Source organism: Bubalus kerabau, chromosome 14 (genome assembly GCF_029407905.1).
Source record: "Bubalus kerabau isolate K-KA32 ecotype Philippines breed swamp buffalo chromosome 14, PCC_UOA_SB_1v2, whole genome shotgun sequence".
In the NCBI taxonomy this organism is placed as follows: Eukaryota; Metazoa; Chordata; class Mammalia; order Artiodactyla; family Bovidae; genus Bubalus; species Bubalus kerabau.
Genome location: NC_073637.1, coordinates 58,018,664 through 58,090,752, shown reverse-complemented (window position 1 = coordinate 58,090,752; position 72,089 = coordinate 58,018,664). Strand labels below are relative to the sequence as shown.

The 72,089-nt window shown below is 38.8% G+C and overlaps 1 long non-coding RNA gene across 1 annotated transcript; it reads left to right on the top strand.

Moving 5' to 3' along the window:
- The first annotated feature begins 15,660 nt into the window (after positions 1-15,660).
- LOC129627289 (uncharacterized) lies at positions 15,661-70,067 on the top strand. The gene is made up of 3 exons (XR_008702524.1): positions 15,661-15,786; positions 16,025-16,078; positions 69,961-70,067. It is a non-coding gene; the product is annotated as an uncharacterized LOC129627289 (long non-coding RNA).
- The last annotated feature ends 2,022 nt before the right edge of the window (positions 70,068-72,089 follow it).

The following is a 72,089-nucleotide window of genomic DNA, read 5'->3' as shown; positions in this document are numbered from 1 at the left end:
GATAGCTTGTTAAGTAATAATTTACTACTAAGTGCTTAATTCTAAGTGTAATTTTTAGAAAACCAAGATTTCATTCACAGCAGGACTGGTTAATTCAAGGGCTGTCTTTTGCTTTTTTTTTTTTTTTAACCAAAGCTGAGAATCTTCAAAAACCTAAACTACCAAAGAGTATTTCCAAAGTGTTACCTAGGTTTACTGGGCTTCTCTAGTGACTCAGACATAAAGAATCTGCCTGCAGCACAGACCTGGGTTTGGTCCCTAGGTCAAGAAGGTCCCCTGGAGAGGTGGATGGCTACCTGCTCCAGTATTCTTGCCTGGAGAATTCCATGGACAGAGGACTAAAATGCTTCTTGAAGAGGTTTTTTTTTTTTGTTTGTTTTTTAAGTATAGCTTGCATAATTCTGAGCATGAAATTTGATTAAACATTAATTACCTGGAATTTCTTCATTCAGAGAAAATTTGATGGAAGTATACAGGAATGCCCTGGTACTCAGATTTTCTTCCAATTAGGAAAAAGACAAAATAGATTAGATTTCAATTAGGAAGTTGTACTTCTTTATCAAACAAAAGAAAACAACAAAAATCCAAAGAAATGTAAAACTGTTGTAGTTTGCAGAAAACCTAAAAGTAGGCTACATAGATGGTAGCAATGATGGTAAATTTTAGTGCTTTCTTTCTTTTTTTTCACTCTTTATGCCTTTGAAATTATAGGTTAGTGATATGACACTGCTCAGCTGAGATGGACAAGTACTTCCTAATAATGAGAATACAAAGATAATTCTCTACACTGAGAGGAAGTGTAAAAGAATAATGAAAATGTGAGCTCTAAAACTGGACTGCCATGGTTGGAATCCAGTTCCTGTGCTTTTCAGTGATGTGGCCTTGAAAGTGAAAGTGTTAGCCACTCAGTCATGTCCAACTCTTTGTAACTTCACAGACTGTAGCCCACCAGGATCCTCTGTCCGCAGACTAGGGAAGCTGGATGTGACCTTGTGTGTGATGTGTGCTCAGTCATGTCTGACTTTTTGCAACCCCATGGACTATAGCCCTCCAGGCCCTTCTGCCCATGGGATCTCACAGGCAAGAATACTGGAGTGGGTTCCTTCTCCAGAGGATCTTCTCAACCCATGAATCTAACCAAAGTCTTTTGTATCTCCTGCACTGGCAGGTAGATCCTTTACCACTCCACTACCTAGGAAGCTCTATGGGACCTTAAGCAAGTGAAATAAGCTCACAATACTTGAATTTCCTTATGTGTATCATGGAGATAGTAACTTACCTCAAGAGTTGTGAGGAATTAGTTAAAATATGTAAAGACATTAGAACAGAACTTGGCACATTGTAAACCGTCACCAATACCAGTCATTTTGACTAATTACTGATGAGTGGATTTTATCATTGTGTCCTAGCAATAACCCCCTATTCAGTTAGTCTTGCTATATGTTATTGTCAGACAGGATAGTTTAAGATCAGTACTCTGATATACAAATAATCTAAGCTGAGAGATGTCAAGTGATATTTAATTGGTTTATATCCAATGATTCGACACAACAAGATAAGACATTTATTTACCCTTGGGCTACAGAAAATTTATCTCAAAAAGTACATTCATATAACTGTATTTTCCAAAATTAGAAGCCATCTTTATAATGAATCATTATAATTAACTTTCTGTTGTTTTGGGAGATGGTTGGCAATTCCTACCTAAAAATTTCCAAGTTAAAATTCTTATGTGAAAGTCAGAAGTCATGTCCAACACTTTGGGACCCTTCGGACTATACAGTCCATGGAATTCTCCAGGCCAGAATATTGGAGTGGTTAGCCTTTCCCTTCTTCAGGGTATTTTCCCAACCCAGGGATCAAACCCAGGTCTCCTGCATTGCAGGCAGATTCTTTACCAGCTGAGTCACAAGGGAAGCCCAAGAATACTGGAGTGGGTAGCCTATGTCTTCTCCAGAGTATCTTCCCAACCCAGGAATTGAACCAGGATCTCCTGAATTGCAGGCAGATTCTTTACCAACTGAGCTACCAGGGAAGCCCTATAAAGTTTTTAAAGTTGCCATATAGATCTAGAGATTTGAGGTTTGATTGGCCATTCATCCATCTGCAGCTTAAAATCAAGCCTGCTATCAGAGGAAAATGTAAGTAAGTTGGCACTGTACGTAAGTAACTTCTTGGCTATCCAAGTGAAGTGGCCCTTCATTCAGATATGTATCTTGATTAGATTTTTCATAAAAAAATGTTAGCCTTACTTTCTGCCTGGTTGGTTGTTAAATATGTAATGATATTTGTGCTGAATGCTTCCTCTGGGGAATGTTCTTTGAACCTTTGGATGACTAGCAATTATTCAGGAAAGAAAACTCCTTTGTGATAATATTTATGAAAAATTACCCAAAGCACATGCAGTATTCAAGATAAGCCACATTTTCTCTTAGATTAAGCAACAACACCAAGAAGAGCACTAACACTATGTTGTTTGAAGTCATTATAAAATTGATATTATTGAATAGTGCTTCACTAAATTTATCATGTGTTTACCATAGGTACCTTGTTAAAGGCATTATCCACTACATAAAAGAGAACACAAGAAAAATTATTCTCAGGTTTCACAGAGAAAATTATGATTCCTCTATCATAACAAATCTTTTTTTTTTTTTAAATCTTATTCTGGGTCCTTATTTGCTTTGGTCACAAGGAATCTTGTTTTTATCTAGCAACTTCTAAGGTACTATATTTCTAAACCTTTATCATGTTATACACAGAAAGCAAATGCTAATATTTGTATGGCATACTGAGTAAAAGAGAAGAGGTAGCCAGCCAGCCAGGATTAGATCGTCCAACCACCCCTGGCTTCCCTGAAGGCCAAGAGTTCAGGATGTTTGCACACCAGAAAATCATTCTTGGCATGCCACTGGAAAATCTTTCACATTGTATGAATGATTGAAATCAAACTTAAATCTTTGTAGAAGGAGACAAGAAATAAAAAATGAAGTAATCAGATCATTGATTAAAAGCTGAGAAGTAGAGGACACCCAAGGAGTGCCAAGGTTATAGTAATATAGAACAGAGGTTTAGCAGCAGCCAGGCTGTCAGCATTTTGCAGAGGACTCTAAAGAGAAAGAAGGCTCCTCAGTAATCCTGGGTCTTGGTATACAAGTGAACTAGGGTCCAAAGCACAGACAAAACCTAAGGCATACCTGAATTGCAAGGGCCATGAGATGACAAGACAATTACCAGTACATAGCAGTAGGGAAAAGATTGGGGAAATAAGCAAATTTTCAGAAACCAGAAAACACAAGGAGAAATGCACACTATAACCTACTTTCTTAGGCAGAACTAGATAAAGGTTTTCACAAATGTTATAAGAAGAAACTAGAAACTGACATCAGAAACCCACTAATTATTTACTGATATAAAATTATCTTTGAAATCTATATTTGAGTCAGCATTGTAGTCAAATATAAGTAATATTCAGTATATAATATGCTTTTCAACACTTAAAATTATTTTTTGTTATTATCTTTCATTAAGTACAAAACTGAAGGATCCTTCACTCTCTTAAAGCAGGATTCTTGAATCCAAGATGGAATAAAATCAGTCCGTTTATACTCCTCAAAAAACATTTTTAAAGTCTTCTCTCTCTCTCTGGAGATGCTACACAGCATAATTTCAGCAAACAGATTCTCCCATCTATCTGCTGACAGTTCCCACATTCACATCTTTAGCCAGATGAAAGTCTAAATTTGTATGTACAATTTTCTACTCAATATCTCCACACTTGGATATCTTTTTAGACATTCTAATTTCTAAGTGTCAAAAATGATCTCTAGATCTTGCTCCCACCCCTCTTTCATCCAGAAACTTCCTTATCCTAGTTGATAATTCCAGCTTTCCAGATGATCAGATCCCAAGTTTAGGAATCTCTTTGTCTCTTAAATCATTATATTTAATTCATCATAAAATCTTTTGGCTTTACATTAGAAATATATCCGGAATCTAAGCCCTTTTCTTTATCACCACGGTGGGCCCAGCCACACTTATCTCCCACTGGATAACTGTTATAGCCCTTGTCTCCCTCCTGTCACCCGCCCCCCCTTATAATCTATTTCCGACAGAACAACCAGAGTAATCCTTTAACATGGAAGCCAAATGATGTCACTCTTGATTATTATTGTATTATATTTCTGAAAGCTTCTGGAACAGTGCCTGCTATACATTTAGTGCTTGGGACTGAACACATGAAAATCCTTTCTTAGAAGAGAGTACTAACAGAAAATAACTTACTTGCTCAATATCTCATAGGCAGTAGCAGAATTTAACTCAGGTGTTTGAACTCCACACTACTGTTCTTTTCACTGTGCTATGCCTCCTCCTAGATGTGTTGATAGAATCCTCATAATGGATATCAGGATTTTTCTGAGGAAGAGTGTTGAACTGGTGGGAGTCTGAGTTCAAGTCCTGACTCTGCTGCTAAGCAGGAAGAATCTGAGTACAACAGCTTCTGGATTGCAGAAAGAAGTTGAACTAGATCATTCTAGAGCCAAATAAGTTCAGTGACATTGTAAAAGTTTCCCATTTTTTCATCATCAGTTGAGAGTATCAGCAGGACAAGAGCACCTACCAGATATGCTAATCTGATTCTTAGATTTTCAAGGACAGCCAGATGTAGTAATCTTGTTGAATGAGACAGGGTTTTCCAGGGCTGATTGCTAACCCAGTGACATTTGGCTCAGTGTGCACTCTCAGTGGTGATGCAAATATGGATTGTTTGTGTAAAACTGAGTGTGACATCCATCTATTTACTTATTTATTTAATGTATTTATCATGTGAAATCAAACCCACATCCAAATTCATGGTGTGATGCCTTAGAGTTTATGACAAGCCTTTGTGTGGTTTTTCTAGCTCATTAGGTTGAAGCTCACTGTATACATATTTGTACATGTATTTGTGTTTATTCCTTTACCTCAAATGTAACAAGATTTGTCTCAAAATACACTTTCCCAACCCCAAGCATCTCTTTATTCCAGCCAAGACAGTTTTCCTATATTTTTTTCTTTAATCTCCCTTTTATTTGAGCCTTTTCGTTTGTCTTCCTTCCTCTGTTCCTCCCTTCGTCCCTCCCTCTTTCTTCCTTATCTTTCTCTCCTTTTCTTTTCTTTCTTTCTAGCTTATTTTCTCCACCACTTTGGCTCAGAATATTTTTTTTTAAATGTGTTTTATCCATGCAGGATACAAGATGAATTTTAGTTAAATTGAATGGAATAAGATATTAATTTCTGATTTTTAGCTTTATGGGCCTATGTTTCTGTTTATGTGCTTTAGGATTTGAGTGAGTTTGCTGACGTGTGCTACATAGGGAACTAGACAGTCTATCTTAAAGATTTAAGACAGAATATTGCTATTATCTCTTGGGTCTTATCCTCACCTACTAAACTGGAAGTTCTTTAAGGTCAACACTATGTCTTTTTCATCTTTATTTTCCTACAGCTATAGTACCTGGCACACTTTATGTACCCAATAAATATTGAATACCCAACCCTCTGTAGTAGAGTTTCTATGCACATGGAACCACTCCTGCTGTTAAACTAATTCTGATTTGACCACACTGGGAATTTGAAGTCAAAACAGGCTATTGCAGCTTCCCAGAATCTCGAGGAAAACGTTTGGCTCCTTAGGATTATTTGTCCAATTGCACTTTGGGTGAATCTTTCTATGCCTGAATTAACTCACTGAAGCTTCCCTATTATTTACACTGACTTACCTGTAGTTTTAGGAATTGCTGATAACAGATTTTTTTTCCAGAATTCTTGAAATCAAATATACTTTACTGAAACATTTCTGGATATGGAATGAATCAGAAACATGTGGATTGAATCTCCCTGAAAATTTCTTTGGTTATAAAAATTAAGGGGAAAAGGTGTTTGGCCAGAAGCATTATGGGTGATGCCAAACTCAAATTGTTTGAAAAATGTGTGTGCTGGTTACATAAACAAACAAACAAGTTTTATTTCCCTCATGCCCTGTAAAATCTCACACTCACTGTAAAAAATCTCAGGTCAGGTCACAGCCAAGTTTTATAAAGGTTTTTGAGAAGACTGTATTTTTCTACTTTGCTTCATCATTGAAGGCAAATAGCTATATAGGTGAATGTTCTTGAGAATGCAAGTATGCAATGCTGATGTTTCTCAATAGATTTTAATGGATTGAGTGATGTAAGACGTATTTTAATATTTATTTGATTTCTGAATGTTAACTGCAGAGTTTATCTGAAATAGTTACTTTGTAAGAGAAGCAGTTAACTTGTTCAACTTAAACTGTTCAAAATTTTCGACATCACATGACTTGTGAGAAGAAAAAAAATGCCTTTATCACTCAAAAAAACAAACTTTAAAGTAAATTAGTCCCCAAATCCTGCTTAATAAAAGGAATTGTTTTAGGTTCAAAACACATTTTATTGTAATGGTCCTTATCATTCTTTTCATCCTCTTCATCAAAAGCCAGCAAAAAATTTGTTAAGTAACTATGTCCCTGTACCAAGCACAGTTTAAGGAGAATCACATAAATATGGTCTATGGTTAGATATAGATTAGATATACATGGATATGTATACCTTAGAACAGCAGAAGAAAGACATTAAGAAATTAATGGGCCATAAAATATTTCTGTCAATGGCGCTCACATGTAAGAATGAATTATTATCACCTGGAAAGGTTATTAAAAATTCAGGTTGCAAAAGTCTCCTTCTCGGCACAGAGGTTTTGACTGAACCAGGCGTCAGGAATCTTCATTTTTATCATAGATCCAAGTTGATTCTAATGGTGATTATCCAAGTAGTACAAACATGGATTTAGATGAAGAGAAAGCTTGAGGCTGATATCAGGAAGAAGCACTAAGGAAATTCTACTTCAAGAGATAGGAAGACAAGGACAGTTACATCACCTAATCAGCACTAGTTTGTAGATATTTTTAGACTATAATTATGAATTTCCAGTAATGTATCTGTTCATTTAATACATATTTATTAAATGGCCAGGTAAGTTTTTTTTTAAATAAAAATACAAATCCATGTCATCATGAATTTTACATTCTAGTTGGGGGACATATTCTATAAAAAAATAAACAAAATAGCTTGTATATCAATCAGGTAATGATAAGTGTCAAGAAGAAAAAGTAAGGCTAGAGTTGAAATTTTTAGGAAGAATGGAGAGAAAAGGCCTTGTTAAGAAGGTGATATTTGAGTGAAACTTAAAGGACCCAAGGAAACAGAGAATAGTCCCTGGACTACCCTAGAAGGAAAGCTTCCAGTATGAGGGAATAGCAATTGCAAAGGTCTTGAAGTGGAAGCATGACTGGTGTAGTTGTAATGGAGTGATCTCAGAGAGCAGACAACAAAAAAGTGAGAGAATATAAATGAGAAGGAGGTTTAAAGAAGATTTTGGCTTCTCTGAGAAGTATGGGATGACATGAAGGGGTTTGAACTGAGGAAAAACCAACACAAAATGTTTTCACTGTAAATGAAATGGAAATAAAGTGACAGCTTACTTATTCACTCTGCAGTGCTTTCAGAGATAGCAGTGTGTAGTATTTGTGTTATGGGGCTATTTGGATGGATGATGGCATCGACTGTCATCACTTCATGGCAAATAAATGGGAAAACAATGGAAACAGTGACAGACTTTATATTCTTGGGCTCCAAAATCACTGCAGATGTTGACTGCAGACATGAAATTGAAAGACGCTTGCTCTTGGAAGAAAAGGTATGCCAAATCTAGACAGCATATTACAAAGTAGAGATAGGCACCTTGCTGACAAAGGTCCATCTAATCAAAGCTATGGTTTTTCCAGTAGTCATGTATGGATGTGAGAGTTGTACCATAAATAAAGCTGAGCACCAAAAAATTGATGCTTTTGAATTGTGGTGTTAGAGAAGACTCTTGAGAGTCCCTTGGGCTGCAAGGAGATCAAACCAGTCAATCCTAAAGGGAATCAACCTTAAATATTCATTGGAAGGACTGATGCTGAAGCTGAAGCTGCAATACTTTGGCCACCTGATGCAAAGAACTGACTCACTGGAAAAGACCCTGATGCTGAGAAAGATTGAGGGCAAGAGGAAAAGGGGGAAACAGAGGATGAGATGGCTGGATGGCATCAGTGACTCAATAGACATGAGATGAGCAAACTCTGGGAGATAGTGAAGGACAGGGAAGCCTGAAATGCTGTAGTTCATGGGGTTGCAAAGAGTTGGACATGACTTAGCAACTGTACAATAACATCTTCAAATATTTATTCATGACTGATAGATATATTTCTTAGGCACTGAATCTTGGATTTTAAAGTCCATACTATTTCTATGTTAAATAAAATGAGATTAAAGATACTGTCCATATTTCATAGTTTATGAATGTTAAAGATACTGGACCTACTTAACATTATTCTAGCTCAAGGAATGTTGAATAATATATAAAAATTTTATAAAGGGTCACAAGTATAATGAATAGTGAATATATGGGAATCAAATATTAGAAGTATAAGGATTAGTCTCATTTTCCAGATAAGGAAATGAAACTAAGTTGGCTTGCTGATTTTTACATAGCTACCAATATTAGAGCTAGGTCAAGCTCTAACAGTTTATCTCACTTTCAGCATTGGTCTCTGGAATGTTCTACAAGATTAGAGATAATTCTAACAAGAATTGCCTAAGAATTGGTGGATGCTATCTATGATTCATTACTTAAAGCCCCTACTCAAGATAAGTGATCTGTCTAGCTCCATGCAGCTGTTTAACATAAAATAGGGTCATGGAATGTTAGAATGGGAAGGCACAGTAGAGAAGGTGGTCCAACTCTCTCATTTTTTAGATAAGAAATGTGTTCTGTAAGATTTTCATTCTTCAGCTGTGTCCTGGGTCTAGTTCATTTCTTTTTCAAGCTGATACTATTTTCTAACTCAATGCTCCTCTGTAAATCAGTACAACTTAGATTTGCCTAACATGATTATTTGAATTATGCCAGTTTATTCTCTTCATTGGCAGCAAAATAAAAATGTCTAGGTCTTCTTTTTTTTAAGTCAAGTTTTCTGGTAGCAATCTCAAAATCTTGACTGTGTGCCACTTCTTCTTTGCTAACCAGCCATTTAGAATATAAACTTTTGGATCAGAAATATAAGGAATTCAAAGAAAAAGAAGCAATACTTTGTTGAGTTGGCTTGGCTTTCTTTGCTTCTTTAGTATTCAAGTGGGCAATTTGTACAATTTCCCTTGCTTTGATCTTAGCTGCCCACACTACCAAGTTGTAGGCACAATTACTTGCCCATCTCTACATCCACAGACTTTGAAGGACATGGAAAAAAACACCCAGTGTGAAACATTCAGACTAAAACTGCCTGTAGTTGTTGCTGCTGATGATTTGGGCCATATAAGGTGAGACAGTGCTGGCCAGGCCTGCTCCAGAGCCACCTATCCTGCCAAACCTCTCTGTCTTGCCAACATCGTTTCCTGAATGATGAAGCACCCCAAAGTGTGTCCCCTGACATGCCCTTGGAAGAGCAGGAATGCCCAATCAGGAATTAATTAATGGGAAGAAGAAGGCAAGAAAGAGTTTTCTATTTAGCTTGGAACCATAATAACCACGAAGTGGCTCTTGGTATGTTGTGAATCAGATTGTTGTCAAATCCGTGTATTTTTTTATTTAGATACACTTCACTGATTGTACTGTTTTTTGGTAAGAACTATTTGATGTTCATGACTTTGAAGTCATTTAGGCTATGTTCTTTCCCCCTTTTCAAATAGAAGTTTTCATTTTGTCCACCACATAGAAAATGTAGATGCCAAAAGGTCTGAGTTCACTTTGAAAGTCCAAACCCACAAACTCTCATTGGCTTCTGTCCTTGGCCAGACTATCCTTCAGAGATCCAGACCGTACATCGAATGGGCCAGTATGATGTCACCATGAAGGCTACATACTGTGGAGCAGACTACCCAGATATAAACCCCTCAAAGGTGTCTCCAAGGAAATGTCCTCATTTTATTTAGCCTGTTTACTTCTCCTTCCAACGTGTAGTAAAAGTACCAAGTTCCTTGCCATGCTGTACACTGAGCATTTGGGAACCTGACACACAGTGAGTAATTTATGAGAAGACTGGGGTGAACTAATTTTTGGTAAGGTTTATTTGCATTTTAATATTTCCTTTTCATGCAAATGATTTGAAATGAATTCCTTATTGATAAAGGAAACTAAATAAGCAATTATACAATGTTACAGACTGTTAGTTTAAAAAAAATAATTTTAAAATATCTTAAATAAGTATTGGGCTTCACCAGTGGCTCAACAGTAAAAAATCTGCTTGAAATGCCAGAGGCACAGAAGACACAGGTTCAATCCCTGGGTGGGGAAGATCCCCTAGAAGAGGAAATGGCCACCAATTCCATTATTTTGCCAGGAAAATCCCATGGGCAGCGGAGCCTAGTAGGCTACTTGTTCACAGGGTCACAAAGAGTTGGCCATAACTGAGTGACTGAGCAAATAGCTATTACTTATATAACAATTTCTGTCCAACATATTGCAATACTGCTATCTATTCTTTTCCTCTCTTCTTCTGTAATGCTTAAGCCCAAACTAAAGTCTTTTCGCATTTTTACTAAACCCAATATTTCTCCCTATTTCCCTTCATCTCCATACCCCTGACTATATACCAAGGGCATTTGACATTATCTTAGTTTGATTTTAAGAATATTTTCTAGATAAAATTCACTAATAGTGGCCAGAGATAAAAAGGGAATAGGAATGCAATTTGCAAAGATAAGAAGCCAAGAGGAAACGAGGAGGAATAGGTCCAGAGATGCAAATATAATGTGCTAGAAAGTCCAATTATAAAAATTCTTGTAAAAAAGAGGGAGAAGGTATCAAATTTACCCAACAGCTGAGTGCTAGTATGTTAGGTGCCAAAGTTTTAGTGTTATTCACATACCTTGTGATGATAAATGAGTTGTGTAATTATGGAGGTTTTTGTGGAAAATGCAGAACAGAACTTTAATAGCAACCAGGCTGTCAGCATTTTGCACAGAGACCCTAGCGAGAAGGAAAGCTCCTCTGTAATACTGAGACTTGGTATGTAACACCGAACCTTCAGTTGACTATTGTAAATAAAGATAGCTGGAATTGGTCAACTTCACCTGACTATTGGAGAAGGAAATGGCAACCCACTCCAGTATTCTTGCCTGGAGAATCCCAGGGACGGGGGAGCCTGGTGGGCTGCCGTCTATGGGGTTGCACAGAGTCGGACACAACTGAAACGACTTAGCAGCAGCAGCAGCAGCATCTGACTATATGTATTTATATAGAGGGATAGAACAGAGAGATTTAGAGTAGAATGAGGTGATGATCTATTCTGGGCACTTGAGAACTGTTTCCTGATTCAGTATCACCTGAGCACTGATGGAAAAGTAGGAATCAGTGAGGCAAATGTAGGAACTGATGGGGAGCATTTAGAAGAGCACTTCAGGCAAAAGAAGACATGTGCAAAGGACTTGAGATAGGAAGGAGCAGATGAAGGCAACATTTACTTTCTTCTGTCTTTAGTCTGAAGCTTAACAGTTCAGAGCATAAATGTCACCAAGTCCTATGGATTATCTTCTGTATGTCCTTTAATTCTGATGGAGTCAGCTGTAATATTACCAAGGTCCTTTTTGTTTTAAAGGCAGTCCTGCAAATGGGGAAGCTAACATAGAAGCAGCTGCTTTCACATGTGATCTTGATTTGGGAGTGTAAGAAACGCCCCCTTGCCCCACACTGTCTGAAAAGTACCTGCTATTTGTTTAGTATTAGATCACCTAAAATTCAACTGGTTGACTTTTGATGACCTCTTGGTTTCATAGAGAGCCATTATTTAAAACATAGGCATCCTGAGGGGCATTATAATTAAACAGGAATTTAATTTTCTTACATATGATCTAACAGAAAGAGCCTGGACCTCTTGAAAATGGATGCAAAGAGCACTGGAGGGAGGGAGAAAGCAGAGATGGGAAACCAGATCCTCAGGGAGGGAATGAAAAGATGTAAAAGAAAAAGTTTATCTACTTGATAATTCAGCCTCAGGACTCTCTTAATTACAAGGAAAATTTCACTGCTGATTTCTAAAGTCTTTCACACTTGGATTCTCCCAGCTCTTGCATTGGGAGCACTATTAGTATAGAGGGGCAGGAGAGAGTCTTAGCAATAAGAAGAATCTTATGAATGAACTTCACAGTCATGTTCCTGGGAGAGACTGTGGGCACATCATTGTATGTGTCACGATGCCAAGATTTGTAGTAAAATAAAAGGGATGCCCCCTGCATTCCTGTTTTTACTGTTTCGAAAAAGGCTAAAGAGAAACCTTCATCAAGTGACAAACTTTTGTCCTCCATACTCGAGCTTCCAGAATTGATGGTAGTGAATGATACAGGCACACACTCCACTCTCCCTCATGTGCCTGTTGTCCTCAATATACTCCATGAACCTTTCATCAACTGTAGAGTCCATAGTTTGAAAGTAAGTCACATATTGTTTATAAAATGTATGATGCATTTCATTGTTTGAATACTTTGGAGCAGTGGTAATAGGTGAAAAGGCTTTGATGGTGGAGATCTAGACCAGTTGCTAGATTTTATATATTCTTATGGACAGAATTCCCTTTGTAGATGTTTGCTTGATTGTGGTTTTGAAACTAGCTTTGTTAATGGGAAATCAAATTCATTACAGCTTGATCTCTCTGTTCCTTAGTTTCATCATCTGTGACCTAAGGAACCAAAGGCTGGAATCATGAAAGCTCTTCTGTTCCAGCTTGAACATGTTATGGCTCTTGTGCTCTACCATGGTGGTTCTGTCCTGGCTATCAGTGCTGGTTGGAGTACTATAAAGGTTTGCTTCTGTCTGAAGCTACTCAGTAAATCTTTTCACTACCATGAAGTCTGTCCCTACAGGCTAAAAATGCACTGAAAATACTGCATATTCACTGAAACAGCCCAGGAAGTGCCATGGTAATTGAAATGCCACTCAGCTTTTCAGCTCTGAGAGGCGTTACATTTGCTATTTTTTGCTGAAATGGGAAAGAATGGTTCCCTGACTTTGTGCAGTGATTTGATTTTTATATGGATTAATGTCACAAAACAGACATGATAGAGAAGTTTTAGTAACTGCCCAAACAGTTTCACCCAGGCAGCAAAATGTAAGCCATGATAATGGATCATAATTGTTGGCACCATAGTCCAGGATTTATAAAGATTATAATGCCATGGGCAGCCAAGGGTCACATCAGAGAACACAGTAAACCATCATCTCCCTTTGGCAAGTGTTCATTTCTAAGAAAGAAAATTGTTATATATTTGTTATCAGTTCTAATTCTATAGGTGAAGAAATTGAGGCATAGAGAGCTTATACAGTTACTAAGTGGCAGAGTAAGTATTCGAATCCAGAAGTTATAGTTCTACTTAACAAATGTTGCTACCTCTATAAAACTGCTTCCCAGGAATAAAAACTAGAAACAGAAACTAGGAACTCTGAGTAATAATTAAAAAATATCCAAAACTAAGCACAGTAGTTAAAAAAAAAAAAGCAGTTATTGAAGGTTGGAGGTCTGGGACTCTGTCCTAGAGTGGACTCTGTCCACTCTCCACAACTTCATGACTAAAGAAGTGAGTGGTCCACCACGATGTAAGCATTAAGTTGTGGTGCAAGCTGGATGTTGGATGAGCCAGGGCCACAGCTCCCTATGCCTTTTATCTGTCTCTGTGGAATGGATAACTTTATGGGTGTGCATCCTCCGTGGCTTTCTAGTCAGATCTTAAATGTAGGTCCTGTCCTGAGAAAGTTGAAGTTCTAAGAATTAAAGGCAGTTTCAGGTTCTGAAAGAGCAGTTATTCCCATACATGCATGCTCCTCTAATTTAAAGCTAGATTATTCTGCTAAATTAATCAAAACATTATGAAGTGCACTTATGTTCAAAAGTTGTTTTTGCTAACCCTCTAAACGTCACACCTTTATTAGGGACCACATGACTCCATGGGAGAAATGTGAAAGATAGAAGAGTCTATGCTGGATATAGAGATAAAAAGTGTCTGCCCTCTGCTGCTACTGCTGCTTCTTAAAAAAAAAAAAAAAAAAAAACCTTTGTTGAAAACCAGTCCATTTGTCATAGGGATAGGGAGGTTTATCTATTCCCTTGCTATTTAAGTGGCACATAATAGAAGCTATTATTCATTTGTGTTAGTGGACACATTGTAGTTTCAACATCTGATGTTTATTTTCATCTGTCCTGACTTTCCCTAACTGCTTTACTTTTCCTTAATTAACCTGAAGAATCTGGCACATAATGCCCACAAAAGAAATGCTCACAGAATTCATTTTTTTAAACTATAAAAATTTAGAATTTCCAGGATATTAATGCAATAGAGCAGCAGAGATCCCTAACATATATAAGATTTTTAGATCATAAAGAATATTTCCCATGGTATTTTCTCTGTGAGATAGCAGATTGGGGTGGGCCATGGGTAGATAAGGAAAGGAAACTAATATTTGTTAAACATCTGCCAGCAAGTTTCATATACATTATTTCATTTAAATCTTCAACAGTTTTGAGAGGTAAATATTTCCACACCATTGTATATGTATGAAAAATTGGGCTTTAGGATGTTAATTTGCTTAATGTCATACCCTTTTCGGCGAAGGCAATGGCAACCCACTCCAGTACTCTTGCCTGGAAAATCCCATGAACGGAGGAGCCTGGTGGGCTGCAGTCCATGGGGTCGCTAAGAGTGGGACACGACTGAGCGACTGACTTCACTTTCACTTTTCCCTTTCATGCATTGGAGAAGGAAATGGCAACCCACTCCAGTGTTCTTGCCTGGAGAATCCCAGGGATGGTGGAGCCTGGTGGGCTGCCATCTATGGGGTCGCACAGAGTCCGACATGACTGAAGCAACTTAGCAGCAGCAGCATACCCTTTTTGATAAAGCTGAAGTTCAAACTCAGGTATGTATATATCAAGATTTGTGCATACTCTTTCCACTGAATCCCATATCTCAGAAGGATGTCACTTAGTAGGATCATTCAGCTTCCTAATGACACATGCAGCACATTCATGACAATCTTATTAGATACACTAGTAACTCTTTGAAATCCTTGTCTGATGCTATGGTGTTTTCTTCCCTTTTTACCCTTTATTTACCCATACTCTTCCTTCTTGATAGAAAATCCTTAGTAAGAGAAGAGAGAAAGAAATTTGGCTAACATCATAACATGTTGAAGCAATATTATGAGCATAGTCGATATCAACAAGAGGAAGTGTTTTGTTTCAGTTTGAAGATTCCAAAGAATCAGTCTTCTGAAGCCCTTCCTCATTCCACTGTGCTCCTCCTGTGGACCCTGATCCTTGGCAAGCTGATGGAGATGGAGCTGGTGTCAAGGGGACTGTGAAATTGGAGACAGCAGGAAACTTCAGGTGCCCAGCTTATTAATATTGATGAGCTTCTCCAAAGCAGAACTTGAGAAAAGGCCATAAGTGCATGAATGCTAAATTGTTTCAGTCATGTCCGACTCTGAGGGATCCTATGGACTGTAACCTGATAGGTTCCTCTGTCCATGGGATTATCCCAGCAAGAATACTGGAGTAGGTTGCCATGCCCTCTTCCAGGGGATTGTCTCAACCGAGGGATAGAACCCACATCTCTTTTGTCTCCTGCATTGGCAGGCAGGTTTCTTACCACTAGAGCCACCTGGGATGCCCAGTCTATTTAAAAGATGATCCCAGAAAACGTAAGTGGGGAAGTATGGAAAGTGAGGCAAGGAAGTGTGGAGAGCCAATACTAGGTATTGCAATGAACAAGTTATTGCTGGGGGCCAACTGGACTCAGTTCCACTAGGGGCCCTTTGAGAAAGTGAATGTGATGGGGAGGCTGGGTGTTTATTTATTAATTTCTATTTTGTATTAGTTGAAGTTTATTCCTAGGGTCTTTAATTCTCCTGTACTTTAAGTTGTGCCTGTCTTTCACAGGTCTGCTTTCACAGTCCCTGAAAAAGCCTTCAGGCGGGGTCAAGAGACGCCCAGGTGAGAAGTTGTCTATTTGTCATGAATTTTACTGTAGCTATTAGTGAAAATCAAAGCACCAAAGGGATTATCCCAGCAAAAATACTGGAGTGGGTTGCCATTTCCTCCTCCAGGAGATCTTCCCAACCCAGGTATCAATCCCAAGTCTCCTGTGGCTCGGCGTTGACAAGCGTATTCTTTACCACTGAGCCACCTGAGAAGCCCTAGGTGTTAGTGAACTGGGAGCCAAAGAAGTATGGAGCAGGATATCGACAGCAGCTGCTACAGACATCTCTATGAATTGATAGGAGTACAGGGTGATTTGCATCATTCTGTAAATTCCTTGTGAGTGTGTGATTGATTAGTGATTGGACACTCTGGAAAGAGGCAGTACAGTGCCCTGGGTCTGAGCATGGACTCTAGATTCTCTAGATTCAAATCATCTCGGATACTACTAGCTGGGTTAACTTGGTCAAGTTATTTAACCTCTTAGTACCTGTTCTCCCATCTGTATATAATGAGGATGGTGATAATAAAACCTACCTCAGGTATGTTGGTGTCAGGTTGAAATAAGCTAATATAGGTGAAGCATTTACAATTGTTCATTGTCGTTCAGTTTCCAAGTTGTGTCCAACTCTCATGACCCAATGGAATGCAGCATGTCCCGCTTCCCTGTCCCTCACCATCTCCTGGAATTTTCCCAAGTTCATGTCCTTTGAATCAGTGATGCCATCCAACCATCTCATCGTCTGTTGATCTCTTCTCTTTCTGCCTTAAATCTTTCCCAGCATCAGGGTCTTTTCTAATGAGTCAGCTGTTGGCATCAGGTGGCCAAAGTATTGGAGCTTCAGCTTTAGCAACAGTCCTTCCAGTGAATATTCAGGGTTGATTTCCTTTAGGATTGACTGGTTTGATCTCCTTGCTGTCCAAGGGACTCTCAAGAGTCTTCTCCAGTCCCACAGTTCAAAGGCATCAATTCTTCAGCACTTTGCCTTCTTTATGGTCCAGCACTCACAACCGTACATGACTACTGTAAAGACCATAACCTCAACTATATAGACCTTTGTCAGCAAAGTGGTATCTTTGCCTTTTAACACTCTGTCTAGGTTTGTCATAGCTTTCCTGCCAAGAAGAAATCACCTTGTAATTTCATGGCTGCAGTCACCATCTACAGTGATTTTAGAGCCCAAGAAGAGGAAATCTGTCACTGCTTCCACCTTTTCCCCTTCTATTTGCCATGACGTGATGGAACCTGATGCCATGATATTAGTTTATATATATATATATATATATATATATATATATATATATATAGCTTTAAGCTGGCTTTTTTTGCTCTCCTCCTTCACCCTCATCAAGAGGTTCTTTAGTTCCTCTTTGCTTTCTGCCATTAGAGTGGTATCATCATATTTATAACAGTACCAATCTCAAAATAAGCATTCAAGCACTCTTAATTTTTATTCATACAAACCTATATTGCCTCCTGAATTTTACAAATGTATAACTGAAATTTCAAAAATCTTCCTAGTGAATTCTTTAACTAGAAAGCTTTCTTTTATGTTCTGTCATCAAATTCTACTTACCCAGATCCAAGACCTCACATGTATCTTAACACGTAATCTATCCAAATTTTGAGTAATCAGAGAATTCAACTTTTAAGGGGTAAAAGTTTACAAAACAGCAAGAGGTTCTGAAAACCAGAAAGGACTGGTATTGCCATAAATGGTTTGGACATCTTCAGCACTCCAAATAAACAATACCTACCATTACATAGATTCCTTTGTATTGGAGATGAAATACGGCAGTGGGTTATGACTGAGGCGTCAAGTGCTAAGTGTGCTAAATTCACCATCTCCTTTAATCTTTATATCAAATCCGTGGAGTGGATATCATCACTCAGTTCTTCAGATGAAGAGACAGATTCAGAAAGCTAAAATAACTTGCTCAAGATCCGAAACTAGTAATTTGTGGGCATTGGGAGTCTGACACCAGTGCATGCTTTTATAAACCACTGTGTGCAACTGAAATACTGCAACAAGCTAAATGTTATTCTCCACTGACATTCACTTAAGATACTGTACACTCAGGGTGGCTTGGAATCGAAGCTTGTGTTGAGTTCTGCTCTATTACTTATGGCATCACTTAATCTTTCTGAGCTTGTAATATTGTATTTTCTGTACAAGAGGAATAATGGTTTTTGCTTCATGGGGCTATTTTGGGAATTCTATGAAATTAAAGAAGTACTTTATAATTCAGTAATGTATAAATTTAATCATGTAAAAGGATAAGAGTTTTGGAATGAAAGGCTGAGAGTCTCAATAAAAATAGTAACAAGGGGATTCAGATTAAAATGTATTTAATCATCAACTTTATATTAATATAGTTAAGCTTTTAATTGATATTCATTTTCTTTTTTCATCTTATTAATTCGCATCACAAGTCTGTATTAAATACTTACTATATAAGGCATGTTTTATGAGCTGGGAATATAAAGGTGAAAGTAACATGGTATCTATTGATACATTCAAGTTGCCTAAAAGTCTAGAGGCATAAAAAGTATCTCAGAATTTTTCTCAAAATAGCAGCAAGGAGATTATGGTTATGAGATTTCGTTTTGCCCATCCTCTTCTTTTTCCTCCTTCCATCCTTCCTGCCTTCCTCTTTTCTTCTTTTTTAAAATTCTACTTTGGATCTTAACTGAGAAAAAAAAGATAACCAGCTCACCATTTTGTCTGCCCTCAAACTTATTGTTTGGAAATAGTTAAGTAAATGCTTTCATTTAGACATGTGCTCATTTATACATAGATATGTCTATCTGCGAATAAGGCCTTCCCAATGCTGTGAAATATTAAGGTTTTAAAAACCATTAAGACTGTTAGCTTTGGCTGCAGATAAGCAGAATAAACAAACCCCTTTCCAAGTGAGAATTAGTTTTGCTGCCTTTATTGGCTTTTGAAGCTCAAGGAAGCCACAGTTTCAAAAAATAGCTTATCCCTCAGACTGATAATTTTCTGATGGGCTTCATTATTTTGTGTCTAGTGTTTCTCACAGGTGCAGATAGCAATGTTTCTATGTTGGCTGTGAATAGCCTTTAATGGTTTCCTGATTTGTGTTAGTCTTTCTGCTTGTATATAATTAGTTGTCTACTTACTCATCTCTTGACCCAATACTGGCCTTAATAGCTAATACACACAAGTGTCTTTTTACTCAAATAGTCAATTAATGTATAAGTGCAAATAGAGCTTGAAAAGGTCTTTCTGAATTTCCCAGGGAAATTTGATGGGTTTTCCTGTTAATTCAGTAGTCTCAATTCCTCCTCTAAGCCCTGGTTCTTAAGGTGTGATTCCAACCACACCCCACCCCCACCTCCCAGAAGACTTCTGCCAATATCTGGACACATTTTTGGTTGTTACAACTGCTACTGCCATCTAATAGGTAAAGACTCCAAGGATGCTGCTCATTACCCTACAAAGCACAAGGCAGTCTCTACAACACAGAATTAATGGGAAGAACTGACTCATTGGAAAACACCCTGATGTTGGGAAAGACTGAAGGCAAAAGGAGAAGGGATGTCAGAGGATGAGAGGGCTAGATGGCATTGCCGACTCAGTGGGCATGAGTTTGAGCAAACTCTGGGAGATAGTGGAGGACAGATGAGCCTGGTGTTCTCTAGTCCATGGTGTCGCAGGGTCAGACGCAACTTAGTAAGTGAACAACAACAGAAATATCTGCAGTGCTGAGATGAGAAACTCTGTGAATCTAATCTCATTCTTATGTAAAAATTAAAAACTTTGGGAGATTAACTGCATTCTCTAAGGTTAATTCTGCTAGCCATAGTCCTGGATTTCCCAGTGGCAGGATAAGGAAGATCTTGTAAACTTAATCCATCAGCAAATTAGAGGAACCAACAACACCACATCCAGAAGATTTATTATTCCAAAATGAAGCAAATCAGAATTTTAACTTCTGTGACTAATTTTAAAGACCCTCTTCCTTTTATTTTAAATGTATATATGATACGTGTGTATCAGTGAGAACACCACCTTAATCTTTTTAGTGTCTAAGATTTATAATTAAATAAAAAGGTAAAGAATAATGAATGCAACTATTACTTACTAAATCACCAGAATTTGGGTGACCATTGTGAATTATTCACTTTTTCCAAACTCTCCATCGAGTTTTCTAAGTTTTAGACCTTTGCTCACACTTTTCCACTCTTTTCTAGCTATTAAAATTCTATCCATTCTTTGGAACTAGTTCTCTGTAAACAGACGAGTCCATAAAAAATTGATTGCTTCTTTTTTACATGAATTTCATGGGTTCCAGCAGCCTTTCTGTAGTCCTGATCTTAGAGGGAGAGCAGTAAGTGGTCCTGAAGAGAGATCTTAGCTCCCTTCCCAGGAATTAAACCTAGGACACCTAGATGAAAACCAAGAGCTCTAGCCACTAGACCACCAGGGACTAGGGCCAGAAGCAAAGTGCCCTGGCTCTTGCCCCTATTTGAAAGCAAGAATGTTTCAAGGAGGCAAAAACTATAAAAACAGTTACAAAATTTATTATTAGAGACACAGCACAGTATATGGTAGAGCACACAGGAAAATAATCTGTTTATCCAACTCAGGAGCAGGGCAGAGATGCACACCCAGAAAGAAAGGGTATGGGCATCCTCTCTAATGAGGAGAGGCACAGTAAGTCAGGAATTAGGCAGAGATACACGCCTGGAGAGGAGTGTGGGCGTCCTGAGTGAAGAGGAGTGCAATACAGAGGTGATGTAAATCACTTGTACAAAACAGTCCTTCTGGTCTTTGTTTACTATTGGCCAATTATCTTGTTTCTTCACACCTGACTGGTCCATGGATCCTCCCCAAGATACATGTGGAAATTTTTGCTAAGATAAATCCCACCATAGAAGCCTATGGGTACATTTCCACACTTATTATGAGGTGGGGCCTCCTCCCTCTTTGACCTTCAAGAAACCTCCCTACACATGTGCAGACAAGGAAGTCTTCCCTGACCTCAGGAGTGGGCACCTTATCTCTGTTTTAGCAGAGCTCAGCTTTTACCACTAGCTTTGTCCTTGGAGTGTCTGGGTGAGAAAAAATCTTGAATTTTATTCTGCTTGACAAATACCAGGTGTCCAGCCCAGAGGTCCACTGCTACTTCAGTCCTCTGTCAAAAATTTTATATGTATGCATTTATAAATATGTGTGTCTTATTTAAGGTATATGGCATCTTCAACTGAATTTTAAATATTTTATATTTAAAGGTAAGACATTCTGTTTTATATCTTTCATTTTTATCATAACATCTATCTAGTGAACATACACTTAACTGGCATTCAAAAGATTCAGATTGATACTCTGGATTTGTAGACTATAGTAAAGATATCACCAAAATAGTATTTCTTATTTTGGAGGAACTGTGTCCATAACATGCTAATGGAAATTCCTTATTATTCCTCCTTATTTTGGTTATCTCTCAAATACTCTCATTCAAATTTATTTCACAATGTTGTAAAGTACCAGAAAAAAAGGTAACTTATTAGCTAATACTGGAAAGACAGAGAGCTACACCAACATAAATTTTCCTGTTTAGTTTGGTAAATTTTTAAAGCATTTAGAGTTTCTAAAAACCTTTTTCCCACAGAATGTTGTTTCTTGTTAGTGAAAACTCTGGAGGGAGAGAGGTGGAGGGTAAAAGGTGAGGACAGATAAGAATTTAGATGTGTGTTTCTCACAGGGCAGCAAGTGGTGTGGCTTTGATTTGGATGCCTAGAGCTTATCTAACATACTTGTGAATCATGTGGAAGAGGGAGCACGCAGATTTCAAACTGTTAAATGCAACAAAATCCACACATGTGAGAGGATAGCAATGAAACATGAAAGTAGGAACCAAGTTTTGTAATTTTTCGTTTGTGTTTAAGAATTTTTTCCTAACTGTGTTCATACCATAAAGAACAAATCAGAATATGATGAGGTATATATTCTGTATATGCATGTGATGCGATCACATTTAAATACTAACATATTTCTTTCCAGCATGCCCTTGAAAGTATTTTCATCTATTGCTTTCCAATTCACAAGTAGCGTTACTCTTCCCATCTCAGTACTAAAAATTCTTTTGCACCATTCAGATTTTCTTTTCCAAACAAAGCATAAAATTATATATTGCAGATGTGAATTCTTTAGATTAAAAATGGGATCACAAGTTAAGGTTTAAAGATAAGGCATAGTAGTTTAAATATTTGCAGGGTATACTTTATCAATTATATATCACTTAATATCCCCAATGTGCTTAGTCTGTTGCCCACTATACAAAATAATTCTTGTTGAATATTTTGCTCATGGGAAACCTTTTTAAGACTCTCTGCTTGATATTAACCTGGAAACAAGCTTAATTTTACTGTAGGGATGTTGTAGTTATAAAGTTTGATATGTCTAAAAAACAGATTTTATATTTGGAAAATACCAATTACATCCTACTTCAAACAAATACATTCTTCAAATGCAGTAATAGTATGTAAGAGTTACATAGTAGGTCAAGCATACTTAATATAAACTTTATGTACACTCTAAACCACAGAAGAATAATCAGTGCATAATGGAATCACTCAACAATGCAGCCAATTGACTTGATGACCCTAGATATTAAGAACTACTTTACTGCAAACCAAGATAAAAATGATTTTATTGGACAACAATTAAACATCTCATCCATCCTCCTTCATTAGCCTCACTGATGACACCAGACAAAATTCTTTTGAATGATAACATCCCATATTCTATTATATGTTACATCATTTTCTACATTATCTATATTATTATGTATCTCTAATACATTTATTTTTGATAAAACATCATTTGCGTTTGTGTGTCTATTGGGGAAGTCAAGAGTGCTATTGTGTGATTTAAAATTAAATCCTCAAATTAAGTTTTACTCTGAATTTCCCTCTTATGATTCAAAATTTTATATCAGGCACCTTTTTATTTCATTTATTTATTGTCATTTTGTTGGCTTACATGTGTAGCAAAAGCTTAGAGAGATAGCTGATCCTTTGACGGGCTGTTGGAGAGCTGTTTTCAGTATTAATGTTTGCTATGTAAAAGCCGTGCTTGAGTTATTTATTTATGCTGTGTAAGATCAAGTCATTTTATTGGTGCCAGTAAATGTGGCATTATTTTCTCACTACTTTTCAAAAGATTTTTGTCAGCTAAAGGTGAGAGTGGCTGAAGAGGTGGCTGGGGCCAAAGACCTGATGGCTGAAAAATGGTTGAGAATCTGATATGGACTGTGGTGATACACAATGTTATCATCCTTCTTAGCTCTTGAGTGAAGACAAGAGGCTATGGCAGTGAGATTTGCATTTGTTTAAATGTGTGCTGTAAAAATTGAATGTTTTTTCTTTGCTGGAGCCCTTATGTATACACAACCTGTCCACTAGTCACTGTATGCATTTTAGTATCACTTCATACTTTATTTTCTTCCTTTGACCCCAGGAAGATTCCCAAGCAATTTTAAAACCCATTAGTTCTCTGAACACTCACAAAAACTCCATAAATGATTTTTAATGGTCTTTACTAATTGGTATTAAGCAATCTTGGACAGGCTAGAATTTATCTTATGGAGACTTTAAAAAAATATTTAATATGTGAATTCTCTTATTCTCTTTTGTTAATACTATCATTTCCCTTTTGAGTAAGAATGATTCAAAATTTTTACTATGCCTTGCGTAGTAAAACACCAGTATAATAAATGAGCAAATTCCATTTTCACTCTTCATTATTATACCATGGATTATAACATTATAACATGGATTTAAATAAGGAAGTTGCTGCTATAATCTACAAAGGAGGTGAGAAATCCTTCTGATTAGTCTCCTCACCCCCACTCAACGTACACTTCTGTTGGTTCCTTGAGTAACAGCAGCTGTAGACAAAGTGCTTAGTACTACTGGGCTTAGACATGGTTTCTAGCTCCTGTGGGCACCTGTGCCATCTGAGGAATGGTCTATAATGTTGTGGCATGCAGTATAACACAGAAACAGGGGGTTTAATACAGATGGAGTTCAAATCCTGGCTCCACCACATCCTTGTGTTTTGGGGCAAGTTTCCTGTGAAGTAGCATTGATGCTAATTGTATGATTGTTAAAGAATAAGTGAAAAATGAAAGTCACTCAACTGTCTCTGACTCTTTGTGACCCCCGGGACTGTACCTCTACCCATTGAATTCTCTAGGCAAGAATATTGGAATGGGTTGCCATTCCCTTCTCCAGGGGGTCTTTCCAATGTAGGGATTGAATCCAGATCTCCTGCATTGCAGGCAGATTCTTTACTGTCTGAACCATCAGGGAAGCCCAAAAGAATAGATGGATAATGAACAAAATCTTCCAGCACAAATCCTACTATGCAGTAAGTACTCAATAAGATTAATCATTACTCTTATCTCCACTTTTGTGTCCAAGAAAGTACATTGAGAAAGACTTCTCACACTCAAAGGGGAGGACCCCTGTACAATATGGGAGTACAGCTAACGAGTTAAAAACAAATTCCCCAAATGAGAGGTCAAAATTTTCACCAGGACCCACAGAGTGAGCAAATGGTGCTGTTTATTTGGACTTACTAAGAGATACAAGTAACTATGTGAATAAAGTTTCACAGAAGGGTTTGCAGTTTTATTCTCTGAGTTGTGCTCAATATTGTCATTTAATTTGGTACATTAGCAAACAATCTGGTCAAAAGTGAAAATTTCTACCTTCAATGAATTCCATTGCTGCAACCACCCCTGTTTATAATATAGAGAGCTAATTCAAACCAATTTGTCATCATTTAGAGTTACAAACATAGCAAAAGGACATTTCAAAGATGCTATCTATTGTAGTCCATAAAAGTTGGGAATCTTTATTCTCCTAAGTATGTTTAAGCACAACAGGCATGATGAAGAGGCTTGTTATTGCTTTCCACATTCACCATGGAAGGTTGGCGTAGTGTAAACAGTGGGATGTCTTTAGGAGAATTTGTGTAATAGAAGCCTTTCCACTTTCCCAAATTTGATTAGGAACATATAAAAGGTGGCTTCCCTGGTGACTCAGATGGTAAAGAACCTGCCTGCCAATGCAGGACATGTAAGAGATGCAGGTTCAATCCCTGGGTTGAGAAAATCCCCTGCAGGAGGGCATGGCAACCCACTCCAGTATTCTTGCCTGGAGGATTCCATGGACAGAGGAGCCTGGTGGGCTACAGTCCATGGGATCTTAAGAGTCAGACATGACTGAGCAACTAACACACACTCACGTACAGACAGGTGTGCTTCCACTAGCATGCCACCATGTAATGTCTATTAGACTGTTACTCTTAGCAAACCAATATGGAGATTGGGCAAAAGGAGCAACTGTCACAGTGTAGGACTTTCCATGCAGGAGGAGAATGATGCCTGAGAAAGAACTTGGCATTTCTGGATCCTATCATTTTTGGCTTAGAACTTCTTTGGAGTCAGTTTCTTCCTCAGTTACATCATCAAAGAAAATAATCAGGGACACAGTTTAGCCTGGTGAGTCGGTTAAGCATTCTCTTTCTGAAGTCAGACTTCCTGAATTTAAAGTGTGTCTTAGTCACAACTGTGCCTGTGACCTTGGGAAATCTTTTAGCCTTTTAACTCTAATTTCTTCATCTCCAAAATGATACCTATCTCATAGGCTTTTTGTGTATGGGGCAGGGGTGGGGGGGTCGGGAGGTAGGGGCGGCTGTCAAATCAGATAATGAAGGTAAAGTACTCAGCACATTTGTTGAAAAATTAAATACTCAACAAATTAGGGTTTTTGTTTGGAGGGCTGTCGGTTCCATATCAGAAAGTTATTCTAGTAAGATAAAATTTTCTTTGAGTAGTAGCAGTGGGACCCTTAGGGAACCAGAGACCTAAGAACATGGAGGAGCATACCCTAGCTAGCAATTTGGGATGAAAGAGTAGTGGAAAGAGGTTACAGTGCCTAAGAAACCCAGCAAATCAAACAATGTGTAAGTACCTTGGATTCTCAGAAGAGTGATGAGTGTCCATCAACCCAGCAAAACCCCTTTGTCTATAACCTTGGATACCGTTACAGGAAGAATTGCATCACCCCAGGACCTCAGAATATGACTTTATTTGGATACAGGGTCTTTACAGAGGTAATCAAGTTAAAATGAGGTCATTAGGGTGGGCCCTAATCCAGTATGACTGGTGTCCTTATAGAAAGGAGAAAATTAGAGATAGAATAGAAGGGAAATGCCATGTGTGGAGAGTTATAAGGAGAAGACAGCCATCCACAAGCCAAGGAGAGAGGTCTGGAAGGGATCTTCCCCTTATAGCCCTCACAAGGAACCTGTCTGGTGAGGTCTTAGATTTTGAAATGTGAGACAATAAAATTTCTGTTGTTTAAATCTCCCTGTTTGTGGTTTTGTTTGTTTGTTTTGTTTCTTGTTTTTATGGCAGCCCTAGAGAACTAATATGGATACTTAATAAAAAATACTCCCCACCAAATGTCCTAAAATGGAGTTGGTGAAAATATTAGAGGTAGAGGTAGTGGCATGTGAAAGAAACAGGGCCTCCTAGGTTACAAAGTCATGGTCACAGATACCAAGCCTGGAAAGTCATCACAAAGGAATTGCTGGTTTGGATGTGGTTTAATCTTGTAAAGTAATTTGGGAAAAAGAGGATGCCAGGGCCTTCCCCACCTTTAGTTTTCTAAAAGCTTTTGTATCACAGTGGGGATAACCCTCCCATTATTGGTGCTAAAAGCATGCTCAAAGGGCTCAACCTATTTAGGTTGGGACTCATATTTGGTTTAAGATTGGGAAGGAGAAGGTATGACTTACTTCTTCACTCTTCCACTGAAGTGATTAATCAAACTGAAGTGATTGGAAACATCAGATAGAAATATTTCTACTTTTGTTTTGAGATATAGGCCACCAGAGGTGTAGATAGTTGTATGAAAATTAGTAGCATTCATCTAGTCTTTTGTCAGATATTTATTGAGCTCTTACTGTATATCAGGCTCCATTGATATTAGGGCTTCAGTGGTAGATAACACTTGGTTCCTGTTCTCAGGGACTTACAGTCTAAAGAGGAATGCAGTTGAATAAACAAGGCCACCTCAGCCTGTGACAGTTGGCAAGTAACTCAGGGATACTATGTGAGCACACAGAAAGCATTATCCCAGCCTGCACAGGACTGGGGAGTCTTTGAACAACTTTGAGGAATAGATAATGCCCAAGCCAAGTCTAATAGACCCTCCTCACTAGGTGAATAGAGGTGGAAGGAAAAGAGAGACAACCCAGATAGTGGCATCACAAAGGCAGTGTCATAGGGAGGGTATTGGGAGAACATGGCACATCTACAGAAAGTGTGAATGATTTTTTTCAAGATGGGGTTAGGTACAGAGGGAAGGAATAAGGATAGGAGGGTTGGATACTGTAGGGGAAAGGTTATCCTTAAGAAGAGGTACAGTAGCCAAATGGAGTGGAAAATGAGCTAATTTGGAAGTTAGAGTTCATTCATTCATTCAATAAGTATTTATTGAAGTTCTAAATATGTTAGGCTTTTAGAATGACTACATCCGTACAGTTGGATGGCATCACCAACTCAAAGGACATGAGTTTGAGCAAGCTCTGGGAGATGGTGAAGGACAGGGAAGCCTGGTGTGTTGCAGTCCATGCGGTCGCAAAGAGTTGGACACGACTGAGTGATTGAATAACAACAGTCATTTTGACCTCATGGAAAAGGCTTCTGTGTGCCTCATGGCCATGTCATTTCCTTTTTGTGTGGGTTCCGAATAAGTTACCAACCTAGATTGAGAAACTGAGTACTTAATTCCCTTGTTGGCAAAATGGGAGAGCTAGACCAATGTGGTTCTTAGTTCTGAGATGATTCTGCCATAAACAGTAAGAAGAACATGTTCTCCTAGTTGACATAAGTATAATGATGAATTGACTCAGAGGACTGTGGCCCCAGGTATACTGTTAGTGTTAATAATTCCATATCGGGAAGCAGATTATTCATATAACAGTCCCATATGGCAGCAGTCCCCTCCTCCCAGAGTAATAAAAGTCACATGTTTATGACTTGTATGAAATTAAAACTGTGAGCTTTGGTTTTCTGTGAAAAACCTGTCATGTCTCTGTGGAAACTGGTTTTTATCATTCAGAGTGTTACTTTAACAATTGTAGACTGTTTTTATACTTGTTCTGTCTCCAAGAAATAATGGGATTTTTACATCTTGGTTTATGAGCAATCATGATTCCATTGTGAAAATATTAAGCATTAAAAGGAGAGAAACATGGCTGGTCCTAGAGAAATATCTCAAACAAATAGAATTTGTGCTGGTATCTTCTTCTCTCCCTGACCTTGCTAAGTACCCCTCCATTGTTTCTCTTCCCCATCTCAAGTCTTCTCATTTAGATTGGTAACCAATGAATGACTGATACTTACCAACCACTAGTTATGTACTTAAGAAAATGATCTCTTGTATCCCTTATAATCATCCATGAAGAAGATAGCATTATCCCCTTTCACAGGTAAGCAAACTGAGACTCTGAGATATAACTTTCCCAAGATTATACAACTAGTAAATTGTATTGGGATTTACTAATCCAATTCCAGATTGGGATTAGAACCTAGATCTGGTTTCCCACCAGTTCTTGTTGTTATTCATTTTCTTTGTCTTTCTCCACCCCCACCCCCCACCCCCAACTCACATCACCACACCCCTCTACCTCCTACACTCACCTCCCTCCCTCTGGGAGAGTTAGCTAGTACTCAGTGAACATGCTTCTTGTAGGTATCAATTTGGTGGTAGTTGTATTAATATTGCTTTCTAAACAATAATCCACGCTCTCTCATGGAGCATGGCCACCCTCCCTCTACCCTGCTTCAGTGTTTTATCACCACCATGTGTAACTTTGGGGGAACTAAGCCTCTTGTTTTTCCTGCCATAACTTTAGGCATAAACCTTCCAACATGTGTATTTTTAAAGTAATTACACATTATTTAGATCAAGTGAGTATTTGATATTTTATTTTATTTGGTTTTAATAGGAGGATCACTTGCTATAAATCTTTCTTTATGGGAAGTGACTATAAGCCAAAGCCAGAAAAAGAATTTACCAAGTGAAAAAAAAAAACAAAAAGAAAAAAATGACAAATTGAGGCTCCTCATTGACATTTCATATGGCCATTGAGAGGAAAGAAAGTGTTGTGGGCACAGTTGGGAGAATTGTTATGGCCATATGACTTAACATTCTGGTGGAGGAATCAGAACAGAAGCAGAATAACTGGAGAAATCACAATAATAAGCTCTCCTCCCTGCCCCACCTCTGAACAAAATGGTATTTAACAAGTGATAGCTGATGAAATAAGCAAAAATCTTATTTTGGCTCTTGTAGAATGAGTTGCTTAGCGTGTTCTAGCATTAATTATCTAAGTTCAACCAAATATTCCTCTCATTTTCCACTTATAAATTGTTCCTCCTTCCGTCTCTAAAATGCATTAAATTTTTTGGAAAGAAGTGTTTGTCTTGTGGGCCTATTGCAGCTTTTGAAGATGTTCTGCAGAATAAGGCTGTCCATGCCTGTTGAAAGACTATTCAGCTTTGCCAAACTGGTCCCTTTGTTTATGGTCAGCCATTTGGGTTTCCCCCTTTATTTTGGCGATATGGCTGAATTTGGGGGTATTGTCCATTCTAACAAAACCAGGACTGCAGTCTTCTTAAAGCATACACGGAGAGTTTCCCTCAACTTGGCATTATAGCTGACCTGGACACCTAGCTTAAGTCCTAGAAGCTTGGTGATGCCAGTGGGTCTGTACAGTGTTATATCCACAACACCAAGGGTCCCCAGGATGAACCAGCCTTTAAAGTCTGAGCAGTAGAGGTGATCTGGGAGTCCTGTCCCTAAGAGTGCCTTTTCACTCTGGTCTGAGGGGATATCAGTAGATTCCCTTCTTTTTCTCAGTCACCATTGTAGCTGGTCTTTTGTACATATTCATCTTTACCTCTAGCCTGATTCTCCAGCCTTGCAATATCATTTTGCCAGGCCCTGTTATATGTTTTCACAATTGCAAATATATCAAGGCCAAATCAAGTCCTTCACCTTCCCCACTCAATTGGCTGGCATCTTTCTGAATCTCTTGCATGTCTGTTTTGTTGCTGTTATTGTTGTTATTTTTAAGCAATCTTTGACTTCTCCTTCAAATTTCCCTCTCTCTCTGCTCAATATCAACTAAATTGGGAAAAAAAAAAAAAGACAAAAATTATTACATCACCCTCCGCAGTGTATCTTGTCCCAGATTTTGTTTGTTTTGCCACTGATGCTCTCTGAGCCTTTACACCCAAGAAATTAATAATGCCCTAGCTGATATTGCTGTCTCTAGTCTTTTTCCTTCCAATCTTTTCTGCTTGTCATACAGTTGCATCTTGCTTAAGACCATGTTGTCCTTGAGTGTCTCCTCTGTTCAGAAGCCTGAAGCATGATCATGAATCAGCTCTAAATGCATTGCTAATTTTTAAGATATTGTAGAAACTTCTTCAAATTTACTAAAACCTCACATCCCCTACTCCCTTAAGCACATCTCTATGTTAGACAAGACAATTCTCTTTCACCTCACCAACACTGGGTTTATTTTCAACTTCCATAACTCTCCTCACTTAGAAGGTTTTTAAAAATACTTTGTATGAGTCCTATTCATTAAACTTAAAATCTCTTCTTTTTTAAAATTTATTTATTTTTTTAATTGAAGGATAATTGCTTTACAGAATTGGGTTGGTTTCTGCCAAACATCCACATGAATCAGCCATAGGCATACATATCTCCCCTCCCTCTTGAACCACCTTCCCACATCGCTTCCCATCCCACTCCTCTAGGTTGTTACAGAGCCCCGGTTTGAGTGGTTTGAATTCCCGGAGTCATACAGCAAATTCCCTTTGGCTATCTATTTTACATATGGTAACGTATGTTTCCATGTTACTCTAAATTTCTTCTTCATGCTTTTTCTGTTCTGGCCTGCAACCTTGACTGACTTTTTACTTTTCTGAATTTCTGTTAGTTTCACTTTTCTTATTGAATATTTACTTAGTTTTCTTGACTACTTTACTAATAATTAGGCTTATATTTTTAATTAAATTATAAACTTATCAAGCTAATTTTTGTGATGTCTATCACTTATTCCTTGATAAAAGATAAAATTTTCTACCATTTCTACTTAAATAGCCCTTTGAAATCTGTAGAGTCCTTTCATGTACATTATCATTAAATCAGAAAGCCTACCAGAATTTAATTAATTTGTACTTTCAATTAGAGAAAGTAGGTGCTGATCACTCTCTGTAGCATCACAAGGTCATCCTGGAAACAGCCTCAATGCCTATTTGAGTGAGCAAATACACGCCAGATAGAGCGCTGCAGGGACAAAAAGTTGCTAGGAGAGCTTCTGTTTTATTCACCTAACCTTCTATCAGCCTGAAGAACTTTTAATGAGAGTGGGTTAGCCTGCATGAAGAGCCCAGAGAGTTGTCTGGGAGAAAAACCATGTATTTCCCTAAGCCTCTGATCCCTGAGATTCAGAATTGGGGAGCCCTGCTTAACTGAGAGTGATCCTGAGCAAACACCACTGGTGAGAGAGGGCAACAAAAGCCTTTAATGTTAACACAAGTTCAAAGAAAGATGGCCCTTAGAAGGAGGAAAAGAGTGAGCATGGTTTTCTATGTCTGAGGCAGCAAGCACTGAAATCAGCTTTAATTGAGCTCTTCTTGGGGATGACCTGTCCTGAGGAACAAAAGGCCCCAAAGATCTGAAAACCAAGGCCATACTTACAGGTCAACCCACACTGAGGCTCAGCACAAAACCTCCGTAAAGAAACCCTGAAGACAGCAGTGGGCAGCAAACAGGGATTTTATTCCCCATCACATCTCTGGGTAAAATTATTGGAAACTTCTTTGCATAGGACCAACACTACCCAAGCTTCATTCAGGCCTATTGCCTGATACAGTATGTCCTATGGAAGTGGCTGAGTGAGAGAAGTGAAACTGCTTTGATCTTGGGAGCCCCAACTCTCTTGAATGACTGTTACACTGAGGAATGGATCTGCCCTTCTTCAAAGAATGGCATGAAAGCAGAAGACAATTTGTCTCAGTTTCTGTGTTTTGGCCATGACCAGTCAAGTCAAATCCAGCTTCTGCTCAGTAGCTCTCTACCATATTAAATACTTTTCTTTTCTGGATAATATTAAGCACAAGAGCTTCCTTGGAATTACAATTTGAAGAGGGTTAAAGCTAATCATGATGGTGTGATCACTCACCTAGAGCCAGACACCCTGGAATGTGGAGTCAAGTGGGCCTTAGAAGGCATCACTACGAACAAAGCTAGTGGAGGTGATGGAATTCCAGTTGAGCTATTTCAAATCCTGAAAGATGATGCTGTGAAAGTGCTGCACTCAATATGTCAGCAAATTTGGAAAACTCAGCAGTGGCCACAGGACTGGAAAAGGTCAGTTTTAATTCCAATCCCAAAGAAAGGCAATCCCAAAGAATGCTCAAACTACTGCACAATTGCACTCACCTCACACACTAGTAACGTAATGCTCAAAATTCTCCAAGCCGTGAACCGTGAACTTCCAGATGTTCAAGCTGGTTTTAGAAAAGGCAGAGGAACCAGAGATCAAATTGCCAACATCTGCTGGATCATTGAAAAAGCAAATGAGTTCCAGAAAAACATCTACTTCTGCTTTGTTGACTATGTCAAAGCCTTTGACTGTCTGGATCACAATAAACTGTGGAAAATTCTGAAAGAGATGAGAATACCAGACCACCTGACCTGCCTCTTGAGAAACCTATATACAGGTCAGGGAGCAACTGTTAGAACTGCACGTGGAAGAACAGTCTGGTTCCAAATATGAAAAGGAGTACGTCAAGGCTGTATATTGTCACTCTGCTTATTTAACTTATATGCAGAGTACATCATGAAAAACGCTGGACTGGAAGAAGCACAAGCTGGAGAAATATCAATAACCTCAGATATGCAGATGACACCACCCTTATGACAGAAAGTGAAGAGGAACTAAAAAGCCTCTGAATGAGAGTGAAAGAGGAAAGTGAAAAAGTTGGCTTAAAGCTCAACATTCAGAAAACTAAGATCACGGCATCTGGTCCCATCACTTCATGGGAAATAGATGGGGAATCAGTGGAAACAGTGTCAGACTTTATTTTTTTGGGCTACAAAATCACTGCAGATGGTGACTGCAGCCATGAAATTAAAAGACGCTTACTCTTTGGAAGGAAAGTTATGACCAACCTAGATAGCATATTCAAAAGCAGAGACATTACTTTGCCAGCAAAGGTCCATCTAGTCAAGGCTATGGTTTTTCCAGTAGTCATGTATGGATGTGAGTTGGACTGTGAAGAAAGCTGAGCGCCGAAGAATTGATGCTTTTGAACTGTGGTGTTGAGAAGACTCTTACAGTTTATTTTTTATTTTTATTTTTTTTAACTTAACAATAATGTATTGGTTTTGCCATATATCAAAATGAATCTGCCACAGACTCTTGAGAGTCCCTTGGACTGCAAGGAGATCCAACCAGTCCATTCTGAAGGAGATCAGCCCTGGGATTTCTTTGGAAGGACTGATGCTGAGGCTGAAACTCCAATACTTTGGGCACCTCATGCAAAGAGTTGACTCATTGGAAAAGACCCTGATGCTGGGAGGGATTGGGGGCAGAAGGAGAAGGGGATGACAAAGGATGAGATGGCTGGATGGCATCACCGTTGGATGCCATGTCACACATTTGATGGACATGAGTTTGGGTAAACTCTGGAAGTTGGTGATGGACAGGGAGGCCTGGCGTGCTGCAATTCATGGGGTCTCAAAGAGTCAGACATGACTGAGCGACTGAACTGAACTGAACTGAAGACTTTGAAGAAATAAAAACCAAACCTCCTGCTACTCCTGACAAATGAAAGTTAAAGCATAATTATATTTTGTAATTTGGTTGAGGCATATTTTTCATTCTACATGCACTCAGAATATAAAAACAGTTCCATATTATTTTAATCTTTACAGTTGACCTGTAAATTTAAGGACCATATATTACTTTCTCTATTTGAAATATAAGTTCTTTGTAGCTAATAGTCAAGAAATGCTTATTGATTGTATAATTTAAAATATCTAATCAACTTGGTCAGGAATAGTAGGCAGAATAATGCCCCCCTCTTTCCTAATTTCTGGAAACTGTGAATGTGCTATTTTACATTTCAAAGAGACTTTCCAGATGTGATTAAGTATCTTGAGATGCGAAGATTATCCTGGATTATCTAGTTGAGCACAATATAATCACAGAGATCCTCATAAGAAGAAAATCAGAGTCTAAAAGGAGGTGTGATCACAGAAGCTGATGGAGAGAGAGAGAGATTTGAAAATGCTATGCCAGTGGCTTTGAAAACGGAGGAAGGGGCCATGAGCCAAGGAAGGCAAGTGGTATCTAGAAGCTAAGAAAAGGAAAGAAACATTATCTTCTAGAGCCTCCTGAAGGAAGGTAGTCCTGCTGACACCTTCCTTTGAGGAATTTAGATGTCCAGAACTGTAAGATTAGTGTTGTTTTAAACATTTGTGCTAATTTGTTCAGACACAGTTAGTGGCAAGTCTTTAGCAACAAAGCTGATAATGTAATCTATATTAAGGCCTGTATATTTTCTGATGGAAAGCAAAGTTTGTAAAACAATTGATGGGAAGGGAATTATTTAGTGTTCACTTAACTTGAGAGGGCCTTTGTATTCCTATTGTCCAGGTATCACAAACTTCTCCCTTTACAGACACATTCTGCTAATGCAGCCTGACTGAATATACTTCTGTGTACACATGTCTACACATTTCCTGCTTAGTCATGAAAATAAAACTGTGGGTAGAGCCAGTTCATGTTCTGAAGGGTCAGTGAAAACTTTTGCTTGCTTAAAACTTTTTCAAGCTATTTTCAAGGTCCAGTAATACCATGTCATTTCACAATTTTTAATTAAAAATGGGGATATGCTTTTATGACCATATGGAGAACACTGCTCAGAAACCTCTATGTACTTTTCAACTTATTGGGGTTCAAGTTCAAAGTTTTCAGAGTTGTCTGTTGAAATTCATTGGAGAGAAATAACCTTCACATTAAATTTTTTAAACTAAGAGTCTATTTTGTTGTTAACAAGATTCTAGGAAAACTCACGTTCTTCATGCTGATTTCCTCATTGTTTGTTTTGCGGTTTTTCAGGAGGTTCAAACTAAGTCAACTCAGATATAAGTAATAAACTTTCAATAACTTTGTAAAGTTTCCAAAGTCTCTACTATTGAAAAAATTTCTCAAGAAATAAACAGTCTTGAATTCAGACATTGCTGTAATTCCATGTTGTTGTTGCTGTTGTTCAGTCACTCAGTAGTGTCCGATTCTTTGCAACCTCATGGACTACAGCATGCCAGCCTTCCTTGTCCTTCACTATCTTCCGGAGTTTTCTCAAATTCACATGCATTGAGTTGGTGATGCCATCCAACCATCTCATTCTCTGCCTCCCTCTTCTTCTTTTGCCTTCAATCTTTCCCAGCATCAGGGACTTTTCCAGTAAGTCGACTCTTCACATCAGGTGGCCAAAGTATTGGAGTTTCAGCTTCAGCATCAATCCTTCCAATGAATATTCAGGGTTGATTTCCTTAGGATTGACTGGTTTGATCTCCTTGCTGTCCAGTTCAGTTCAGTCGCTCAGTCATGTCCGACTCTTTGCAACCCCATGAATCACAGCACGCCAGGCCTCCCTGTCCATCATCAACTCCCAGAGTTCACTCAGACTCACATCCATTGAGTGATGCCATCCAGCCATCTCATCCTCTGTTGTCTCCTCCTCCTGCCCCCAATCCCTCCCAGCATCAGAGTCTTTTCCAATGAGTCAACTCTTCACATGAGGTGGCCAAAGTATTGGAGTTTCAGCTTTAGCATCATTCCTTCCAAAGAAATCCCAGGGCTGATCTCCTTCAGAATGGACTGGTTGGATCTCCTGCAGTCCAAGGGACTCTCAAGAGTCTTCTCCAACACCATAGTTCAAAAGCACCAATTATTAGGCACTCAGCCTTCTTCACAGTCCAACTCTCACATCCATACATGACCACTGGGAAAACCATAGCCTTGACTAGACGGACCTTTGTTGGCAAAGTAATGTCTTTGCTTTTCAATATGCTATCTAGGTTGGTCATAACTTTCCTTCCAAGGAGTAAGCGTCTTTTAATTTCATGGCTGCAGTCACCATCTGCAATGATTTTGGAGCCCCAAAAAATAAAGTCTGACACTGTTTCCACTGATTCCCCATCTATTTCCCATGAAGTGATGGGACCAGATGCCATGATCTTCATTTTCTGAATGTTGAGCTTTAAGCCACCTTTTTCACTCTCTTCTTTCACTTTCATCAAGAGGCTTTTCCTCTTCACTTTTGGCCATAACGGTGGTGTCATCTGCATATCTGAGGTTATTGATATTTCTCCTGGCAATCTTGATTCCAGCTTGTGCTTCTTCCAGCCCAGCCTTTCTCATGATGTGCTCTGCATAAAAGTTAAATAAGCAGGGTGACAATACACAGCCTTCACGAACTCCTTTTCCTATTTGGAACCAGTCTGTTGTTCCATGTCCAGTTCTAACTATTGCTTCCTGACATGCATATAGGTTTCTCAAGAGGCAGGTCAGGTGGTCTGGTATTCCCATCTCTTGAAGAGTTTTCCACAGTATGTGATCCACACAGTCAAAGGCTTTGACATATTCAATAAAGCAGAAATAGATGTTTTTCTGGAATTCTCTTGCTTTTTCGATGACCCAGCAGATGTTGGCAACTTGATCTCTGGTTCCTCTGCCTTTTTTAAAACCAGCTTGAACATCTGGAAGTTCACGGTTGACGTATTGCTGAAGCAGGGACTCTCAAAACTCTTCCCCAGCACCACAGTTCAAGGGCATCAGTTCTTCAGTGATATCATAGCTGGTACATTCTCTGCATTCTCAACTGGAGGAAGGGTCTAGGAATATCTCTGGACTCTCATTTATAAGGCACTAATCCCATTCATGAGGGTTCCCAAAGGCCCTATCTCTTAATACCATCACCTTTGGGCATAAATTCTAGGGAGATACACTCCTAACTGGAGCATCCCTGAATCCACACCCTTTGACAATTTCTTTCAACACTGACTCTGGGTTTGACCATGTCACTTACCCTGACCCGATAGGCTAAGGCAAATTTGATGCAAATGAAGATTTGAAAAAAAAAAAAAAAAGCTTTTATGTTTCTCTTCTGTCTCTTGGACTTCTGCCACCACCAGTGAACAGGCTGGACCAGCTTTCTGGGAGACATGAGATACACTGGAGAAGAGCCAAGATATCCTAAGCAAAGCCGTCCTAACCTATCAGAGCCCCAGCCAGGTGATTATAGAAGCCCAGCTGAGGTCAGTCCAGCCCAAATTTTGAGAAATAAGAAATGCTGATTTGTGTAAGCTGTAAGTTTTGAGGTGGTTGGCTATTTATACAGGTAGATACTAATATTATTCTCATTTTATATATCAGTTCAGTTCAGTTCAGTTGCTCAGTCGTGTCCGACTCTTTGCAACCCATGAACCGCAGCACACCAGGCCTCCCTGTCCATCACCAACTCCCAGGGTTTACCCAAACTCAAGTCCATTGAGTCGGTAATGCCATCTAACCATCTCATCCTCCATTTTATTTATAGGTAAACTGAATTCCAGAAGGATTGAATAACGTGCTCAAAACTGATTCTAAACTTCATGAACATAACCATATATAATCAAACCACACTTTGCAGAACTTTGAAGTGAATTCTTCAGCCTAAAAATGGCCAGAATAGTTCTTTTATACTCACACACATGGTATTTCCATTCTTAAGGGACAGAAACAAACATTATGAAATATATGTGATATAATGGGGCAGTAGGTGATCATTGTTGATTTGTTAATTTCACACAGATGACACTCTTAACATTTCTGGGAGGGATTGTTTTGGGTCTGAAGCATGTTTATGGACCTTTCCCCTATAATTCCTCTCCTCCCTCCAGTAATAATGACCACTAAAAATGAGCTCATAATAATTTTGACTACTAATTTTGGCATTATCCATCACCCCAAATTTTCAAACCTCCCTAGATGAGGGAAAGGGCTGGGGAAAGTGATTCTAGTTGACAACCACTGTTGGAATTTACAAAATGTAAGAATTACTACTAAATATATGTGGGGTTTTTTTTTGGTGTATACATATTAATTTTAAGAAATAATTTAATTATTAAGGCTAATAATTTAATTTTTAATTCTTATTATAAGGTAAATGTCCTTGATATAACCACTCAGGTAAATAAGAAGTATTTTATCAGTTATTGCAGACATCCCTTCTATATTCCTCTGTCCCCTCAATAGTAACTACTTTTTGGATTTTATAGTAATTGCTTCTTAATTTTATCTTTTTTTTGTAGTTTCATCACCCAAATGTGTGTCCCAAGTCAAAGTATTTTGTTTTGACTGAGCTTATTTTTCTCCTAAATATGCCTTATCAGTTTCTCTTCATCTAAAGTATCTTATCCATCACTTTTTCTCATAACTTATTTGTTGAAGGACCTTGTATCTTTTATTATTTCAGGCCTGAGGCAGTGAATCTGTGAGATGAACATACATTTTTGTTTGGAAAAACTATGGCAGCATCATCTATATAGTCAGCTCTTGTGTAGTTTATTCAGTCTGTCACTTCTCTGCATTGGTTCAGGAACATATTGTAATTTTGGCACAGTTATATCCTGAGATTATGACTTTCTTCAATTAGCATCAAGGCCAAGGAATGCATTATGTTAAACAGTGAAGTTAATAATTATTTCTCAAACAAAAGGCCTTGACTGCTTCCAGAGAAGTTATTAACAGATCTATTCCCCCCATAGGAGAAGGCAATGGCACCCCACTCCAGTACTATTGCCTGGAAAATCCCATGGACGGAGGAGCCTGGTAGGCTGCAGTCCATGGGGTCGCTAAGAGTCAGACACGACTGAGCGACTTCACTTTCACTTTTCACTTTCATGCATTGGAGAAGGAAATGGCAACCCACTCCAGTGTTCTTGCCTGGAGAATCCCAGGGATGGGGGAGCCTGGTGGGCTGCCATCGATGGGGTCGCACAGAGTCGGACACGACTGAAGCGACTTAGCAGCAGCAGCATTCCCCCCATACCTATTCAAGAATGATATCATCACTTTAACCATTTATATAGTACTTTTTCGATCAAGAATATAAAAATGCTTTTGCTTCAAAGCTTTCTCTCTGTCCAATTGCTATTTCATGACATTCTCCTTTCAAATTAGGAAAAAAATAATCAAAGCCTAGTCATTATGTGGGATCATAGTGCTACAGATTAGGCTGTGTTTATTTTTTTTCCTTAATTCTATACTTCAAGTCAGGATGATTTTCGAATATCAGTTTACAGAATAATAGGAAAGGTAAGAAGCTACTTATCCTTTTGAGGTTAGAAGGTTAAGCTGATTGCCTGGAAATCTAACTGCTATTAAAAACCAACAAACTTGCTTTCTGATTATAATATAAGTGCATATTCATTATAGGAGACTTTGGGAGAAAACAAAAAGTACAAAGAAAAATCATAAAAATTAGAGAATGGTGTCTTGTTGATAAAGTTCATTCTCCTAATTTTTAAGGTCATTTGTTTAGTTGTCATTTTCAGGCGTTACATGCTACTGCCATTGCCCAAATACTGTTCTGTTAGTCCTGTATCAGTGGGGGCTGCCAGTGTGAACTGGTGTGCTTTCCTCTCTCCTGCCATATATTTCAGCTGCTACTGTACTCAAGGTTGATGACTGTGAGAAACAATCCATCATGGGAATTCATCCACAATTTGGTTTTGTCCATAATCCTGCATGTTACTTGTCTTCTGTCCTGCTCTGTAGATCTCGCCCTAAGATTTCAGACTACAGTGAGCATTTCTGCAAAATGAGCAGTCTTGTGCAATCAATGGTTCCTTGGGTCCACCAGTCTAGATGGTCAATTAGGATGTAAAATAACACTACACTCATTAATTTCCAGCCGAGGCCAATAGTCTTCCCTGTAAGCTTTAGTAAAAGGCCACTAAATGGGGAAGATCTGATCATTAAGGGATTTAATAAACTTCACTTCATCTTTATTTTCCATGGGACCTCATAGCTTTGTAGGTCTTTGAGAGAGAATTCAGTTGCTCTCAGGGGATACCGTTATATTATGGTATGGTATATGTTATGTTATGATGTAAGAATAATGAATAGTTTGTATTTCACCCAGTACCTGACACAGTGAAAACTCAAATTCAATGAATGTTAGCAAATACAATAATTAGTAGCAGATATTTTAAGTTGGAAGATCCATGTATCATTCAATGAATATTTTCACTATACAGTTAGAAATAAACAGAGTTTAAAAAATACAGAAGCATTTAAATAGCTGAGTGATATTACCTATTCTTCTTTAATAGTTTGAATGCTCCCAGAGAGCCTTTGGTGAGAGCATGGGGTGGAATTCTGTGACTTCATCATTTCAATTGTAACTTGAGGGAAGGATGATTCATTGAAATATTAATTTGTACAGATGCATTTATTTCATCCTTCCTTTTTAAGGAGAGAACTTTAACTTTAGCAATTTCTTGCCACATGGATATTTTTTACAGTGTAAGGAAAAAATTCTTTGAGTTCAAGATGCTTTTATAAATACCTACCCTCAATTTGAAAGAGTTTATGCCAGGTGTTCTGGAAAGAGATGAGGGAAAATGAGGCCCCTTTGAGATCTAGAAGAAAATAGTTTGGTTAGTCTGGAGAGAAATTGGAAGCCTATGATCAGAAGTATGTATTCAGAGAGTAAGCTTGCACATTTTCTAACCATATCCTGGAGATATGGCAACGTCTCTGAAATTGGAGCATCAAGTAAGAATGGTCCATGTATGGGGACTCCCAACCTTGCCTATGATTCTCACACCCTCACATGTGCCATGGAAGTAGCAGAGCAATCAAGACTTACAGGAAGCTTTGGAAATGGGATAAGGAAATACTGAATAATGACTAAGGGACTCCCCTCACCCCTACCCCAAATAATCCTGTGCTGTGTAAGACTTGGGCCCTCTAACAATTCTGGAGAATGGATGTACCATAATTCCATAATGGATCTCTTGTCAGCTAAACAAAAGAGAGGCTTAAACAAGGATTTAAATAAAAACAATGATAGTGAATAAATGTTATTTCTTACACATCTGAGTTTGTGGATTCAGATTTATACTTGCCTCTCATAGTTAATATCAACAACCTCAGATATGCAGATGATACCACTCTAATGGCAGAAAGCAGAGGAACTAAAGAACCTCTTGATGAGGCTGAAAGAGGAGAGTGAAAAAGCTGGCTTGAAACTCAACATTCAAAACATTAAGATCATGGCATCTGGTCCCACCACTTCATGGCAAATAGTAGGGGAAAAGTAGAAACAGTGACACATTTTCTTGGGCTCCAAAATCACTGTGGATGGTAATTGCAGCCATGAAATTAAAAGACGCTTGCTCCTTGGGAGAAAAGTTATGACAAACCTAGACAGCATATTAAAAACCAGAGACATAACTTTACCAGCAAAGGTCCTTATAATCAAAGCTATTGTTTTTCCGGTAGTCATGTATAGATGTGAGAGTTGGTCCATAAAGAGAGCCAAGTGCTGAAGAATAGATGCTTTCCAATTGTGGTGTTGGAGAAGACTCTTGAGAGTCCTTTGGACTACAAGGAGATTAAATCAGTGAATCCTGAATATTCATTGGAAGGACTGCTGCTGAAGCCGAAGCTCCAATAATTTGGCCACCTGCTGCAAACAGCTGACTCATTGGAAAAGACCTTGATGCTGGAAAAGATTGAAGGCAAAAGGAGAAGAGGGCAACAGAGAATGAGATGGTTAGATAGCATCACTGGCTCAATGGCTGTGAATCTGAGCAAACTCCAGGAGATTGTGGAGGACAGAAGAGCCTGGCATGCTGCAGTCCATGGGGTTGCAAAAAGTTGGACATAATTAGCAACTGAGCCACAACAAAAACTGTTGGTTTATGTGGCAATTGTAAAACTATTTTAAGAGAAATTGTGAAACCAGGAAACCACTACTTTATATATGTTTTCCATGAATTTTCAGGGAAAAGGCTAATAAACTTCACACTTAACATAAAGTCGAGAAATATTTAAGTTGAAACAACTGTATCCATGCTAAATACTCAGTTTAGAATGAGGGCCATAGTACACTGTAAGAAGCAGTGTAGTTCTATGGTTATGAAAATAGGTTCAGGAATCACTTGCTTAAATTTAGGTGTATCATAGGATAACAATATGACCTTGGACAAGTTAGCTAAATGTTCTTCCCTACATTTTACATTTGAAAAATGAATATAATAATAAACCTCTCATGGTTATTGTGAGGACTAAGACAACAAAGTCTTTGGGTTTTTAAATATGAAGATTCAACATTAATGACAATTTATTTGCTGCATCAACTTGCCTGGGTGGGTATTTCATAAATGAATTTCAAATAAACATGAATGTCCCTTTTAGGGTATAGTCTATTTGAAGACTCAGAATTAAGAAATTCAAAAAGCCCAGAGTTTATTGTTACTGTTGTTAATAGGTTATGTGTTTCAAGGCATGATTAACTGAGCTTCTGTAAAATAGTCAGCACCTTAACAGTGACAGTTTTACCATTGGGAGAGAAACACTCTGAAGATATTTAAACTTTAACTTGATTCCCTTTGGACTTAAATGCTGTTTTTATTCATTTTTGTCCTTTATAACTCAGGTTATAAAAATGTTCACTCCCTGAGATAAAAATACAGGGCATCCACACATATTCCAAGTGTTGTCCATTGTAACATTATATTGGAGAATAAATGTAGGGATGGGTTCTTCTTATTTCATCATATTAACCAACTGTACACTTTATTTTAACTCACATTACAGCTGGCTTTCTTGCTTACAGGCATGCAGAATACTTTCTCCCACAAACAAGCTCTGTTTCTTGTAACTCACCATCTCCTTTTTGATTTCTTAATTCCACTGGCAATTTGGAGCAGCCTGCTTACTCATGTTGTGTCTGCAGCACTGGAGTCTTAGCCCTTGAGTCATGTAATTTTGGAAATCTTTGCTATCTGCATTATGTATTAACAGCAATCAGGCAGCCCCGTAAGACCTTTCTGGAAATATTCCAAAAGACCTTGGTTTTTATTTTGTATTTAGTTTGAAGGAATTCCAGTTAAGTTAGCCTTGGGTTCCTAATTTTGACTGGCCATCCAACTGAAGACAACCTCAGAAATCTCTTGTTTGGCAAATCAGCACCCTTGGTGAGAAACTGTGGATTTCCTAAATATCATACAATCAATTTGTGATATTAAGCTTCCAAAATCATAATTTAACTTTTTATTCCAAGGAAAACTTTTCCTGCAACTAATATTTTATACAAGTCATTCCTTTCTTTCCTATTTAGTTTATTAATAAAGTCCAGATTCCAATGTAGAAAAAATAAAGGATTAAAGATTCATTAAATATAATTATATTTTAAGGAAACATTAGTAGTATGTGGGAGAAGGCAATGGCACCCCACTCCAGTACTCTTGCCTGGAATATCCCATGGATGGAGGAGTCTGGTAGGCTGCAGTCCATGGGGTCACTGAGAGTCAGATAGACTGAACGACTTCACTTTCACTTTTCACTTTCATGCATTGGAGAAGGAAATGGCAACCCACTCCAGTGTTCTTGCCTGGAGAATCCCAGGGACGGGGAGCCTGGTGGGCTGCCACCTATGTGGTCGCACAGAGTCGGACACGACTGAAGCGACTTAGCAGCAGCAGTAGTATGTGAGGGATGGAGTTTATAGATCACTTGTTCATACTTTTTTTTCAATAAATTCTATCTAACCTACTTCATACAGGGTACATTACTAAGTCACTGGGAAAGCAAGAACTACTAAGATCCATTTGCTGTCCACAAGGAACTTACAGTCTAGGTTGAAGGGGAGAAAAATAAACAGGTAATTTCAATACACTGTGTTAAGTGCTGTATTAGGGGTAAGTACTGAAACTCCAGTACTTTGGCCACCTCATGCGAAGAGTTGACTCATTGGAAAAGACTCTGATGCTGGGAGGGATTGAGGGCAGGAGGAGAAGGGGACGACAGAGGATGAGATGGCTGGATGGCATCACTGACTCGATGGACGTGAGTCTGGGTGAACTCCGGAAATTGGTGATGGACAGGGAGGCCTGGCGTGCTGCGATTCATGGGGTCGCAAAGAGTCGGACATGACTGAGTGACTGAACTGAACTGAGTATGGTAAGAGCACAAAGAGAAGGCATCCTGGAGGTGATTACATCTAAGCCATGATAACAAGGATATAAACAGATATGAACGTGTTTTGAGCATTCTAGACAGAGGAAACAACCATACAAAGATTTGGCTTGTTCTAACTAGTGATGGACTTGTCTTAGAAGATTTCTCTCATGTATTATGCTAGTTATGGTGGATTGTAAAAATCACCACAAATTCTTTCCCTCTTTGCATTCAAGTCTTTTTAAGGTGATGTTACAGATCCTCCTATAAAGAGCTGTAGTATATTTCTCTACCTCTTGAATCTGAGTAGCCCGTGTGACTTTGGTCAAAGAGACATAAGCAAATGTGATACTAGCAGAGATATGAGGAGTACTTGTTTGCTGGAGCCTGACCTCTTGCTGAGCTAGAGCCCTGAGTCCTCATGTTTTATGAGCCTGAGCTATCATGCTGGGGGAAGAGAACCCAGGCATCCTGACTGACAGGCTGACAGCTGCCAGAAATGTGAGGAAAGGCATCTGTGGGAAGCAAAATAAGTCCCCTCCACACGAAGATATCCACATCCTAAGCCCCAGAGCCTATAAATATATTACCTTACAAGACAAAAAAGACTTCAAATATGTGATTAAATTAAGGATTTTGACATGAGGAGATTATTCTGAATTATCTGGAGGGTTCACTGTAATCTCATTGTATCTCTTATAGGACAGAAACAGAAAGGTGAGAGCTAGAGAGGTGAGAATGGAAGCAAGGGTGGAAGTCAGAGACTGATGATACTTTCCTGCTGGCCATGTGACAAGGAATGCAGGTGACCTCTCGAATCTAGAAAAGGCAAGGAAACAGACTCTCCTCTAAAGTCTCCAGAAGGAGCACAGTCCTGCTAATACCTTGATTTTGTGTCCTAAATCACTTCAGTTGTGTCTGACTCTGTGCCTGCATGGATCATAGCCTGCAGGCTCCTCTGTCCATGGGATTCTGCAGGCAAGAATTCTGGAGTGGGTTGCCATGCCCTCCTCCAGGGGACCTTCCTGATCCAGGGATCAAACCTGTCTCTTATGTCTACTTCATTGGCAAGTGAGTTCCTTAACCACTAGTGCCGCCTAGGAAGGTGTAATACCTTGATTTTAGTCCAGTCAAAACTTCTGACCTTCCTAGCCACAAAATAATAAATTTGTGCTGTTTTAAGCTACTAAGTTTGTGGCAATATTTAGAGCAGCAAAGGAAACTAATACACCATACTGGATTATCTAGCTGCCAGCCAACTGGCCAGCTGCCCACAGCTGCATGGCAAAACTCAGCAGAGATCAGTCAAGCTGGTACTGATTAGAAGAACCACAAAGACTACCTACTGGATTGTGAATTATAATAAACAGTTATTGTTTTAAATTATTGTTTTGGAATGATTTCTTCCTCAGGAACAGCTACCTGATACACTGATCCATATAGTCAAAATGAAAAAAATAGACCAAAATGTATTTTTATGCTGTTACTTCAAAAGTTATTTCTTGCTGTATACCTGCAACTAATACAACATTGTAAATCAACTGTAGTTCAACAAAATATTTTTAGAAGTTATTTCTCTAACTCTCTTATGGACTTTTATGTGGGTTCTTTACATTGTCTGGAATTTTAAATGAGAATTTCATCCACTCTTTGATCCAATACCCCACCAGGGGATTCCCTGGTAGCTCAGATGGTAAAGCATCTCCTTGAAATGTGGGAGACCCGGGTTCAATCCCTGGGTTGGGAAGATCCCCTGGAGAAGGAAATGGCAACCCACTCCAGTACTCTTGCCTGGAAAATTCCATGGACTGGTAGGCTACAGTCCACAGGGTCACAAAGAGTCAGACATGACTGAGTGACTTCACTTTCACTTTTGATCCAATACAAAATTATTATCCACTGCCTATATTGTACTAGGCTAGACCCTGCGGTAGAAACTTTAAACTTGTTTCTGCTCTCAAGGAGCATATAGGTCTTTTTCTAAAAGTCTGATATTGATCAACTTGCTCAAATCTTTACCTTTTAGTATCTATCTCTTCAAAAAAAGGATAACATTAATACTTGACCTCGTGCCCAGTCACTGTCATGTCCTACTCTTTGTGACCCTATGGACTGTAGCCCACCAGAGCCCTCAGTCCATGGGATTCTCCAAGCAAGAATACTGGAGTGTGGGTTCCCATGGCCTCCTCCAGGGTATCTTCTTGACCCAGGGATTGAATCCATGTCTCCTGCGTCTCTGACATTGCAGGCAGAATCTTTACCTACTGAGTCACCTGGGAGGCCCCAGTGCTTGGCCTACAGGACTGTTTTGAAGATTAGATGAGAAAATGCTTGTAAAATATTCATCTTTGCATGACATACAATAAATATCCAATAAATGTCAACCAAATCAGAAGATGAGGGAAAACTAAGTGACAATATAAAAAATAGAAAAGATAATAATATGAGAAGTAACAATAACTGCTACTTATAGTTTACATGCTCTGGACTTTATGCTTATTAAGAGTTACTATAACCCTGAAAGATAGGTATTGGTATTTGCATTTTCCATATGCTAATTAATCTAAAATTAAGATTCAGATGATTAAGTTTCTTCTTTAACATCATATAATCAACTAGTGGCACAAGGCCTCTAACCCCACACTCTCTGATTCTAAAGCCCTTCATCCTTCAGTGCCTAGTGGCCCACAGGTCGTTGTGACTAAATCAGCAGCAGCTAGGATTATCTTTAAAAAGCTGTAGCTGATCCGGTCAGCTACTCTTACAGCTCCCTATTGCTTACAGAATCAAGTCCAACATCCTTTACATGATCCAAGTTGCTTTTCACTAACTTTTCCATTTCATATCACTTTACTCTGTTCTGGGTATACTGACATCTGTTGTTGTTGTTCAGTTGCCAAGTCACATCTGACCCTTTGCGACCCCATGGACAGCAGCATGCCAGGCTACACTGTCCTCCACTATCTCCTGGAGTTTGCTGAAATTATGTCCGTCGAGTCTGTGATTCTACCTAACCATCTTATCTTCTTCCCCTTTCGTCTCCGTTTGCCTTCAATCTTTCCCAGCATCAAGACTTTTCCAGTGAGTTGGCTCTTCACATCAGGTGGCCAAATTATTGGAGCTTCAGCTTCAGCAACAGTCCTTCCAATGAATATTCAGGTTTGATTTCCTTTAGGATTGACTGGTTTAATATTTTTGAAGCCCAAGTGACTCTCAAGAGTCTTCTTTAGCACCACAATTCGAAAGCATCATTTCCTCGACCCCCTTTATGGACCAACTCTCACATCTGTAAATGACTACTGGAAAAACCATAGCTTTGACTTCTATGACCTTGGTTGGAAACTGATGCCTCTGCTTTTTAATATGCTATCTAGTTTTGTCATAGCTTTCCTCAAGGAGCAAGTGTCTTTTAATTTCATGGCTGCGGTTACCATCCACAGTGATTTTAGAGCCCAGAAAAATAAAATCTGTCATTGCTTCCATTTTTTCCCCTTCTATTTGACATGAAGTGATGGGACCAGATGCCATGATCTTAGTGTTATTGAATGCTGAGTTTCAAGACAGCTTTTTCACTCTCCTTTTTCATGCTCATCAAAAGGCTCTTTAGTTCCTCTTCCCTTTCTGCCATTAGAGGGGTATCATCTACATATCCGAGGTTATTGATATTTCTACCAGCAATCTTAATTCCAGCTGGTGATTCTTCCAGCCTGGTATTTCACATGATGTACTCTGCATATAAGTTAAATAAGCAGATAACAATATACAGCCTTGTCGTACTCATTTCCCAATTTTGAACCAGTTAGCCATTTCATGTGGAGAAGGAAATGGCAACCCACTCCAGTACTCTTGCCTGGAAAATCCCATGGATGGAGGAGCCTGGCAGGCTACAGTCCATGGGGTCGCTAAGAGTCGGGCATGACTGAGCGACTTCACTTTCTCTTTTAACTTTCATGCATTGGAGAAGGAAATGGCAACCCACTCCAGTGTTCTTGCCTGGAGAATCCCAGGGACGGGGAAGCCTGGTGGGCTGCCATCTATGGGGTCGCACAGAGTCGGACACGACTGAAGTGACTTAGCAGCAGCAGCAGCTGTTCCATGTCTGATTCTAACTATTGCCTCTTGTCCTGCGTACAGGTTTCTTTGGAAACAGGAAAGGTGGTCTGGTACTCCCATCTCTCTTAGAATTTTCTACAGTTTGTTATGATCACACAATCAAAGGCTTTAGCATAGTCAATGAAGCAGAAGTAGATGGTTTCATGGAATTCCCTTGCTTTCTCCATGATGCAACAAATGCTGGCAATTTGATCTCTGGTTCTTCTGCCTCTTCGAAACCCAGCTTGTACATTTGGAAGGTCTCAGTTCACATACTATTGAAGCCTAGCTTGAAGGATTTTGAGCATAATCTTGCTAACATGTGAAATGAGAGCAATTGTGCTACTGCACAAAGAATGTTTGAACATTCTTTGACATTGCCCTTCTTTGGGATTGAAATGAAAACTGACCTTTTCCAGTTTTGTGGCCACTGCTGAGTTTTGCAAATTTGCTGACATACTGAGTGCAGCACTTACCAGCATTATCTTTTAAGATTTTAAATAGCTCAGCTGGAATTATATCACCTCCTCTAACTTCATTTGTAGTAATATTTCTTAAGGCCAACTTGACCTCACACTCCAGCATATCCAGTTCTCAGTGAGTGACCACACAATTGTGTTTTATCCAGGTCATTAAGAACTATTCTGTATAGTTCTGTGTATTCTTTCCACATCTTTTTAATCTGTTTCTTTTAGGTCCTTGCTGTTCCTGACCTTTATCGTGCCCGTCCTTGTATGAAATGTTCCCTTGATGTCTCCAATTTTCTTGAAAACATCTCAAGTCTTTCCCATTCTGTTTTCCTCTATTTCTTTGCCTTGCTAATTGAAGAAGGCCTTCTTATCTCTCCTTACTGTTCTCTGGAACTCTGCATTCAGTTGGGTATATCTTTTCCTTTCTCCCTTGCTTTTCATTTCTCTTCTTTTCTCAGCTATTTGTAAAGCCTCCTCAAACAACCACTTTGCTTTCTTTCATTTCTTTTTCTTTGAGATGATTTTGGTCACTGCCTCCTGTACAGTGTTACATACCTCTTTCCACAGTTCTTCAGGCACTCTGTCTACCAAATCTAATCCTTTGAATCTATTACTCACCTCCACTGTATAATCATAAGAGATTTTATTTAGGTTATATCTGAATGGCCTAGTGGTTTTCCCTACTTCCTTCAATTTAAGACTGAATTTTGCAATAAGGAGCTCATTATCTGAACCACAGTCAGCTCTGAGTCTTGTTTTTGCTAGCTGTGTAGAACTTCTCCATCTTTGGCTGCAAAGAACATAATCAATCTGATTTCAGTACTGATCATGTGGTGATGTCCAGGTATAGAGTCGTCTCTTGGGTTTTGGAAAAGTGTGTTTGTTGTGATCAGGGAGTTCTCTTCACAAAACTCTTGTTAGTTGTTGCCTTGTTATTCTGGGCATCTCTTAACTTCCTATTTTTGCATTTGAATCCCCTGTGATGAAAAACATATCTTTTTTTGGTGTTAGTTCTAGAAAGTCTTATAGGTCTTCATAGAACTGGTCAGCTTCATCTTTTTCAGCATTAGTGGCTGGAACATAGACCTGGATTACTGTGATGTTGAATGGTTTACCTGAAAACAAACTGAGATCATTCTATCATTTTTGAAATTGCATCCAAGTACTGCCTTTTGGGCTCTTTTGTTGACTATGAGGGCTACTCCATTTCTTCTAAGGAATTCTTGCCTGCAGTAGTAGGTATGATGGTCCTCTGAATTATATTTGTCAATTTCCATCCATTTGACCTCATCAATTCCTAAGATGTTGATGTTTACTCTTACTTGACCACCTCCAACTTACCTTGGTTCATGGACCTAACATTCCAGGTTCCTATGCAATATTGTTCTTTTACAACATTGGACTTTACTTTCACCACCACCCACATTTACAACTGAGCATCAGTTTCACTTTGGCCCAGCTGCTGCTTTCTTTCTGGAGCTTTTAGTAATTCCCTCTGCTCTTCCTCCTTAGCTTTTTGGACACCTTCTAACCTGGGAGGCTCATCTTCCAGTGTCATGTTTTTTGAATTTTCATGCTGTTCATGGAGTTCTCTTTGTAATAATACTATAGTGGTTTACCATTTCTCCTCCTGTGGACCATGTTTAATCAGAAATCTTCACTATGACTCATTCATCTTTGGGTACCCCTACATAGCATGGCTCATAGCTTCATTGGTTTAGCAATGAAGTTTACCCCTTTGATACAGACAAGGCTGTTATCCACGAAGAGGATACTAACATCTCCCAGCGGGTAAAATGTCCCCCACCTTCCTACTTCCAAACTCTTTGCACATGCTGATATTCCTCCTTGAACACTCTCTTTCCTCTTGGACTCAACCCTCCCTTATCCTTCTCATCTCAGTTTCAGTTCAGTTCGGTCACTCAGTCGTGTCCAGCTCTTTCCGACCCCATGGACTGCAGCACTCCAGGCCTCCCTGTCCATCACCAACTTCCGGAGTTTACTCAAACTCATGTCCATTGAGTCAGTGATGCCATCCAGCCACCTCATCCTCTGTCGTCCCCTTCTCCTCCTGCCCTCAATCTGTCTGAGCATCAAGGTCTTTTCCAATGAGTCAGTTCTTTGCTTCAGGTGGCCAAAGTATTGGAGTTTCAGCTTCAACATCAGTCCTTCCAATGAATATTCAGGACTGATTTCCTTTAAGATGAACTGGTTGGATCTCTTTGCAGTCCAAGGGACTCTCAAGAGTCTTCTCCAACACCACACTTCAAAAGCATCAATTCTTCAGCGTTCAGCTTTCTTTCTAGTCCAACTCTCACATCTGTACATGACTACTGTAAAAACCATAGCCTTGACTAGACAGACCTTTGTTGGCAAAGTAATGTCTCTGCTTTTTAATATGCTGTCTAGGTTGGTCATAACTTTTCTTCCCAGGAGTAAGTGTCTTTTAATTTCATGGCTGCAGTCACCATCTGCATCTCAGTTTAGGTACCATCTTTTCCCCTGATACTTAGATTATTTTAATTCTCTTTGTTATCTATTTTTCTTTAACATTCTCTTCTTTCCTTTCTTAGCCTTCACCTTTGAAGATCCTTGGCATATTGCCTTTGTCTTTCTCAGTAGTATAAACTTCTAATCTCTTTGGTTCAAGAGTTCTCTTTCTTTGTCCCCAGGACACAGGAATGGTCTCTCAGAACCATATCTCTATTTCTAAACTTAATTACCCCTCCATCCTGCCCTTGATCCAGGGGTGAGCATTTAACTTAGGCTGACTATTTGGTTTCATTCTGCTAAGAATTTGAACAAAGAGATATAGAGCCTCAGGGAACTGGAACTCTGCCGTGTTGACGGCAGCTGTCTAAAGCAAAGACTCATGAATTCTGCCTCCTAGTTCCCTGTCCACCCTGCTTCTTACCCTCCCCAAGATCCATTGTTCACCTCTTGTTTGTATTTCTATTTCCTTGGGCCTCCTTCAAATATGGTCCCCTTTTGACTTAAACCAGCCAGAGCTGGTTTTTGTTAATGCTAGACTGTGAGCTTCATGATGTAATTTGAGAATTCCTTCTCGTTACCCAGCTGTTATAAATTTATAGATACCCCAATATTTTAGAAGCATGATTGGAAAGATATTCACTGATTTCTGGATTTATCTTTTAAATTTTTGGAGTTTTGAAGACTCTAAAATAAAGATTCTATATTGATTATTATCTCATTGAAACATGTCAATGTAAGCCTAGAGGTGCTTAAAGAGAGCTTCCATATCTAAGACCATTACTTGTCTTGCTCTCTACTCAGCTGAGACTAAATCATCTCTTTGGAATGCCATGAGAAGACATTCTATCCTTTGTTAAGGAGCTTGCCTGACCACAATTGTATTATTATGCCTATGTCTGTTGAAAAATTCCAAAGAAATTTAGAAAGAATCACATGGGATTTTGGCTTGAGTCAAATGAAACCAGTTTGGAATGAAAAAGCAAAGATAATATGAGCAGTAAAAGAAATTTCACAACTGTTAAAAGTGCCAATTTTACAGCAAAATTTTCCTTCCTTAAATGTCCTATAAATTGTATATACAGTGGTGTACTTTTTAGAAGGTGATCAAGGATCTTGGTGTTGTAAAACATAACTTCTGTTACATGGTATCTAGCTCCTTTGAGTCCCAGTATTACATCAATTTCTTGTATTATGTAAGTATATATATATATATATATATATATATATATATAGAGAGAGAGAGAGAGAGAGAGAGAGAGAGAATTAGTTCATCACCACTATGATATATGCCTCTTGCTTAGTTTGGGTTCTATGGTCAGCAATTCTATGACACCATCACCAAAATCATCAATTTTCTATCTCCCTTTCCTTCCTCCACATCCACCAGTCACTCCCTAACCCTGAATGGATTTGTTGCAGGAAGTTGTCTTTAGCCAATCATTCTGACTCAGAGTCCTTCCTGGTGGTGCATGCTTTGTTCAGCCAAGATGGATGCCAGAGAGGAGGATTCTGGGAGGTGGTTGGACATGTGATGTGCCTTTTGACCTTTCCTGAACTTTTCTGGTTTGCGGTAGCTTATTAATTCCGTGTTCCTTACCAGGACCTTGTGTCTTAAAACAACTAATGCACATGGTTACTGTGGTCCTTGGCCAGGGTGGGCAGTTTCAGTCAGTGTACTTCCCCTAACAGATTCAACATATATCTTCCATGCTTTACCACATAGGCTTATATAACCACAAACCAGAACTGCCACAAATTTAGGATTTTCAAGCCCAGCTGGCCTCTCAGTGCTACTAGGCAAACCTTTAGTTAATGCTGGTTAATAGCCAAAGCTGTTTCTTTTTTAGTATATAACTTTGCCTCAGCCTTGACAGAGAAAAAATATATTAATAAATATAATATTAATAAATCCTCTTCCCTACATTATAAAACTGTCCATAGTAGTGTTCATCCTTCTTTTTTGTATTAAGGGAAAATGAGGTGATATTTATCAGTGATTTGCTGTATATCTCCATCCAAACTTCTCTCCTAAATGCCAGACTCTTATTTCTTATTGCCTGCTAAACATCTCCTTTGGATATCCAATAAATTTCTCAAACTTAAGATGTTGAAATCAAAACTCCTGACCTTTCCTACCAAGTTCCACTGCTCTAGGGTATTCCCCTTGCCAGTTGATGATGACTCTACCCTTCTGGCTGTTCAGGCCCCAGATTTTGGCATCATCCTTGCCAGCTAAGTCATTATCATCTCTTGTTTGGATTATTGTAATAATCTCCTAGTTTGTCCTTTTTTTATTCTGCCCTTGGAGCCCTACAATCTATTCTCAGCCCAACATCTGGAGTCATCCTGCCAAATTATAAATCAGATCACATTCTCTACCCCAACCTTTCCACTGTCTTCTTCCTATTACATCCTATAGTGAAATTAAAGTGAATGTGTTAGTCACTAAGTGTAAGTAAGTGTTAGTCGTTCAGTTGTGCCCGACTCTTTGTGACCCCATGGACTACAGCTCACCAGGCTCCTCTGTCCATGAGATTTTCCAGGCAAGGATACTGGTGTGGGTTGCTACTTCCTTCTCCAGGAGATCTTCCCAACCCAGGGAATGAACCCAGGTTTCCTGCACTGCAGGCAGATTCTTTACCAACTGAGCTACACGGGAAGCCCGTTAGTCACTAAGTCATGTCCAACTCTTTGTTCCCATAAACTGTAATCCTCCAGGCTCCTCTGACCAAGGGTTTTCCCAGGCAAGAATACTGGGGTAGGTTGCCATTTTCTTCTGCAGGGGATTTTTCCTACCCAGGGATTGAACCTGGGTCTCCTGCATTGCAGTCAGATACTTTACCATCTGAGCCACCAGGGAAGCCCCATTACACCTTAAAGAAAAGCCCAAGTCTCTACAATAGCCTATAAGGCTCTTTACAGATGGGTTCATTATTGCCTTTAAGGTTGACTACTTTTCTCACTTATCTGCCTCCTTGCTCTTCCTTGAATATGATAGACTTGCTTTGGCCTTAGGCCTCTGCCTTGTTGATCTCTGCCTGCAATAGTCTTCCCCAGGTTATTTGCCTGCCTTTCCTTTTACTTATTTCAGGTTGCTGTTCAAACATTTTCTTCTCAGTGAGTCCTTTCTGATCACTGTATGTAAAATTGCTCCCAAGCATCTAATCCTAGTGATCACTATCTACTTCCCTTTCACATCTTATTTTCTCCATAGTGCTTACCACAATAAAACTTTTGGTATATTCACCTCTTTTTTCATTGTCTGTCTTCTCCCCCAAGGATGTTGTTGTTGTTGTTCAGTCACTCAGTCATGTCCGACTCTTTGCAACCCCATGGACTGTAGCATGCCAGGCTTCCCTGTCCTTTACCATCTCTTGGAAATTGCTCAGACTCATGTCCATCGAGTCAGTAATGCCATCCAACTCTCTTGTCCTCTGTCATCCCCTTCTCCTCCTGCCTTCAATCTTTCCCAGAATATAAGACACATTAAAAAAGATGCTTGTTTGTTTTCTTTACTGCTCTGTCTCCCAATGGTTATGACATTGCCTGGCACACAGTTGAAATTCAATAGATGTTTGTTGAATGAATGATTTTTTTCTTCCTAAGCAACTTCTTTGTTTATACACTGAATCCACTCTCTACTGTCTCTTTAGAAATTGTTTTATCAACTATTCTCAAATTTTCCTGTATTTTTCCTCTCTGCTTCTCATCTAAATCAGTGTTTTAAGCCCTTAAATATGGTTAAATATCACTGATATCTCTTACAAAATCTTTCCTGTGATTTCCAGTTCAAGCTGCGATTTTATGAAAAATAAAAGGAACACAAAATGGGATTAAACACATAGGAAATGAGGGTTGGGCTAGACGTCAAGAGTGAATTTCAAAAAAAATATTTAGTAATAGGAAGAAAATGGGAGCAAGTTGAAAGATGAAATAGAAGCTGAGGGTAATTGTAGCCTAGAAGGAGGAAGGAGATTTAGTACGTGTGTGGGGGATTGGGGTGGGGAATGTCAGCTAATATCCTTGGTGATCCCTAGAGAGAATATGGAACCCTAACCGATAGACAGCAAGGTCAGGAATGAGAAGTAAAGCCAAAAGAAGGAAATTTTTTGACATGTGTTTATAGAAAGCTGCATCGGTCTGCTCACCCATATCCTCTCCCCATTGTTAAACACACAGCTGTTCACAGCAGAGTTAGTGAGTATGCCAAGACATAGTGTACTTTTGAATGTTTTAGATCATGAGCATATATTACTTTGACTTAGATTTTCAAAAAGATGGAAAATGATTAAAATGCAGTAGGAATAAGGCAGCGTGGAGTGGCACTTGACTGAATCAGCCCAGGCACTGGACTGCCTGAGTTTGAACCACAGGTGTGCTACTTCCTAGCTGGATAACCTTGGGTAATTTACTTAGTTTGTGCCTCAGTTTTACTATTTGTAAAATGGACATAATAAAGGTGTTTTCCTTACAGGTTTGCTGTTGGTAAACAGGAAACAAAATCAGTTGGTAAGGTACTTAAACCAGTGTCTCATGTATGTGATATATTGTAATTATGTGCTTGGGAAGGAAAAAAGAAAAAAAAATTATGAACCAATTCAATCTGTTTTATGTACTCTAAATTGACCCATGTCTCACTTCTCTCATAATTCTCGATTTGGTAGTCTATTGAAGGAGAAGAATAAGGGTTGAGTCTGAGCAATTGTTTGGGATTTCTGAAAAAGGAGCAGGGGACGGGGGAAATTTTAATTTGATTGCATGTTTTAAAAATGCAACTTGCAGAGTGTCTTGATCAACATTCCTTTTGTCTCTTTTTTTGGTATTGTAACTAATTTTAAGGAAAACACAGGGCTTACTCCCTTCACAGAGTCTTTTGCAAAATCCCTGGCCCACTTAGAACGCTCTTTATCTCTTGCATATGTTACTTTTTAATTGCATTTAGCCCCATTTTATATTGCATACTCTAATTATTGGGACAGAAATTAGTTCTTTGTTATATGATACTATTAAGTAGAACACATTTTACTAATTATTATGGGTTTATAGAGTATATTTATTTAGTACAGCAATTTTTATGAAAGAATATTAATTTTCCCTTAACCTAACCTTTCCTGTAACACTTTGTACTTTATTCTTTTAATAGCTAAATCTTTAGAAATGGAAACCTGCATTCTATAGTAGTGTGGTTTCCATTTCTATAGCTCATTTACTCTTTAACCCTCTACAGGTTGCTTGAATCCCTCTACTCTGCTCAGACTCTCCTTGGGGTGTGCACCGACTTCCTAGTTGCCAGGGGCAGTTATCTATCTTAGTCCTTATTTTGCTTAACCATTCAACATCAACATCTTGACCACTTCTTGAACTTTGATTCCTCTTGAAGCTTCTTGAATCTTCTCTGTTGGATTTCAGGAAAGTCTTCTCAGCTCACATCCCACTCCTCACCATTCCTTCCCTCCGTCTTCTTCATCAGCATCCATATTTAAGAAGACCCTTTGCAGATCTTTCATTCCTCAGCTGGCAAATATAAATATTAAAAAATGAATAGTAAGTAGGGCTAATGTTGTATTTATTAGGGAATATTATTAAGAGTTTAAACATTGTAGGATATTTGACATACCAAATAATACATTCTAGGGAAATGATTATTATTGAGGTAATAGTAATAGCATGGTTTGAAGCACCCAAAATTGTGGGGGAAAAATTCTGTGATAGAGTTAAACAACAATTATTTTGGTGTGAAGAGGTAAATTAAAAAGGACAGTTACAAAGTGACTTACAAAGCCAAAACCATCACTAGAATAAAATCTTAATTTAGTTCTTAGAGAACTAACTTCCATAGAAGCTTTCTATTATTCTCCTTCACTCCCCCAAACGCTTTTCTGAAGAGCAGATACTCTCAAGAGTGCACCAATTGTAAACACATAATCTGGTGGTGCTGACAGGGATAGGGACTGCTCTTACTCATTCCCCACTCCTCCTCTCCTTCAGAAAGGATATTTTCCCTTCTCCATTTCTTTCCTTTCTGTTTCTTTGCAGAGTAGAATGATTTAAAGCTTGGTGAGTTTCAGAGGAGGACCTGGCAAGTGGGGTTCCTTCCTGTCCTTTTCAGTTTTAGGATCTGCCTGCCTGTAGAGAATCTGCCCTGATGGATCATGTGGAAAACTCAGTGGTAAAGGTCTCAAACTTGCTTTTTAGTCAGAGTGAGTGGGAGATAACATATGCTTAATTCTAGGACTCAGAATCAGGAAGTCTGTTCTCACCATATATTCTCCAAGAGCCCCCTTTTGTCTCCATCTGCCTCAGTCTTTTGTCCATGTCATTGATTCAGAATTCAGGAGGGGAAAACTGGGGAGATACTTACTAATTCCCTCAAAACTAATAATAACTTCCACAGCGAGTTAACTCTCCAGTATTTGTAACAATATGCATCAGAGGACAATCATTTCACAGACATGTCCTACCTGGCAGTAGATACAGATTGAAATCTTTCTATCATTTTTAAGGCAAGATATAACTACTTTTTGGATGTTTTAATCATCTCAAAGAGGCCAAAATACATCCCTCTTCGGTATGTTCACAGTATCCATCTCACAATAGTTGATTCAGCAGAATTCTTGTGGTCACATGGTTTTATTTCCTATTTTTATCATGTAGATAACAAAACAAAGATGAGTCTACCACCCAAAAAAATAAGAAATTACTAGGAACAGATGCAAGAGAAATCCTGTCTTCTTCATTGGGAAATCAAAACACAACTGAGTGACTTTCACTTTCACTTTCAATATCATATAATTCTCCAGTTTTCTAGGATTTTATTACAACTTATCTGAATGAAAACCAATTTTCTCCAAACTCTAGAATTTTTTTTTTTGTCCTGCAGCCATTATTATATAAAAGATACACTTTGAAATTAGGCTCAGAATTCACGACAAATGAAAGTCTTTTTCTTTTGGGTTTTCTCTGCTACATGATAGTCATGAAATGTATTTTATAGCATTCACTTGAATTATTAAAATGTTACAGACTTTTATACATAGTCTCAGTCAGCCTCCCTAAGTTCTATGTAAGGGAAACCTTGAGTCTTTCCAGCTTAGAGGGAGAATGCCTGGCATGTTAAAAACTGAAACTGTAAGTTTATAATCCTGAGATACATAAGGTCTAGTCAGGTTCAATCAGCAGTGACTTACAGAGTTAATGTGTATGAAGTATGATGTTAGAAACGGGAATCCAAAGATTAACTGGACCTGGTCACTTTCTCTGAGCTTCTAACTCATAAATGAGAGAGGAAAATGTGAATTCAACCTGTTGACTGTCAAATTATCTTCTGAGGGACCAGGATAATTAGCCTAGGTTTTTAGCAAAATGATTTAGGTCTAGGTCTGGATAGTTGAAGGCTAGATCTTGTGTTAGTAACTGCTCTGAAGTATTTATGAGTGGGCAGACCTAGTTTATGAATAATAAAACAAAGCAACAAAAACACATTCTTGGAGAATTCTAAAGTCAATTACTTTCAGGCTTTTAACAATGAAATTTCATTGCTGTAAATTAAAATTCAGAAGACGGAGTCTTGTAGACACCAGGACCAAGTAGAGAATGGGAGCAGGCAGAAGGAAAATAAGAAGATCCAAAATCATTACAGAGAACAGGCTGGCCAGCCAGTGATTCATTTCTGGTGGCTTCTGGCCATGTAAATTGTGAGCTAAAGGCCTGAGTTGGGAAAACACCAGCCAAATGCTAGATCATCATAGTGCAGTGGAAGGGGAACAGGGATTTCACCAAATCATGCAAGTTGTTATTTTCAGCAAGTTTAATTTTTAGAACTGATGCATGGGCCTGTCACTAGAAGAAGCAGGGTTATGTAGACATGAGATACCTAAAATAAGCAGGAACAGCAGCATATACATATATTTTTTGGACTTCCTATGCTTACTTTCTTTTATATCAGGTGTTTACCTCTAGATCTGGGGGTGACTGAAATCAGCCTGGCTTCAAACTATTAGGAAATAGAAGCATAGGTTGGTCTCTAAAGGGAATACTGGAATGCTGTTTCAAATTTTAAGAGGAACAGATTTCAGATCAGCAAAAACAGATGTCCACAAAGAGGAAAGTTAAAATATCAAATGCGACAGAAGACAAGAATTATGAGGAGGAAAGAAAAACCTCTGAATTTTGCAGCCAGGTAAATGTCAATCTGCATCTTGGCTCAGCCTCTTAGTAATTTCGTAATCTCTGTCAAATCAAATAATTTCTCTGAGCCTCAATAGTAAAGTCAAAATTCTGACTCATCATTAATAACTTGAAGAGGTTTTGAAAACCCTTCACTATATAACTAGTTATTAGTATTAACGGTTTTTAAGAAAATAGCCATTTCAGCAAAATTGTGCCATTTACAGAGATGTGTAGATGGATCTAGAGACTGCCATACAGAATGAGGTAAGTCACAAAGAGAAAAATAAATGTACAATAACTCATATATGTGGAATCTAGAAAAATGGTATAGATTAACTTATTTCAAAAACAGAAATAGAGACATAGACATAGAAAGCTAACTTATGGACACCAAGGAGGGAAAAGGCTGGATGAAGTGGGAGGTTGAGATTCACATATATACACTTCTATGCACAAAATAAAAGAGAGATCCCCTGGAGAAGGGTATGGCTTCCCACTCTAGTATTCTTGTCTGGAGAATTCCATGGACAGTGGAGCCTGGTGGGCTACAGTCCATAGGATCACAAAGAGTTGAACATGACTGAGCGACTAATGCGTCACTTTCACATATATAAAATAGATAACTAATGAGAACCTACTATATAGCACAGGGAACTCTACTGAATGCTCTGTGGTGACCTAAATGGGAAGGAAATCCAAAAAAAAGGGTATATATGTATACATATAGCTGGTTCACTTTGCAGTACAGCAGAAACTAATACAATTTTGTAAAGCAACTATACTCCAATAATTTTTTTTTAAATAGTCATGTCAGTGGTGAGAAATGCAAGCCAAACAATGAATGGAGAGGACATGAAAGTAATACATATATAAGTGAAATGTAAGGAATGCAATCAGATGAAATACTTTAGAGAAATCAGAAGACAGCTAGAACATGACATCAAGTTCAACCTATTTAACTATCTATCCTTTCCCTACCTCAAGATAGGGCAGATCTGTGAAAATAAGAAAGCTTGGTAGGCATAGCCAACTGAGGAAAAGATTATAGAGAAAGGAGAGAAGTGAAAGAAATCAAGAAGTCATTCAAATTTAATGTAAGGAAAAGACCATTTCTCTTCCAAAACTAGAGACATGGATAAGACGACAACCTCTTCACAGGCCATCTCAAGTATTAATTCTTCTCTAAGTTCCCACTGTCCTTGATATGCTATAGGCCACCATACCCCTTTCCACACTGTGATGTGGTCAATTTATATGTCTCTCTGTTGCATTGCAGTATCTATATCCTTACTGCTAAGTGCATTTCTTAATCTATATTACCTACTCACCGAATGTTATTTGAATGAATGAATATATGAATGAGCATAAGCAGTTGCTTTCTTTTTCTCCTAAAACCAGCACTGTTACTAGTGACTTTAATCTCTTTGGTGATTCAGCTAAGAAGACTAATATCTGGCCAATAGTTTTTTATACCAGGACATATGAAAGATAATCCTATCTTAATAAGCTTGATTGTTAAGGCTCCATCTATTGAATGGACTCAGAAGAACCGTTGTTCTCCTTCTTGCTCAATTGCAAGTTTACAAGTCTCTCTCCTTTAACTATGAGCCCTTCCAGGCTAGAAGCCAAGTCTCATTCATCTTGGTATACAATCCCCAAAACTTCACTCACACCCTTAACTCAATAGTAGAAAACTCACTCAGTCTCTGACACTTAGAGAAACCCTATAAGTATTTGGGTAGTTACTAAATGAGTATAACCCAGGTAAATAAGATTTAAACAATGCTTAATGTCATACCATTTAAACTTACAGTTAAATAGCCTCTATTATAGTGCACTTGTTTATAAAATGATTTAAGCACATCATTCACACATCATAAAGCTGCCCCCTTTTAGTCCCTTTGTTATATTGCATTGTGAAATGGTTAGCTGTGATATCCCCACTGAGACTATTTAGTGTAGGTAACTCAGTTCATTGAGAGAGGAAAACAGATTTTAACTATTTTTTATTTCATGTATTTGTAGCTCAGTTTGCCATGATAAAGAAAAGCTACAATCATTAATTTTCTTATATGTTACATATGGAACATGAAAAATTGCCCGTGGTCAAGGTGAATAATTAAATAAAGGGGTCTATCTCTGTGATGAAATGTGGTTTACTATTAAGAAGAAAATCCTTCATTCCCAAAGACTGACTATGATGATACTTTGAAAAAAAAATCCCATATAGTTAAATGTAGGACCATGAAAGAATTCCATTCAATGACCTCCTCTGTAACATTTTATTTGATTATGATTTGGATATATTTTTCCTTTACTTTAAATCTTTCTCTTGAAATCACCTAATTCAAAATCTTTAGATCAGTGGCAAGAGAATTGTTGGCCAAAGTTAATGCCTCCCTTATATAAATGGTCTTTTTAAATTATGTGGTTCCGTTTTAAAAGTGGCTCTTTGTGACCAAGATGGTTTTAGTTTGTGATTGTGCAAGAATGGCCTCATGATTTTTAGCACTGAACTTGATCTTTTCACACTTTCTCTTGCAAGCTTTGTCTTCCACCCCCTTCTCCTTTTGCCTTCAATCTTCCCTAGCATCAAGGTCTTTTCCAATGAATCAGAACTTCACATTAGGTGGCCAAAGTATTGGAGCTTCAGCTTCAGCAGAAGTCCTTGCAATGAATATTTAGGGTTGATTTCCTTTAGGAATGACCGGTTTGATTTCCTTGCTGTCCAAGGCATCCCCAAGAGTCTTCCTCAGCATCAGAATTCAAAAGCATCAATTCTTCAGTGCTCCACCTTCTTTATGGACCATTTCTCAGATCCATGCATGACTACTGGAATAAATATAGTTTTGATGATGTGGACCTTTGTCAGCAAAGTAATGTCTCTAATTTTTAATACACTGTCTAGGTTTGTCATAGCTTTCCCTCCAAAGAGCAGGCATCTTTTAATTTCATGACTGTAGTCACTATTCCCGTGATTTTTAAAGCCCAGGAAAACAAAATCTGTCATTGCTTCCACTTTTCCCCTTCTATTTGCCATGAAGTGATATAAACAGATGCCATAATCTTAGTTTTTTGATTGTTAAGTTTTAAGCTAGCTTTTCACTCTTCTCTTTCACCTTCATCAAAAGACTCCTTAATTCCTTTTCACTTTCTGCCATTAGAGTGGTGTCATCTGTATATCTGAGGTTGTTAATATTTCTCCCAGCAATCTTGATTCAAGCTTGTGAGTCATCCAGTCCAACATTTTGCATGATGTATTCTGCATATAAGTTAAATAAGCAAGGTGACAACATATAGCCTTGTCTTACTCCTTTCCCAATTTTGAGCCAGTCAGTCATTCTGTGTCAAGTTCTAACTGTATCTTCTTGACCTGCATACTGGTTTCTCTGGAAACAGAAAAGGTAGTCTGGTACTCCCATCTGTTTAAGAATTTTCCACAGTTTGTTGTGATCTACACAAAGGTTTTAGCATAGTCAATGAAGCAGAAGTAGATGTTTTCCTGGAATTCCCTTGCTTTCTCCATAATGCAACAAGTATTGGCAATTTGATCTCTGGTTCCTCTGCTTTTTCTAAACACAGCTTGTACATCTGGAAGTGCTTGGTTCACATAGTGCTGAAGCCTAGCTTGAAGGATTTTGAACATAACCTTGCTAGCACATGAAATGAACACCATTGTACAGTAGTTTGAATATTCTTTGGCCTTGCCTTTCTTTGGGATTGGAATGAAAACTGTCCTTTTCCAGCCCTGTGGCCACTGCTGAGTTTTTAAAATTTGCCGACATATTGAGTGCAGAACTTTAACAGCATCTTAACAGCATTATCTTTTAGGATTTTAAATAGCTCAGCTGGAATTCCATCACCTCCACTAGCTTTGTTCCTTGTGATGATTCCTAAGGCCCACTTGACTTCACACTCCAGGATGTCTGACCGTAGGTGAGTGAAAAGACCATAGTGGTTATCCATGTCATTAAGACCTTTTGTAGAATTCTTTTGTGTATTCATGCAACCTCTTCTTAATCTCTTCTGTTTCTGTTAGGTCCTTACCATTTCTGTCCTTTATCATGCATATCCTTGTATGAAATGTTCCTGTGATGTCTCCAGTTTTCTTGAAGAGAGCTCTAGTCTTTCTTATTCCATTGTTTTCCTGTACTTCTTTCCATTGTTCATTGAAGAAGGCCTTCTAATCTCTCCTTGCTATTCTCTGGAACTCTGCATTCAGTTATGTCTTTTCCTTTCTTTCCCTTTCTCCCTTGCCTTTGGCTTCTCTTCTTTCCTCAGCTATTTGTAAAGCCTCTTCAGATAACCACTTTGCCTTCATACATTTCACTCATATGCAATCTAAAAATCCAAATAATAAAAACAGAGAGTAGAATGGTAATTACCAGGGCTGTGGGAAGGGGGAAATGAGGAGGTGTTTGATTTTTTTTTAGTTAATTTATTTTTTATTGAAGGATAATTGCTTTATAGAATTTTGCTGTATTCTGTCAAACCTCAACATGAATCAGCCATAGGTATCCATATATCCCCTCCCTTTTGAACCTCCCTCCCGTCTCCCTCCCCATCCCACCCCTCTAGGTTGATACAGAGCCCCTGTTTGAGTTTCCTGAGCCATATAGTGAGGAGGTGGTTTTTAAGGGTACAAATTTGCAACTAACAGATAAATAGGTGCTGGAGATCTAGTGTAGAGCATAGTGGTTATAGTTCACGGTAGCATATTATAAACTTCAAAGTGGCTGAGAGACTAGATCTTAATGTTCTCAGCACAAAAAAGAAATGATAATTATGCAACATGATAGAAGTGTTACCTAATGCTATAGTGGTAATCATATAGCAATGGGTAAATGTACCAAATCAACACACTGTATGCCTTAAACTTACACGATGTTTTAGGTCAATTATATCTCAATAAAAATAGAATATACACCCAGACAGAGACTGAAGCAGTAAGAGAACAGAGAGACAAAGTTAGAGACATATAAAAAGACAGTCATCAAAAAAAAAAAAAAGACAGTCATCAAATGGTACAATAGAGAGAATGAGATGTAGTAGCTACTACACTTACTAGAACTTTGGCAGAAAAGGAGTGCTTATAAAGGTTTCTCAGGTTTCCTGTTCTTTGAATGTATTGTGTTATATAATGCTCTTTGTTTCTCCACAGAAAGTTTATTAAAACTACCCTATTTATCAACATGTTTAGAGTTTTTGCTTTAAGATGCATGAACATGGTCAAATTGGCCTCATAGACACCCAGCAGGTACCCTAGAGGTGAACAGTGATAAGAGCAAGGAAGCCCATGTGCCCCATTAGTGAGTTGGAGACCCCTACTGTGCCTTGTTGTGGTCAGAGTGACTTTCCTCAGTTTCAGCACTAGGACTCATGCCTAGAGAGCTCTGGGAAATACAGCTGCATCTCAGGAAGAGCTCTTGGGCATCACCTCCCCTAGGAAGTGTTCCCAGTCCTCCCAGATCTTGTCAGGTGCCCCTGCTGTTTGTTCCCACAGCACCTAGTCTCACTTTATTTACCCCAGGTAGAGCATAGGTGACCTCCAGCCACATGGGGCCATGTAGCCTCATTCTTCATGGTTTATTTTTCAGTTTTAGAAAAATTTTTTTTTTTTTCCCCCTGCAGTTTAATAAGTTTCAAGACCAGGATTTTCTTCCTTTGTGCTAAAAACATGTCACTTCCTAAAGGGAAGTAAGAGCAAGAAAAGGGTTAAGCAGGAGGGTCATGGTGGAGACCACCAGCTACATGTCCTGGATTAATCCAGGCCATTTTATCCTCTGAGCAAGAGCATCTGAAACCAGGTCCATATGTGGATGCGATAGACGTGGCAAGGGGACAGGGCCATAGGAGCCAAGCACGTCTGTGGAGCAGGCTGCTCTGTGTTTTCTTTAAAATAGACATTGTGAAACTTGATATCCATAGGAAAACTGGAATCTGACTTTTTAATGGTGCATGGGTACAATATACATGCAGGAAACTAGCCCACTTCATGGACATGCTTTTACACAAACATGTCCTAGAGCATAGCGCAAGAGGAGAGAAACCTTAAGTTATTCTCCTCAACCAGGCCAAGCTGGGACAAATTCTTCTTCATTTATTTACTGACTTTTGTAGTTTACCAAAGTCAAGTCTTAAAGATTTGATGGTTTACAGGCACTGCTAATGAACTGTTATTGTTCCCACATTCCCTAGGAGGACAGCTAGGCGATGTTAAGACACTGCTCAAGGTGAGGGTAAAAGAGTAAGTGGAAAATCAAGATCAAGATCCTAGATTTTTCTGTTTATTTCTCTGCCATTTCTACTCTACAATGTTGCTTCTCACTGCAGAGAAATTCAGTAACTTGGAAGAACAGTATAACTGCCTCATCCAGCATAGTCCACGTACTTAACCTGTCTAGAGATTATCAGGAGGCCAAGTAGAAACTGTAGATGCTTGGATCTAACTTAGCATTTGTTTTTTCTGATAGACTATACAGATTCTCTCTTCCATTAAAGATCAAATACCATGATATCCTTGTCTTTTTTTTCCTTATGTTAGGAGCAATTAACCGTGGGTAGTGAATTACAATGGGACAGGCCAAGTTGAGAGGGTCCAGAATTTGAAACTGGTTTCTCCCACTGTTTCTCCCACATGTCCCATTTACAGGCAGGGAAATAAATCCAATTTGGCAATTGGAATATGGAAGTCAGTGTGTGAATTATTATATAAAAGTAGCTAGACTAGCAGCCTGGAATGGTAGGAATGGGGTAGGAGGAATGTAACGAGGCAATTGTTTCAACTAGGGGAATATAGTTATAAGGGGTGTGAGAGCAAGTGATCTTCTGGAAATCTGGAATCCTGGATACTGGAGTGGGTATCAGAGAAAGGAGTAGCAAGAAGCAAAGCCCCAGCCCTGGGATACAAGGTTGAGATATCCTGGATCAAGAGAGCAGCAGAAGACTAAATGATGCAAGAAAGGTTTCAGTCCCTAAGATTTCTGAGTGCATTAATAGCCTAGGAACTCAGACACTAAATATGTAGGAAGGCTGGACTACAAAAAGAGTAATGAGATCAAGTCAAAGAATGGTGAATGGAGATGCTTAGAGTCTATTTGCTTAAACTCGACATCCTGAGAAAATGTGGTTACTTAAGTGTGCAAATTGGAGTCAGTATGTAAAGAGGCAGAGAGGTTGCAGGGTCTAAGGAATAGCAAAAGCTTAATACTTGTTTATTGAATAGACAGCAGTACTATTTTTGAGCATCTGACTCAGGTGCTCATGCAGAGATGTATAGCCAGATGAAGAAGGTGCTCTAAAGGGTTCACTTCAGTTCAGTTGCTCAGTCATGTCTGACTCTTTGCGACCCCATGAATCACAGCACGCCAGGCCTCCCTGTCCATCACCATCTCCCGGAGTTCAAACTCACGTCCATCGAGTCGGTGATGCCATCCAGCCATCTCATCCTCTGTTGTCCCCTTTTCCTCCTGCCCCCAATCCCTCCCAGCATCAGTCTTTTCCAATGAGTCAACTCTTCGCATGAGGTGGCCAAAATACTGGAGTTTCAGCTTTAGCATCATTCCTTCTAAAGAACACCCAGGGCTGATCTCCTTTAGGATGGACTGGTTGGATCTCCTTGCAGTCCATGGGACTCTCAAGAGTCTTCTCCAACACCACAATTCAAAAGCATCAATTCTTCGGCGCTCAGCTTTCTTCACAGTCCAACTCTTGCATCCATACATGACCATTGGAAAAACCATAGCCTTGACTAGACAGACCTTTGTTGACAAAGTAATGTCTCTGCTTTTCAATATGCTATCTAGGTTGGTCATAATTTTTCTTCCAAGGAGTAAGTGTCTTTTAATTTCATGGCTGCAATCATGATCTGCAGTGATTTTGGAGCCCAGAAAAATAAAGTCTGACACTGTTTCCACTGTTTCCCCATCTATTTCCCATGAAGTGATGGGACCAGATGCCATGATCTTCGTTTTCTGAATGCTGAGCTTTAAGCCAACTTTTTCACTTTCCTCTTTCACTTTCATCAAGAGGCTTTTTAGTTCCTCTTCACTTTCTGCCATAAGGGTGGTGTCATCTGCATATCTGAGGATGTTGATATTTCTCCCGGCAATCTTGATTCCAGCTTGTGCTTCTTCCAGCCCAGTGTTTCTCACGATGTACTCTGCATATAAGTTAAATAAGCAGGGTGACAATGTACAGCCTTGACGTCCTCCTTTTCCAATTTGGAACCAGTCTGTTGTTCCATGTCCAGTTCTAACTGTTGCTTCCTGACCTGCATATAGGTTTCTCAAGAGGCAGGTCAGGTGGTCTGGTATTCCCATCTCTTTCAGAATTGCCCACAGTTTATTGTGATGCATACAGTCAAAGGCTTTGGCATAGTCAATAAAGCAGAAATAGATGTTTTTCTGGAACTCTCTTGCTTTTTCCATGATCCAGTGGATGTTGGCAATTTGATCTCTGGTTCCTCTGCCTTTTCTAAAACCAGCTTGAACATCTAGAAGTTCACGGTTCACATATTGCTGAAGCCTGACTTGGAGAATTTTGAGCATTACTTTACTAGCGTGTGAGATGAGTGCAATTGTGCGGTAGTTTGAGCATTCTTTGGCATTGCCTTTCTTTGGGATTGGAATGAAAACTGACCTTTCCCAGTCCTGTGGACACTGCTGAGTTTTCCAAATTTGCTCACATTTGCTCTAAAGGGTACTTGATTCAAAACAATATGCTTGCAGCACAAAAATAATAATATAAAATGTTTGTTAAGATATGAAATACCAGGGATGATGCTAAAAATATATCATTAAGACTAGGCATAAGGAATAAGCTAACTTTTCACCTGCATTTTCAAAAAAAAAAAGAAGTTTGTTTTTATTGTTGTGATGTTGAGTAGAAGAATGTGGAGAGAGAAGAAACTCACTACATAAAAAATATTAAAATGATAAAAAACAAATCTTTAGGCACAGATTTTACTTTCCAATTGAAAGCTCTTTTAAGAGGGAGTCTGGTTATATATTCTCTCAAAGAGCCACATGTTCAGAAACAGATTCCCTATATTATTAATCAGATTCCTTATATTATTAATTAATAATATATTATTAAACACCTATTAATTAATAGGTGTTTACCTAACATTAACTCGATAGATATTATTTGTTTAATAGCTAGATCACCATGTAGGAGAACTAGTGACTACAAAAACTTGAGTATCAGTGCACATGTTGGCAATGACTCCTAAAATATTTAAAAGCATTGTAGTCATGAATTAGGTCAGAAGAAACTGATGATAGTTGGTTTCAGGAGTGTAGTTTGAGTGTTAGCCTTGCTGGGTCATTCTTATCCTATTCACTACTCCCTTTTAAGGCTATAGTCAAATTGAACCATAGCTTTTGGACATAGGACTGGATGTAGGGGAAGACTTTCTCTTGTCCATCTACTCTACTACATAAAATCATGCTAATGGACCCCTGTCTGACCTTACACTATGGCTACTTCTGTTCTCAGTGTTGAGGGATCGGAGATTAGACAACAGAAGGAAGAGAATAATACAGACTTCATAAGACATGTTGTAATCATATCCCATCTCAGATTTAAGGGCTTTAACATTTTAAAGACTCAGTGGCTTCAAATCAACAGCCAACTAAACAGAATCCTTTCCAAACACTGTGTTACATTGACCACATTATGCAGCATTATCAATAATTCAGTGCAGTTGGCACTTCTTGTGAAAATGAACTTAGGCCATTTCACAGCATTAACTCTGATAATTTTTTTCATATTTATTTTCTAATCCAATCTTGATTCATCTGTTAATGGGCTTCTTAGGTCATCTGTTTAAAACAGCCAGGTTCATCCTGCACTCCCACAGAAACAAATGGCTCTCAAATTGATGGTTGCAAGGAGAGGTCTAATTTCCCAATATGGATTGATTTTTTTTGGTGCAGTAAGAAGAGATCTGTGTATTTTTCAAAGCAGCCAGTATCACAGCAGCTGGAAGCTAGTTGGTTTAGATTAAAAACAGATTTCATGTCCTAGAATGTTGAGTACAAATTCTAGCTATCTGACAATTCTACTTTTTGGAATAGGCAAAAATTTACCAATTTGTCAGGGATGCAAAAAGAATAAATTAACATAAGGTTGTTAAGCATTTTTTTGTCAAGCTAGAATATTACAGTACAATGACTTATTTTCCTTTCTTAATGTCTGATGATGATGGTGGATTCAGTGATTCAATTTTTTCAGCTAGATGTATTAGTTGATCATTCCAGAGGAAAAATTTCTCTTCTTATTTATTTTCTTTTCCAAGGTCAAGGACGCAGCCACAACAACAGATTGTGAGAAGCTGGTTTCAGGCGGCCAGGCTGTGTAATAGGCGACCCTGTGCCATGTGATCCACTGCACCCAGGTGATGAGACTTGATGGGCAACTGAGCCAACGTGGGCAAACCCATGGCATGGGCAACAACCTATGTGATGTTGTCCCAAAAAAAGTCTTGTTTCCTTATTTCTGTTCAGTAAATTTGAGTTAGTATTACATAAAATAATTTGAGTTGCTATCCATTGTTATTGTCCTTATGACAATAACAATAATAAAAGCATAATTAGAGATTTTGTGCAGAGAAGTTCTGAAAAGTCTGTTTTATATTAGGGTCACTTCTGTGCTAACAAGGGAAAAAACAGTGCTCCTAGATTTTAAACCACAGTAGAATACATCTCCTCCAGTATTCTTGCCTAGAGAATCCCGTGGACAGAGGAGCCTGGGGGGCTGCTGTCCATAGGGTCACACAGTTGGACATGACTGAAGCCACTTAGCATGCATACATGCATTGGAGAAGGAAGTGGTAACCCACTCCAGTGTTCTTGCCTGAAGCCTGGTGGGCTGCCGTCTATGGGGTCGCACAGAGTCGGACATGACTGAAGTGACTTAGCAGCAGCAGCAGCAGCAGAAGCATACATCTCAAAATTAATGTGACTGTGTGGATCACAACAAACTATGGAAAACCCTTAAAGAGACAGGAGTACCAGACCACCTTACCTGTCTTCTAAGAAACCTGTATGTAGCTGAAGAAGCAACAGTTAGAACCTTACATGGGACAACTGACAGGTTCAAAATCAGGAAAGAAGCATATCAAGGCTGTATATCATCACCCTGTTTATTTAACTTCTATGCAGAGTACATCATGTAAAATGCCAGGCTGGATAAACCACAGGCTGGAATCAAGATAGCTGGGAGAAATATCAGCCACCTCAGATATGCAGATGATACCACACTAATGGCAGAAAGTGAAGAGGAACTAAAGAGCCTCTTGATGAAAGTGAAAGAGGAGAGTGGAAAATCTGGCTTAAAACTCAACATTCAAAAAACAAAGATCATGGCATCTGGCCCCATCACTTCATGGCAAATACAAGAGGAAAAAGTGAAAACAGTGGAAGAAACCCAAGATAGGGTTTCAAAATCACTGTTGACGGTGACTGTAGCCATGAAATTAAAAGACGCTTTCTCCTTGGAAAGAAAGCTATGACCAACCTAGGCAGCATATTAAAAAGCAGAGACATTATTTTTCCAATAAATGTCCGTCCGGTCAAAGCTATGGTTTTTCCAGTAGTCATGTATGGATGTGAGAATTGGAGTATAAAGAAAGCTAAGCACTGAAGAATTGATGCTTTTGAACTGTGGTATTGGAGAAGATTTTTTAAAAAGTTCCTTGGACTGCAAGGATATCAAACCAGTCAATCCTAAAGGACATAGGCCCTGAATATTCATTGGATGTACTTATGCCAAAGCTGAAACTCCAATACTTTGGCCATCTAATGTGAAGAACTGACTCACTGGAAAAGACCCCGATGCTGGGAAAGATTGAAGGCAGGAGCAGAAGGGGACGACAGAGAATCAGATGATTAGATAGCATCACTGACTCAATAGACATGAATTTGAGCAAACTCCAGGAGATAGTGAAGGATAGAAGATCCTGGCATGCTCCAGAGGAGCCTGGCACAAACACCAGGAGATAGTGAAGGACAGAGGAGTCTGGCATGCTGCTATCTTTGCATGGGGTTGCAGAGAGTTGAACTTGACTTAGCGACTGAACAACAACAATGAGGAAACACACAGAGGTTAAACAACTTGTCCAGGACCACATAGCTAGTGGGTGGCAGAGCAGGGCTTCAACAGGCCTGTTACAGAGGAAGGAAATGGCAGGGGCAGTCAGAGGAAATGGCAGGTACATCCTGTACCATCTCAAGGGGTTGAGCCAGGCTTTTCTGATTGCTGCCATAGAAGATAGAGCAAACATCTTACGTCTCATTCACCTTGGATGGGTTACATGTCTTTTCCTGAAGAGGTTATTGTAACCACGAAGAAAGGCTATACATACAATTAGTTAATACATATCAGGGCGGGGGCACCCCACTTAAGCAACAGGACTGAGAAAGGAGG